The sequence below is a fragment of the Lathyrus oleraceus genome, chromosome 3, assembly GCF_024323335.1.
Source record: "Lathyrus oleraceus cultivar Zhongwan6 chromosome 3, CAAS_Psat_ZW6_1.0, whole genome shotgun sequence".
Classification (NCBI taxonomy): domain Eukaryota; kingdom Viridiplantae; phylum Streptophyta; class Magnoliopsida; order Fabales; family Fabaceae; genus Lathyrus; species Lathyrus oleraceus.
This window is the reverse complement of record NC_066581.1, coordinates 406,070,508-406,142,596: the sequence shown is the minus strand read 5'-3', so window position 1 is coordinate 406,142,596 and position 72,089 is coordinate 406,070,508. Positions and strand designations below refer to the sequence as shown.

At 36.5% G+C, this 72,089-nt stretch overlaps 1 protein-coding gene across 1 annotated transcript; it reads left to right on the top strand.

The window, feature by feature from the left end:
• The first annotated feature begins 61,703 nt into the window (after positions 1 to 61,703).
• LOC127131467 (uncharacterized) lies at positions 61,704 to 62,339 on the top strand. The gene has a single exon (XM_051060388.1). It carries the CDS (start codon positions 61,704 to 61,706, stop codon positions 62,337 to 62,339), a length of 636 nt encoding a protein of 211 aa, XP_050916345.1.
• The last annotated feature ends 9,750 nt before the right edge of the window (positions 62,340 to 72,089 follow it).

Sequence of the window (72,089 nt, the reverse complement as noted above, 5' to 3'; positions counted from 1 at the left end):
CGTAATACTTTCCGTGTTACTCGTAATGCCCTGTTCCAGGCATGTCGTTCCGCAAAATACCTTCCCATTTACGTGAAAGGGGAGAAGCACATTTTCCCTCCCTTCTGTTGGAACTCTTATCATACGCGTACGAGGATGATGCAATACGTGTAATGGATTGGAATTACGCGTACGGACAGAAAATTACGAACTAGCCTTTGATGTCTTCATGAAATTTATATCCCTTGATGTTAACTGTCATTTTCCACCGGTCCCATGTTATTCTAATTTGCAATACTCTAGTTATGATCAAAATACCAAACGTATATCATGCTGTAAAACATGTTGAAAAATAAACTTTTCCAAATTTTCTGAAAATTCTCCGTACTCCTTTTCCAACCATATAATTGACTTCCTCTGACCTACAAAACACATTAATCTTCCAAAAAATATCAAAAATACCAGGAATACTTAAAACATAGATAAATACTAAATTAAAGAAACTGACATATAAACCACTCAAACTATATGAAAAATGAGAATAACTCGCCTACTCTTACCTGTTAAAATGATAATAACTATATCACAAATGGTGACTGATCACAACCCCAAACTTAGCTTTTTGTTTGTCCTCAAGCAACTTTAAGTACAAAGAACTCATGTCACTCCTAAATGAAAGAAAAGAAAAAAACTTTTCACGTACCACAATACCTCTAAGATCTTCCACGACTCTCATTTGTTGCTACCTTCGGTTTTTTGCTGGATTACCAAGGTCAATTGATTGGCCACACCTTCACTTGAAAGTACTGTTTCACCTATCAGCTTTATTCACACTCTCGCCAAATGTCTCGGGTGTTAATGTGTTTTACACTCAAAATTCATAGTACGCAATACCATATCATAGGATTGAATAATTCTCTTTTTGATATCAAGGTGCATGATACATACACTCTTTGAGGTCTTTATGGTTGTAACAGGGCTAAGGTTAAGGTGGGATAATTTTGGAAAAGTAAGCTAAGGTTCATAGTCAATATGATTGTTATCTTCACTATGCTCATTCTGATAGATTAATGATGGAATTATTTCTTGCCCCCGTCCTTTAGGATCAACTGTTGTCGAGGAACCCACTTTTGGATTTGTCTTTATTTTTAACAGCCACCGACTTATCCTTCTTTCGAGTACCTTGATGATTGTTTTTCTTTTACTTTTTTTTCAAATTGATTTTTCAAATTTTCATCGTTTCTTTTCTTCTCTTTTTTTTCAATCATCAGGTGCCCTCATTTTTACTAGTGTTGCATATTTACCCCAAACTTAATGGTTGTTATCCCAACAACAACCCCAAACTTAGAATGGACATAGATTTGATAACTCACATAAATACTGTGAACATGGTGGGGAAGTGTTTGGGCCATGGGTTAGTATGATGTGGTTTTTAAAACAAACAAATGTGTAAAGGCTCTAAGGGGGTTAACAATGGATAATAATAAAAAGGATGGCTAGAAAGGCTCCGGGTAAAAAAAAGTGCCTTAGTGTGTGTAATTATGCAACCAAAATCAGAAAAGAACGTACACAAGTTCTGAATGATAAAGACATACCTGAATGCTTTCTTATGATGTACATTGTGTTTGGCTTTTCCTGCTCTCACCATGTTGGGTAGAGCTGACAACCTCCGCAGTACCTCTTGTTCGAAGTGGCTTCTCAATCAGTTGTGGTAAACCTGCTCAACTTTCAGTCCAACTTAATTAAACCAATCAGATCATTTAGAAGTATATAAAAAAATATTTTGGCGATTTAAGATGCATAGAGGTCACACATGCTTTCCGTTTGGGTACTTTTCACACAACCACTAAAGCTACCATTATCATATTACTAGATGAAAGTAAACAACCAAAAATAAACCAACTTAAAGCAAACAAAACTTAGAAATTAATATAAAGTTGAAACTATTAAATAAAAATTATGAATACTTTCCTTGGGATGCCTTCCAAGCAACGCTCATTTATTGACATTAGCTTGACGCCTCCTTCCCACTGTTATAGGGGGTACTTCAACTTCCACACCTTATTGCTTGTCTTTTTTAAAATCGAGAAACCTCCTCTTCCAGAGATATAGGCTACTTTGTGCCATAAGTCACTTCCAACTTCCATACCTCGATATTATTTTCTCTTCTTTCTCATGGCTTTTGGAATGGCTAATTGAGGTGATACTAGTTGAGATGGCCTTCTTGAGACTTTTTCTGATGTTGGCATGTTACTTTGGCCTTTCACATTTGTCCTGATCATGCCTACTTGATAGTGATTTTATTTTTCTACCTCTAGCTTCCTGTTTTCAAGTATATTCAAGGTTATTTCATCATCATATACTTTTAAAGATAGTGTACCATGTTCTATGTCGAGATTGCATCGACTTGTCTGCATGAGTTGTCGACCCAAAATGATGGGTGTCTCTTTATCCTCATGTATGTCCATGATCACAAAATCAACGGGAAAACTAAATTCCTCTATTGTCGCTAGTACGTCTTCCATTATTCCATATGCATTCTTTATGGAGTGATCTGCAAATTTCAGATTTGCCCCTATATCACTGACTTTTCCAATACCAAGCCTTTGATAGATTGACAATGGCATCAGACTCACACTAGCTCCCGAGTCAACAAGTACCGTCTTGAAAGTTCTATGTTTTATAGTGCATGGGACTGTGATAGATCGATGATCCTTCTGCTTGATTGGGATTCTCCTACCTGATGATAGAGATTACCTCTTTCATGAATTTTTGGTACATGGGAATTTGCTTGAGTGCATCAAAGAAAGGTATATTGATCTTTAACATTTTGAACATTGTGATGAATTTCTCAAAGTATTTCTCTTTTGGATCCTTCTTTGTCACTCTCTGAGGGTAAGGTAACTTAATCACCGGTTTGGCCTTTTTTTATTTTTCTCTTCTGTTGGCTTTACTAGTGGTATAACTTCTTCTGCTCATAGTAACAAAACCTTTGCAGATGTTTGTTTGCGTCTTCATTTATTTTTCCTATAAAAGGCCTCTTTTTAAGTTGACGGATGGTTGTTAGGTGCAACTGAAAATTTGGAACAGTAACTGGTTGATTAACTATAGTCAAACGTCCCATTAGGGAATTTTCTCCTCCGTAATCCCCAATAAGACTTTCTTGTGGTTCAACCATAATTGGATCTTCTCTCTCTTTGGCAGATTCTATATCTGAGTGCTCAGAAACTTCAATCTCTATTTCTTGTTCGGAGTCAGAAATTTTTGCTTCAAAGGCGGCCAACCTTGCTTTCCTAGCTTGTCTCAGCTTAGCGTGAAAAAATATTTATGGTTCTGCATCAAAAATAAAACCAGCTAAGAGTTTTCCTCGCATACATAAATTAGAAAAAGATTAATAATAACCCAAAAATATCCACACAAAAAAAACTGAAATTTAAAATTTTAGTTGCAGAGCAACAAAATTTTAACTGAGATAAATCTATGAACTCTATAATCTTTGGAAGTCCCCGACAGCGGCGCCAAAAACTTGATCGGAAAAAAAGTAAGTGTACTATTTTGCCTCTGTATTAATAATGGGGAATGTTCCTCGAATGTCAAATCTCAATGACTGCTTGATGATACATAGTTCTGGACTAATTTCAACTAAATAAGAGCTTGGGGGTTTTTGGGATAATTTGGTGAAATTATGAAAGCAATTTCAAATAAAATAAATAAAGTGTGTGCACAGTTAAAACGGATATGAGTAGTATGCTAGGGACAGTGTATGATTTAATCATGTAAGGATTCTAATCTCAGAGTGCAACAATGTATTTTAGATAATTGATTATCGGTTTCTTAGGGTGTTTTCTCCTAAGTCCTTAATAAGAAAACCTTTAATCATTCAACCCAATTACTATGCCCATAGAAAATCACAGATGAAGTTAAGAATTATTATATCAAGAATAAACCGGTTATTATAGGGTATCCCTAGTCCTAGGTGATATCTACTATGATATATTCTCAAGCAAATCATGAACAATGGCGGTCCAGCCGAATTATTTCACATACATTAAACACCGTTTATCCGACAGAGAAAGTAATAAGAATAATCATGAGAATAGATCAATTATAATAAAAACTATTGTTATTGCATAAAGTGATTCAAAATTATTACAAATCGGAATCAGGGACACCCCCTAGCATTGAGGGATTTAGCTACTCATAAAAATAAAATAAAACATGATAAAGAATGTTTCCGTTACAAAATTTTTAGATGAACTTATCTTCAATCGCAAAAAGCTCCTGAAAATATGAATCTGCCTTGAAAATATGAGTTCTCCAGCCTTCAAAACGTGTTTTTGTCGTCCAAAATCGTCTAACCCTCGAAAAATCATGTTTCTGGGTTAAATAGACGCATTTAGGCTTCATGAGTTTTAGGGCCTCATTAGGCGTAATGCGTTCCTGTTACGCGTAATGCTTTGTTCTAGGCATGTCATTCCACATAATGTCTTCCCTGTTACTCATAATGCCATGTTCTAGGCATGCCATTCTGTGTAATGCTTTCCCTGTTACTCGTAATGCCCTGTTCCAGGAATGTCATTCCATGTAATGCCTTCCCTGTTACATGTAAGGGCAAAAGCTCATTTTTCCCTCCCTTCTATTGGAACTCGTATCATACGCGTACCGGGATATGGCAATACCGGGATATAGCCCTAGATGTTAACTTTCATTGTTCGCTAGTCCCACGTCATTCCGAGTTACGACACTCTAGTTATGATCAAAATATCACACGTATATCATGCTGTAAAACATGCTGAAAAATAGACTTTTCCTATTTTTCTGAAAATTCTCCGTGTTCCTTTTCCAACCATATCATTGACTTCCTCCGACCTACAAAACACATTAACCTTCCAAAAAAGATCAAAAATACCAGGAATGATTAAAACATAGATAAATACAAAATTAAAGAAACTGACATATAAACCACTCAAACTATATGAAAAATATGAATAACTCGCCTACTTTCACCTATTAAAATGATAATAACTATACCACAAATGGTGACTGATCATCTACCCTCTGAACCGAACCAAGATTTTACACAGGATGACCATAAACTAAATTGATATTGTTACTGGACTGATCTCAAACCCACCGTGCTTTTACACAGGTTAAACTTAGAAACCAAATGAGATTTTATACCAGTCTGATCTCGAACAATATAATTGTTAACTAGGCTAAGCTCAAGAACCATTATGAAGATTTTTCTCCCGACTTTCTTCAAAAACCCAAAAGAGAGATTTTTTTCAATGGAATAGCTCACAAACCAAACAAAGACTTATCCTAATCCTAAAATGAGCTTTTACATTGGTTTAACTGAAAACCAAAATATTCATTTCCTAAGGAAGAACGATTTACTCAAGAGAAAATACTACTCTTGGTAAGTTTACAATAAAGCCTTTACCCATAACAAATTCCTCACTAAACTCAAGAATGCTCTCAAAGCACAATGACTATAATATGTGAAAAAGTATTAATGATTTAGAGGTTGTAAGAGAAAAGAAAAGTCGGGTTTTTCACAATTTGTTTTGATGATTTCAAATGATAGAGATGATCTTTATTTATATGGTAAGAAATGGTGTAAAACTTAAAATAATTTATGGCCCATATGAATGACCTAATGGATTAGTTAGTGAATAAGGTACTAGCAATAATCGATTATTGCTGCCTAAATTAGATGGTTTTGATAGAGACTCGCTATTGTTCATTAAGAGACAATCACAATAGATTATTGACTCATATATCCATTAGCTAATCGATTATGCAAGTATCTAATTGATTAGACAATTGCAAAAAGTCTTCTAATCAATTAAATAATTCCCTAAAGAACTCGTGAGGTTCGAATTTTTTTGGGGATTTTAATAAGGAAAAAAGAGGCTCCAAAATACTTTTTGGTGTGTGTGTGATTCATCCATAAAACATAGAAAATTCCCTTGCGTAGTCTTTACGAAATAGTGATTACTCAGACAAAAATGATCAGGCGAGCTTTCACGCTTCCTCTCTTTCAGACTCTAAAGCTTCAAGTCCCCTTAGAAGATATAACAATCATCTAAGCACTTCATTGGAACTGTAAGTCTTACATTGTATGAGGCTTGAGATATATTCAAGTTAGCCAACGTCATTCGAGAGTTATAAGGATATTACCAGTGATCATAAACCCTAATTTTTTGTTCGGAAGAATAACTTTGTTGAACATGTGAATCCATACACAAGAGGGTGATGCAAAATATGAGGGTTTGAAAAAATAGTTTAAAAGAAAACTATTTTCATAATCATTTTTTAAAATAATTTTCAAAATAATTGTTAGATATGCATAGGAAAATCAATGTAAAGAAAATAAGAGGACAATAAAGAGTTAAGGGAAGAGAGATGAAACCTGATATATATAAAGGTCCAGTCTAAAAAAATGACCTAATCCTCTCCATGATAATCGATCTTAAGAGTTTCCAATAATACTTATGATATTTTAGAAGTTTAAGCTCACTAACCCCATTTATATAAGGAGAAGTGAAGATTCAGGTTTACTTCCAATCCAATAAGAAAGTAGTATAATGAATCTGTTAGTCTTCACGGCAAACAACAAAGACAACCTTGAGCGGTCAGTCTCCAAGCTAAACTCATATTTTGTACGGGCTAACCACAAACCGAACTGATATTCTTAATTGAACATCCTCAAAACCGAACCAAGTTTTTACATGGGATAACCAAAACCTAACCAATATTTTACACGAGGATGATCTCGAACCAATTGAACTTTTACATCGGGATTAGCTCACTAACTGACACGAATATTTTTCATTGAATATATTCAAGAACCCAGAAGGAGAGTTCCTTAAGTGAATGAACTCACGAACCAAATGGAGACTTAACATTAATCCCTAAACAATGTTTTTAATGGGTCTAGCTTTTAACCCAAGAGAAAGATTCACTCAAGAGAAAAATAACTCTTATGTGAATTTACAATACTACCATTTCCTTAAACAACTTCCTCACTTAAATATAAGGACCTTTCTTAAAGCTCTATGGTTAAATTTATGTGAGACAATTTGAAAATATTTTTTAGAAAGAGAAAGAGAAATAGGTAGGTAAGATATCTCAAATTTATGGTTGTTGAAAAATGAAGGGGAATGCTTCTATTTATAGGCCAAAGGATGGTTCAAAACATAAAATAATCCATGGGAAAAATTAAATGCCTAATCAATTAAGTCTTTAATCTAATCTATTGGATGATACTAATAATAAATTGTTTGTGCTTATTTTGGAAACTTTTTATAGAGAGTTGTTAACCTTCATCAAGACACTGTCGCATCGATTATAAACTCATTTAGGGCTTACCTAATCTATTAGGAACTTTGTCTAATAGATTTAACGGTTGGAAAATTTACCCTATTAATATAACAGTTCTTAATTTATCTAGCTAGGCTCCAAAATAATTTTAGATTTTTTTAAAAATAGATGCTTTAAAGTAGTTTAAATGAGTGTGTGATTTAGCCATATTACTTTATGAAAACACCCTTGTGTTTCTATAAAACACTAATCACTTAGACACAATCATTTGAGCTTTAACATTTCCTATCTTTCACACATTGAAGCCTTAAGTCTATTGTTGGATATATCAATCATATAAGAACTTCTTTTGATTATTATTAGATATGAGACTTGATATATGTTCAAGTCAGACTCCATAATTAGAGGATATCATGGTGATCATTAAACCTTAACTTTTCGGCTTTATTCGGAGGAGTAGGTTGATAAACCATCTTGTGCGTATTTTATAATTTAAAACATTTTTAGTACTTGCATGTCCTGTTACATCTTCATGACTTTTCATCATCAAAGCCATTATGTCAACAGGTATAGGCATGTTTTGCTTAACCCTGTCCACTTTCGGATTTAACTTGCAAACACATAGTTTTACAAGATTGATCTTGACTAACCACCTTGTGCATTTTTGACCGCTTGATCTAGATTTAGTAGTTGTTTAACTTCATGTGTTGTTGTCATCAAAACCACTTCAAGTGTCGTTACTACTTTAGCTGTTGTGATCATCAAAAACATGTTATCATCAAAGCTAAGTCGTTGCTTCTTGAGTCTTGTTATCCATAAGCTTTGTCATCTTGGATCACTTCTTAATTAGTACTACAGAGCACATGGATCCATATCTATAATTCAAATTTTCCATACGATTTGGATGGCTCTAAATCTTATTTGTGTTTCTAATGCTCAAATGCAGATACACGCAACAAACATGAAAGTTCAAATAATAATTGTTACTAGTGCAACAATTTATAAAGGTCACATATCATGAGATCATGTTGATCTTATGATTATTTTGAGGTTGCTTATACCACAATATCACATGAATGTGTTGAAGATTACTTTGGTACTTTGGAAAGCTCATGTTATTTTTTGGGTTAATGGATCACTGGTTTGGAACTTCATTACTTGTGGTGCTATTTTTTGTGATCACTTGGAAAATATTTTAGGGGCATTTGCTGAAACCTTCCCTTCAATTTGATTTTGCATACAGAGCTTATGGAAATTTTTCTCGCAATTGAAAGGGCGGTTGGTAGAGGTTTGATTGATACTTGGGTTTGAGTGTGATTCATAGGTTGTTATTAGGGCCTTTTAGGAGCCGCAAATAGTTCTCTAGAATGTTTGAAATAGATGAGGGAAATTGTATGATGGGTGCAAAATATGGTTTACTCTCTTACTTTCAAACAAGGTAACGCGTGTGTGAATTAGTTGGCAAATTTTGGTCACTTAATAAATTCTTTATTTTGGTGGAATTCTACTCCTGTGTTTATAAAGGATGAATTCTTAAGGGATAAATTGGGTTAGTATCTTTTTTCGTTGTACATTTCACTTTTCTGTTTTTATTTCAGGGTTTTGGTATGGTCTCCCGTGTATATATTGTTTTCCTTTATATATATATATATATATATATATATATATATATATATATATATATATATATATATATATATATATATATATATATATATATATATATATATATATATATATATATATATATATATATATATATATATATGATATGGTCAGAGGATAAGGGGTTTTAAGGGTATCGACATAGTTGGGATGTTTAGTTTCCCCTTGATGTCAGGATGCTCTTATTTTAGTTTTTAAAAAAAATATTAAAGTGTCTGTTGTCATGTAGACATGAAATCATATATATCATATACTATCCTTATTCAATTTTATATTAGGTCTTGTCTTTATTCTTTTTTTATTGTTAAATACATCCCTAGTATTTTACACATATTCAATAAGATAAAATCAAGTAGAAATAATTTAAGAAAAAATATTTGTTTTGGGTCTTGTTCATCTTCGTAATGTGTGCTTCTTGGATGTGATTTATTAGTACCAAAACAACCACTTTTCTATCATAAGGACTCATATCAGCAACCTCTATTACGTTTGTACCCTTTAGAATCTATGTTCTTAAATCCATACATATTTGGGCCCGAGTCATTCCCGCACTTTTCTTACATGTATAATTATCCGTTATTTTTTCGCATATCATTTGTAGCCATCTGAATTGTAAGATGTTATGCCTATTTATATTGCAATGGTTGAAAAACTCATATAAGTTTTTATACAATATCGATTGCACACAAGACGTTCGATAATTTGTCTCAATATATATTTTATGTGTGATTTATCATTGGAAATAGATTATCCTTATAGCTTAGCATTCAATTGGAAGTGATTAAAAGTATTTGATCAATTTGTTTTCGGTATCATACATTAATAGCATTAACATATATCCGAGCTTTTCAATAGAGGCTCAGTTAGGCGATTGGATCTAGGTTACTTCCGTTTTCCATAAACGTTTCCAAACAATTTTTTGTTATAGTTTTTAACCAATTATCTATTCACCTCCCGCCCTATAGATCAAAGCCCATTGTCTAACAATCAGGTGTATGCGCGCTTAGTATGCAACATCAAGCCAAGTGAAGTCCAATAAGAATATCAGTAGTTGGATTGTATGGTCTCTAGAAACTGTTGAAGAATTTATAAGAGAAGAGTCATTGTTATCGCTTGTAGGTAAGGAATCAGTGGTTAACACCACAAAGATTTGAGAGTATTTCCTATCCAAACATATTAGAGTGGCGTATCTGAAGGAACAAGTTGTAGATGGAGGGTAGAAATAATCTACGAATGAAAATAAGAGTATGATTAAATCAAGAAGTTTTGATAAGTTACGAAAGAAGGAATATTGGAAATAAGGAGAAGTTAGAAGATCGAGTAGGTCATAGAATTAAATCCAACCAAAGCCAAATGTTGACATAAGTCGATGATGCGAGAAGTGTTTCATCTCTTTAGTTGGAACAAATTCGGGGACAAATTTCAATTTAAGGTGGGAGAATGTAATATCCAATATCATATTAATTGTTATGTTCCTTGTCAGTTAGGACATATTGAGTTCCTAAAAGCTTTATTCGTTGTCAGTTGTTGTCATTTGAGATCAATAGAGTAAATAGTGAACTTAGAAGAAACTGATTCTTACTCAAATTGGGTGATCCTTACTAATTAGTATAAGAAAGGATATTTCGGAACATTGTTAAATGGTAATTGTTGCTAGAGACAAATTTGCCCTAGATATTTTCGGTCTACTATCTCTTATCTTTCATCCCAACACTTGTTAGTAACAAGAAGAAGAGAAAAACAAAGAGAAAGAAGAGGAGAAAGGAGAAGAGAAAAGGGGAAAACTTGGAAACCATATATAAAAGCTTAATTCATTGAAGAATCATCTCCAAAATTTCATCATCTTCCTGAATAAAGGTGGGTTCCTTGTTAGAACTAGCCTTGGGTGAGAGAAAAATCATGTTCTGAATTAGGTTTTGTGATAATCCATGATAATTGGTGTTAACTTAGTGTGACTTGATGTTATATGTTTTTGTTGTTGCTTGTTTTCGTCCCTATTACATTTTGCTACTAGCTATGTTCCGACATGCTCGCTAGGCGATGGAATGGCTCGTTAAGAGAGAGCTTCAGTTCTAATGCAGAGTTGTATTAGTGTTTTTGCTAAGCGAGAGAGATATCTCGCTAAGTGAGAGATCACTTGAAGCCCGCCCTTTTCTAGCAAAGAGAGGTAACTAGTTTTGTGAAGTAGAGACTTTATGTTTTGTCTCACTTAGACTTCGCTAAGAGCTTTATAGGTGAGATCTAAATTAGACATCTCGCTTGACCTTGCTAAGAGAGGGTGACCAGTCTTAATGATACATTGTTTCCTTCTTTCCACCAAAAATGAGAATCGTAGTTCCGATTGACATGAGATCAGATACATTGGAAGGCTAGTCCAATGCCTCACCATTTGAAAAAAAGAAACCATACTTGAATTCCAAATATTGATTGATTAATGATGAAGAAGCGTGTTTGCATATGTGTTCTGGACTAAGGTTAATTTCATGATACAAAATTCTTGAGTATGTTATGACATGATTGGGTATGGTTTGGATGGTTAGAGGTCGAAGAAAATGGGTTCAAAAGTGATATTTATGGAATTCTATCTTATAAAGATTGCTTACCCATGGAAGGCTCACCTAGCGAGATCCGTTGTCATGAAAATTCTAGCAGCATTGATAGAATTTTAACGTATTCGGGAATAAACTATATTCGTGCTTGTCCAGAGTTCGAGACTTGTGTACATTTGTAATCGGGAAAGACAAATATTTGAGATGGATTATTGTATCTCTGTTAAGTGTATTCCATATTATGGAGGATAAGAGTATTGTTGGGAATCTCTGGTATATTGTTTATTCAACACAATGGAGGCTAGGTACTTTCGTTGGCCATATCTGGTGGAAAGGGATTTAGTGCATTCCATTCAGTGGGGGCTAGGAGTGTCGTTGGCCATATCTGGTGGATTATGTAATCCATTAAATGGAGGCTAGGACTACCGTTGGCCATATATGATGATTTCCTATCACCATATAATGGAGCCTAGGAGTACCGGTGGCCATATCCGGTAGAGGGTGTATTCTACACTATGGAGGCTAGGTACTATCGTTGGATATATCTGATGGTCAGTGTTTCCGTGCAAGGGAGGTATGGTATCCCATTGACCATATCTGGCTGATGAATTAGTCGATCTTTATGATCAGTTTTTTCCTAATCACCCTTGATTTACAGGTTGCAATCCCGAATAGTGATTCATTGAGTTGTGTGAACTAATGTTATGTGTTTTCCATACGAAGTGTAAATTCCATTAGATGCTTAAGTCCTTGTACTATTTTGTAAATGTGCACAAGTAGGACGCAGTTGAAAGGCTTAAGTTAAGAATCGATAAGAGATTCTTTAGAGCCATAAGATAAGGTAACTCACTGAGTATTATTATCTCACTTCACTATTATTGTTTTTTTTTCAAATGGTTCTTTGTAGGTTAAAGGAAAGAATAAGCTTGTATGATGATGTTTCGAAGACTATTCTCATAATGATCTTCCACTGTGAATCATATGCATATGAAGATATTGTTCATAAATCTTAGTTTTGATTAGGCACTCTTGTATATCATGTTGCATTGTTGTATATTATTATTTTTTGGAAATGTATATATATATATATATATATATATATATATATATATATATATATATTGATATTGTTAGGCACTTATGTTGTATCAGTACGAATTAACATTACGTATAATATACTTTCTAGATGTATATTATATGGGGTGTTATATTTTCACTAAGTTTTTGACTCAAGGCACTTAGATGAAAATTGAGAAAGATATGTATTTGAATTCCTAGAAAGAGGTGAAATTTGAAAATTTGAATCCACAACTATTGATACTTGAATTATATCTTTTGAAAATAGTATAATATCATGAATCATTTCCATGATTCATTGATGAAGTTTGGAAATAGTTGGAATTAGAATGAAAATTAAAAAGTTCCATTAGTTCAATGGTAACCGGTTGACACATTAGCGTAACCGGATACAGCTGAAGCTAAAAAAGAAATTTCAAAACTTTCATGGTTGTAACCAGTTACAAGGTTTGGTTAACCAGTTAGAGCTTAAGCTTTTTCCAAAAATACTGAATTTTAAATTCATGTAACCGATTAGCACATTAGTGTAACAAATACATTTCTTTGAAAATCCAAAAATCATCTTGTAACCACATGCTTTCAAATAAATTCATTTTAAAAAATGTTTGTAATCTTATAGATGAAAGATGCAAGTTTGTTCTGAGTATTATGGTAATATAAAAAGCTCAATTGCAACTTGTACCTTATCCTTAAGATCAATCCCTCAAAGTTCAATATCATTTTGAAGATTTCTTGATTTCCAAGTCTTATCGCCATCGATTCCTTTTGAACTTAGATCTTTTTCCTTCTTTGATAATGCATTTGATCTTGATACTCTGTATTCATCAAAACATAATACAATGTTGGAAGATTGTATTCATATTACTAAAAAGAAAAAAAAAGACTCCAAAATTTCCCTTGTGACTTTACAATATAGTGATTACTCAGACGGACATGATCAAGTGAGATTTTTTTTCCTCTCTTTCACACTTTGAAGCTTCAAGTCCCTTTATAAGATATACCAATTAGATAAGCACTTCACTGGATCCTTGAATCTTCTATTGTATGAGGCTTCAGAAATCTTCAAGTTAGTCAGAATCATTAGAGATTTCTAAGGATAATACGAAGGATAGCTTTCTTGAACATGTGGATCCATACATAAGAGGGTGGGGAAAATTCGGAGGGTTTGGAAAACAATAGTTTAAAATAAAACTATTTTCATAATCAGATTCTAAAATAATCTTCAAAAGAATTGTTTGGATATGCATCGGAAAATCAATGTAAACAAAATAAAAGGACAATAAAGGTTGAATGTCACGTTTTTCGTGACCATCCTGCCATGCATATTTCGTTTGCAATCCGCAAGACTATATTCATACATTGTCTGTATTATTTTAATACAAAAACTTCTTGTTTGATATTCGGGGTCATAAACTGACTTGCTTGTACCATATTAGATACATGCAATAGTTGTGCAAATGATTGTGTGACGGTATGAAAATGATGGGATTCGACTAGTACTTTTGAGTTCATGCACTGCAATGGGAAGTTGAACGTCATGAGAGGCCAAACCCTAGGGAGAGAAAAGTTTCTTCACCAAAATACCCTAGCTCTAACATACCAAGATATTAGAAGTGTGGGACAAAAAAAAGAAACATCCACACTAAATAGTATTAAGCAAAATTAATTTACCAACTAGTGCAAAAAAAATCATAATAGCATGAAGAAGATAAAATATGAGAATCGACACACATAAAGTTATTTATCCAGCTCGATTCCTAATTATCTACCTTGGAGGAACGGACAACTCTTTAATCCACTACCAATCAAAAATATTTAGTAAGATATTACAAATTAGTTAATAGAAAATATCTCTCCAAATTCATAAGAATATCTCATATTTTCTACCTAATTCTTTTGTTAATATTTGTATTTATAGTATATTCCATAAATTATCACTTAGTCTATCGATAATAGAATAAAATATATTGTAGCGTGTTCCTTATGTAATTAATATGACGAGTTGTATATTTCACTATAAATATAACTTCTGCAGTGTTATTCAAACACACAATTTTATTTAAATGTCTTTCATTCTCTGTTTTAAACTTTGTGTCTAGAGCCTATTGAGAGGAAGTTTTCCATAATGATTTACCCAGTTGACCCACTATCAGTTTTCCTTTAATCCATTAATTCCGGCATTCATTTTTCACTCACCGCCTCCTACCCTCATTAATTCAGATTTTTTTTGGCAAACCACCTCCATTGAAAAAAGTGTTTTCTCTTATCACGCCCATCCCCAGAAAATCGCCACCAATCGCCTCCCCACGCGACCACACGTGACGCTTCTTCCTTCGTGCACAAGATTAATGTGTTTCTACCCTCCTTTATGTACGACGACACGTTCGACCTCTAACTTGGTCGCCGTTTTTAATAAACCACTCGGTTTTCTCTACTTGTTCCAAATATGCCCTCAATTTTTATTTACCATATATGGAAAAGAACTTGTACCTCAAACAACTACTATTTCCATCGGTCAACGCAGTATTTTCCTTCCTTCAGTTACTCATGGTTAGTCCTAGTTACTCAACTGGTTCAAAGAGCATTTTGACCAATAGTGTCACCTCTTCACTCTATATAGAAAAATTTATTAGGTCTTATTCCGATAGTTGGGATCCAGACATCAAATAATGGATTCACATGAATGGATGCAAGGATCACCTTACTACAACTATTGATTAAGTGGTTTTAGTTGAAAAGCCAAAACGGGAAGATATCGATGCTCAACTATTCAACATAATTAAGTCCATTCTTCATCCTAATATCCAATTGATCTTCCATCCTCACATCATGTGTGATATCGATTCTCCCAAACAAAGCCATTATTTCGTATTGAAACCAAAATTGTTATTGATTAATGATTAAATACCCTTGAAACAATGATGTTAATCTCGATACGGTGGCACGAGATGGAACTGTGAGGGTAAAGATTCTTAGTCCTTGTGTTAATGATGTCAAACCTTTTTAGTTGCTCATAATGTGTGCTTTGGACGATGTCATCATATCATAAAATGCATTCATCCTCCAACATGCTCGAAGTATAAGTTTAATGTGTCCATGCATATAGGAGCACCTCATTGATGTAAATAATGCACTTGATCTTCGTTGGTACCTAAGGTTCATAAAAGAATGGTTTGAATTGACCAAAATACGTCTCAAAAACCAAATTTTGACATTCTAAGAACTTTGAGTCGACTCACGCCTTGGAACGGTCGACTCATTCATACATATTCCAGTATGTGTAGCTCTCGGGTCTGAACAGGTCGAGTCATAGGTCGACTCAATCCTGGGAAAACTAAATAAGTCGACTCATCCATATGTTACGTCGACTCATTGCCTGATTCATTTTAATCATGTTGCCATGGGTCTGAACAGGTCGAGTCATAGGTAGAGTCAACTCTGGAAAAACCATGGTTGACTCAACTCATCTCCTGTTTGATTCGACTCATTACCTGCTTCACTTGAGTAGTTTCGCGTCGGGTCTGAACAGGTCGAGTGGTCGTTATTAGTACTCAATTTTTTCTGCAGTGTATTTTGGAAAAATTATTCTGTTATGTTTGTTACTTGGTCCATGCATCATATATATATATATATATATATATATATATATATATATATATATATATATATATATATATATATATATATATATATATATATATATATATATATATATATATATATATATATATTATATATATATATATATATATATATATATATATTCTAGAGTCTCTTCTTCAATGAGTGAACAAGAAAAGTGAAAGATATACACTAAAGTTCCTCTTCATCTTCATTCTTCATTGCATTTCTCAACAACTACACATAACAATTTTTGTTGATCATTGTGCATCCCTGTGTTGATAATGTCTGAATAGGATTCTGTAATCTTAGTTTGGGTAGAGGCTTTGAGTGGGTTTTTCTTGAATAAAACCATTAGGGTTTTGTCCTCCAAGAATTGGGGTTTTTTGCATTAATCTTTGCTTCATAGATTCAGCCGAGTGAAAGGTTTGAAGAACAGTGGGTTCATTCAAACAAGTAACAGTAACCTAAGGATTGTGAAGAAAGGTTAGGGTTCAAGTGACTTGCGATCAAAATCAGCCGAGCTAGATTTTTGTAGAACGTGGAGTTGTTGCAATAAGGTAGATATAACCGGAGGTTTATTCGGAACGCTTGAAGGACTTGGTTAAAATCGAATCAAGGGGAGATGAGTGAAAAAGATCTGCAACAACATTTGGGGTTGGTTGGTGGTGATCATTTCTTCTCTTGTATAAACTTTGCAAATTGATAATAAATATCTCAATTCTAGATTTAGAATTGGGGGAAGACGTACCCTAAGCGAGGACAAAAGGGGAACTGTCTAAACAAATATGGTGTTGTTCTCTCTTTCTCTAAACTCTTTAAATTCTGCATAAATTGAGTCTTGTGTGAAATTAATAGTAAAATTAATCTTGCTTAATTTTTGTGCATTGAAGTTGTTCAATAAATTAGTGCAATCACTTTGATTGCAACTAAGTAAAATTCTGCACAGTCAATTTGAGTGAAATTGAGACTTGGTATGGAGTGTACACCAAGTGTTTGATAAAATTAACCTCACACAAGTCTATCAATATTTTACTTGTTCTCTTATTGTGTAAACTCATCATTAGTGGTAACTATATCAAGGATTGGAGTAATTAATTAATTGATTAAGATAGTGGTTGATTATCTATATCTTAGTTATTCCATTTGGTTTCACGCATATCCGATCTTTCTATTAATGGATTGTTTAGACGATTGTGGTCTAAGGATCTTTTGCAACCTTTAAAAACAATTTTAAAAAGCACTAAATTTTAAATACTGATTTATTCAACCCTCCTTCTAAATCGGTATTATCGTCTAACAAGTGGTATCACGAGTACCGGTTCATCTAATGCTTCGCATATAACTTTTTAGAAAATGAGTAACGATCCTAAAGGGGCGTACAATAGAGCGCCTATTTTTATTGGTGAAAACTAAAGTTATTGGAAAGATTGTATGCATATCCCTATCAACTCTATTGATAGGAAGGTATGGAAAGTCATCCAAGATGGTCCTATGGAAATAACCATGACCAATACGGATGGTGTTGTTATACCTAAACTTGAAGCATAATGGAATGAAGAAGATGAGAAAAAGTATAGCTATGATTGAAAATCCAGAAATATGATCATCGTCGCCTTAGGTGTTGATGAGTATTATAGGGTTTCCCATTGTCGTAGTGCTAAAGCTATGTGGGACTCATTTCAAATTACCCATGAGGGAACCAATAATGTCAAACAAGCTAGAATCAACACTTTAACTCAAGAATTTGACCTTTTTCATATGAAGGATTGTGAAACCATTGTCGATATGCAAAAGAGATTTTCTCATCTAATCAATTAGTTAAATGCTCTTGATAGAACTACCTCTAATGATGTTGCTACCAAAAAAATCCTAAGATGTCTTTACAGGGAATGGCAACCAAAGGTCACCGCGATTAAGGAATCCAATAATCTAAGAACATTGGACACGACAACATTGTTTGGTAAGCTTCAAGAGCATGAGCAAGAGCTCATGAACCTTGAGAAACATGTCAAGAGTCAAAAGAAGGAAGAGAAAGAGAAAGTTAAGGATACAGAAAGGAAGTCTATCGCTTTAAAGGCTTCAATATCTAAGTCATCCACCAATGATACGTGTGAGAGTGAATCCAATTATGATGATAAAGATTCGAATAAAGACATGGGGCCGTTCGTAAGGAGGTATAACCGATATCTTAGAAAGAATGAAGTTCAACATTCAGATAAAAATCTTGTCAACTATAGAAGACAATTAAAATTCCCGAATCAATAGGAAGGTAGGACAACTAAGTCAAAAGGATTATGCTATAATTGCGGAAAGGCCAGTCACTATAAGTCGGACTGTCCCTTATTGAAGAAAAACAAAGGAAGAGACAAACGTCACAACAAATGTAGCAAAGCTAGAAGAGCATACATTGTATGGGAAAGCGATAGTGAGTCCTCAAGCGATGAAAAAGAAAATGTCAATATTTATCTTATGGCTCATCAAAAGAAGAAAAAGAATGTAAGTCATTCTAAATATGATCATATTGATAAAATGTCTTAATTTGATTTTCAAAAAGCCTTTAGTACTATACACAATGATGCCAAGGAAGCTTTTAAACGCTTAGCCTCAAATAAGAAAATTTTCTGTTATTTAGAAAAGAAGGTTTCTAATTTCGAAAATGAATTAGAAACTCTTAAGAAATCTATGATAGAGGTTGCTAAAGGCAAAACTGAAAATGATAAGGGATTTTGGTTTAGATGGTCTGAATGTGAAACTTGTCACATTTGGCAAAGAGAGGTTAGAACTCTTCAAGCTAAGTTAGACAAGGCTTTACAACCTAAAGTTACCTTTGTTATTGATCAATCATATTTTATAATTAACATGAATAATCCTTATCAAAAGTACACTTATATGGTAAAGGATCAAGTTAGCAAAAGCAACTCTCATCCGAACTTAAATTTTCTATATTGTTGCAAGAGGGGACATATTATTGCTAAATGCAAATTTAAGAGATTTTTGGTTCCTAAAGGAATTTTTCAATGGTTGCCCAAATGCAACCAAAGTTTCACTCACACATTAGGATCTAATGAAAATTGGGTACCTCATTCCCTTGTTTAATTTGTAGGTGGAATGTCTTAAGGATACGAAGAGAACATGGTTTCTCGATAGTGGATGCTCAAGATACATGACGAGTGACATTTCCTTATTCTTTGACTTTGTGGATAAGAAGAAATGGTTAGTAACCTATGGTGATAATAATAAGGGAGCTATACTCGGAAAAGGTAGTGTAGGTAATCCCTCCTATACTACTATCTCAGACGTCCTTTTAGCTGAAGGCCTTAAGCACAATCTCATTAGTATTAGCCAATTATATGACAAAGGATATAAAGTATCATTTTCAAAAGATTGTTGCATGATAGAACATAATGATAAAAAGAATGATGTTCTTAAGGGATAGAGGGTAAATAATGTCTACATGCTTGACTTGAATGAAGTATCTTTGACTAGTGCTAAATGTCTCGTCTCCATGAGTGAATACTCTTGGCTTTGGCATGGGCGATTAACTCATGTCAACTTTGACTTGCTAAATAAAGTTATTGCAAAATATATAGTAGTTGGTCTTCCCAAAATCAAATTTTCAAAAGATCACTTATGTGATGCGTGCCAAATGGGAAAGCAAACAAGGATCTCTTTTAAATATAAAAATATTATTTCCACAACGAGACCCCTTGAACTTCTCCATATGGACCTTTTTGGGCCATCTAGAATTAAAATTCTAGTTAGAAACTACTCTGGTTTTGTTATAGTAGATGATTACTCTAGATTTTGTTGGACCATCTTCTTAGCAAGTAAAAGTGACACTTTTTCAGTTTTTGAAAAATTTGCCAAGATTTCTCAAAACAAATTGAACACTAGCATAGTTACTATCCGAAGTGATCACGGAGGTGAATTTGAAAACCAACTCTTTGAGGAATTTTGTGAAACAAATGGCATTGAGCATAATTTTTCTGCTCGAAGAACTCCACAACAAAATGGAGTAGTGGAACGTAAAAACCGAGTTTTAGAAGATCTTGGAAGGACTATGATCAATGAAAATGGTCTTCCTAAATATTTTTGGGTCGACGCCATAAATACGGTTTGTTATGTATTAAATAGGATACCCATTTGTCCTATTCTAAACAAAACTCCTTATGAATTGCTAAAGGGAATGAAGCATAATGTTTCACATCTTCATGTCTTTGGATGTAAATGCTTTGTATTAAATAATGGTAAAGAAAACCTTGATAAATTTGACTCAAAATCCGATGAAGGTATCTTCCTCGGATACTCTCAATCTAGTAAATCATATAGAGTATACAACAAAAGATTACTTATCGTTAAAGAATCCGTGCATGTTTCCTTTGATGAATCTTATCCAAAAATTGTTGGAGAAGGTATTATTGTTGATGGTGCAGGTGTTCCTTCAGAAGATATAATAAAAGATCAAGAAGAAAAGAGTGTTGAACCCCATCTGGAAAAATCTGAGGAGGAGCCATATCACATATCTGAAAAGAAAGAGGAGGATCATCTGACTAATAACAATGATCTTCCTTTGGAATGGAAATCTTCTAATGATCATCCCATCGATAATATTTTAGGAGATATCTCAAAGGGAGTTACTACACGGTCAAAGATAAGTAAATTATGTTATCATTTTGCTTTCTTCTCTCAAATTGAGCCAAAAAACTCCAAAGACGCATTACTCGATGAACATTAGTTTTTAGAAATGCAAGAGGAACTTAATCAATTCAAAAGAAATGAGGTGTGGGATCTTGTTCCCCCTCCACGAGACCATCGAGTAATCGGTACTTAATAGGTGTTTAGGAACAAGTTAGACGAAAATAGAGTTATAACTCATAACAAGGATCTCCTATGAGGACACTTATGCTCCAGTCGCCCGACTCGAGGCTATACGCCTTTTGCTTGCCTATGCTTGTTCTCAAAATTTCAAATTATTTCAAATGGATGTTAAGAGTGCTTTTCTAAACAATTACATTAATGAAGAGGTCTATGTATCTCAACTTTTAGGTTTTTAAAACTATGAACATCCTAACTATGGCTACAAGCTTAAGCGTGCTTTGTACGGTCTCAAACAAGCCCCTAGGGCGTGGTATGAGCGTCTTAGCAAATTTCTACTAGAACAAGGATTCTCAAGAGGGAAGGTCGATATAACCCTTTTTATTAAGCGTCAAGGAAAACACTCTATTTTAGTTCAAGTCTATGTAAATGACATTATTTTTGGATCTACTAACATAAATTTGATCAAGGAATTCTCTAAGTTGATGCAGGGAGAATTTGAAATGAGCATGATGGGGGAGCTAAATAATTCCTCGGACTTCAAATCAAGCAACTTGAAGAAGGAAATTTTGTGAGCCAAACAAAGTATTGCAATGAGTTACTCAAGCGCTTTGATATGGAAAAATCCAAAGTAATCGACACTCCAATGCCTACTGCGGTTAGTATGGATCGGGATGAAAATGGTAAGGCCGTAGATATAAAAAGTTATAGAGGTATGATCGGTTCCCTTCTCTATCTTACCACTCGACCATATGTTATGTTTAGTGTATGTATGTGTGCTAGGTATGAATCATGTCCCAAAGAGTCACATTTAAAGGTCGTCAAGCACATACTTAGATACCTCTGTGGTACTTCAAAGTATGGGCTTTGGTTTTCTAAGGGAAGTGATTGCTCTTTGGTTGGCTACTCTGATTCCGACTTTGCCGATTGCAAATCGGATAGGAAAAGCACTAGTGGAACTTGTCATTTTTATTCAAATTCCTTAGTGAGTTGGCACAGGAAAAAACAAGTTTCAGTTGCTTCGTCAACAGTCGAGGCGGAATACGTTGTAGCCGGTAATTATTGTGCTCAAATTTTATGGCTCAAACAACAACTACTCGACTTCAATGTTCAACTTGAACGTATTCCCATTTTTTGTGAAAACACAAGCGCCATCAATTTAACCAAAAATCATATACTACATTCACGCACTAAACATATTGAAATTCGACATCACTTCCTTAGGGATTATGTTGAGAAAGGTAATGTTGTCTTCGAGCACGTTGATAGCAAAAATTAACTTACTGATATTTTCACAAAACCACTTGGGACAGAGCCTTTCTTCTATATCCGTAGGGAAATTGGTGTTCTTGATATCTCAGATCGCTTTTAAATTTATATATGACGCTTGCTTTATATCTATGCATGTCTATTCCTTAATTTACAAGCGCAGGCTATGTGAGGGCACTCGTCGTCTATCATCATTGGAGGTAATATCGTTCCTATCCATTTGAACTATCTTGATCAATTATGTATGTATATACGTTTTCTATGTAATTCTTGATGTTAATTTTTTGGTTTGATCTAAATTTGAATTATTTATATGCTGGAATTATTCTTGAACTTGCTTAGGTATCATATTTAACATGCATCCATCATTAGGAGAATTTTTGAATCTTATGCCTTCTAATCATTAACTCGGGTCCCAACTGGTCGACCCATGAGTCGACTCATCGTTGTGAACTCCATCCTTGTTTAACCTTCGGGTCCCAACAGGTCGAACCATGTGTCGACTCGTTGCTGTGAATTCATCTTTGTATTACCTTCGGGTCCCTACAGGTCGACCCATGTGTTGACTCGTCGCTACCCATAGTCCATTTATTTAAGGTTTCAAGCATGGATGTGTCGACTCATTACATGTATGAGTCGACTCTTCTCTTCCCATTGCATAGTTGCATTAATTTCGGGTCCCAATAGGTCGACCCATGAGTCGACTCTTTGCAACCCAGAGTCAACTCATCTGCGTTTTAGTAGGTCGACTCATTTTTCAAGGCACTTCTTTTTAATTGCATAATCAATTCATTTGGTCTTGTATCCTCTTTCTCTCTCTCTCTCTCTCTCTTCCTCACAAAACCCCTAAAATCTCCTCACAAACAACATTCAAATGGCTTCAAGAACCTCTGGAAAAAGAACTGCAAGGGGATCCTCCTCTCACTCTGGGACAACACAACCTCACTCGAATATTCCCGTAACTGATCTATCCTTACTATCTGATGATCTTGCTGAAACCTTTGAAAAGAAGTTCAAAAAAAGAACAATTGTAAAGTAGTACGTATACTCACCGTTAGTGGCTAGACGCATGCGCATTCTAGAAATTGTTGAGCGGTATTCTTAGACTTTACTACTAAGTATAATGAAGATTTAGTCAAACTGTTTTATACTGGCGTTGTTGGAAAATTCAAACGTTATGAGTTTGCATTCAATATCGGTAATAGGGTTGTTGAAGTGAATGATGATGTTTGGAAGTCTCTGTTTGAAATTTCTCCATTGTCGTCTCCAAATGATCTTAAGATTACCGACATTGTGTTTTCTCCAAACTATGAGTTTAGGAATGCCTTAAACTTAATGCTGAAGAAACCGTTTTCTGCAAATGTTGTTGAGAGCAATTTGTTCCATACCAATGTGACTACGGGACTTTTAAGGCCTGTTGACAGGATTTTACATAGGGATGTGACACATATTCTTCGTCCTAAACAAGGAGGTTACTCCAGAGTGGACAAGGCCGAAGTACACTTGGTTTATGTCTTGAAACACAAACTGAAAGTTAACTTTCCACACTACATTGCAACCATGATCTTTTCTCTAAAGGAGCCAAGTCGAGGCACCGATCTCTGCTATTCTTCATTTATTCAATGTATCCTAAATCGGGCTAAAGTTTATGTTCCAGGAATTCAATATAACTCTGTGGCTGCAAATCAAGAATTCTTTCAAAAATCATTAAGTTTGATGAGCTACACTTGGGATCCTACAACACGATTATACAAGATCCGTAAACAAGCTTCAAGTTCTAATATTCGGGATTTGGAAGATGATGATGATGATGATGAAGATGGTGAAGATGATGAAGACGAGGAAGAGAATAGTGATGACGACACTCAACCTATGGAGCATGATCAACAAGTCACTAATCATGGTGATTGGCTAGGTGCTACTCCTGGAAAAAATCCATCTGATAACCAAGGCAGCAGAGACTGGCAACACATCGGCTTGACCAGCCAACGATCATCCTATAGGCCTACACCTTCTTCTCAGTCTGAAAATTATGAAGTGATGGAAATGTTGAGAAACATGCAAATACATCAGCAAAATGTTTCTACACTTCGAGAGGAGATATTTACGGCCTTGTAGGATCAGCTTCAGATTCAAAGTGACAACTTTTCCTCTTTTGCGACTCTCCAAGAGCAACGGTACTCAGACTTAAGAAATCAGATCCAAACCCACAGTGACAACTTCAATTCATTTGACTCCATAATCATGCAACGGATTGATGCCACTCATCACTCTCTCTCCGGATCCTTCAATACGTTTAACCAGAACGTCATTGAATTCTCCGACCTCTATGAACAAGACAGACCTTCGCGTCAACCTTCTGGTTATAGAGGCAGAAATGATCCATCACGGGGGAGACGACCTTAGATGATTAATTTATTCAGTGCATTTCCATTTCTCTATGCTTTCATGTTATTGTTTTTACTTATTTGTCTTAAAGTTTATGTTAAACAATTGTCAATGTTATTTACTTATTTTCTTTTGCTCCGTGCAATATTTATGCCTATAATTCTTAAATTGACTTCATTTTATGTAAATGCTTGTTAATGTCTACCTGTTGCAAAGTAGTTGACTAAGTGCTTATGAATATATTTGTTTCCCGTTGACCGTATCCTTGTTTCTTTTTGATGTTGTCAAAGGGGGAGAAGCAATGGAAACACATACAACTTGATTATAATAGCAGATTTATAATAGCAGAATTTTTAAAGGAATGCATAAAATCAGGGGGAGGATGTCTACCAAAGTACGTGATTGTGCCATGGTTTGCCATCATCAAAAAGGGGGAGTATGTAGGGGCAAAGATTCTTAGTCCCTATTTTAATGATGTCATACCTTTTTAGTTTCTCATAATGTGTGCTTTGGACGGTGTCATGATATCATAAACTGAATTCATCCTCCAACATGCTCAAAGTATAAGTTTAATGTGTCCATGCATATAGGAGCATCTCATTGATGTGAATAATGCACTTGATAATCGTTGGTACCTTAGGTTCATAAAAGAATGGTTTGAATTGACCAAAATACTCTCAAAAACCAATTTTTGACAGTCTAAGAACTTTGAGTCGACTCACGCCTTGGACCGATCGACTCATTCATACATATTACAGTCTGTGCAACTCTCAGGTCTGAACAGGTCGAGTCATATGTCGACTCATTCCTGGGAAAACTAAATGAGAGGATTCATCCACATGTTGCGTCGACTCATTTCTTGTTTCATTTGAACCATGTTGCCACAAGTCTGAATAGGTCGAGTCATAGGTCGACTAAACTCTGGAAAACCCTATTTGAGTCGACGCATCCCCTGTTTGAGTCGACTCGTCGCGTGCTTCACTTGAGTAGTTTTTCCTCAGGTCTGAACAAGTCGAGTGACCTGTGTGAACATGTCTAATGGTCGTTGTTGGTACTCAATTTTCGGCGGTGTATTTTTGCAAAATTATTCTGTTATGTCTGTTACTTGGTTCATGCATCATATATATATTCTAGAGTCTATTCTTCAATGAGTGAACAAGAAAAGTGAAAGATATACACTAAAGTTCCTCTTAATCTTCATTCTTCATTGCATTTCTCAACAACTACACATAACAATTTTTATTGATCATTGTGCATTGCTGTGGTGATAACGTCCAAATAGGATTCTGTAATCTTAGTTTGGGTAGAGGCTTTGAGTGGGTTTTTCTTGAATAAAACCATTGTGGTTTTGTCCTCCAAGAATTGGGTTTTTTCTGCACTAATCTTTGCTTCATAAATTCAGCCGAGTGAAAGGTTTGAAGAACGGTGGGTTCGTTCTAACAAGTAACGGTAACCGGAGGATTGTGAAGAAAGGTTAGAGTTCAAGCAACCTGCGATCAAAATCATCCGAGCTAGAGTTTTGTAGAACGTGGAATTCTTGCAATAAGGTAGCTACAACCGGAGGTTTGTTCGGAATGCTTGAAGGACTTGGTTCAACTCAAATAAAGGGGAGAAAAGTGAATAAGATCTGCAACAACACTTAGGGTTGGTTGGTGGTGATCATTTATTCTCTTGTATAAACTTTGCAACTTGATAATAAATATATCAATTCTAGATTTAGAATTGGGGGCAGACGTACCCTAAGCGAGGACGAAAGGAGAAATGCCTAAACAAATCTGGTGTTGTTCTCTCTTTCTCTAAACTCTCTAAATTCTGCAAAAATTGAGTCTTGTGTGAAATTAATAGTAAAATTAATCTCGTTTAATTGTTGTGCATTGAAGCTGTTCGATAAATTGGTGCAACCACTTTGACTGCAACTAAGTAAAATTCTTCACCGTAAATTTGAGTGAAATTGAGACTTGGTGTGGAGTGCACACCAAGTCTTTGATAAAACTAATCTCACGCATATCTGATCTTTCTATTAACAGATCGTTTAGACGATTGTGGTCTAGGGAGCTTTTGCAACCTTTAATTTTTTTTTAAAAAGCACTAAATTTTAAATACTAATCTGTTCAACCCCCCTTCTAGATCGATACTATTGTCTAAGAGGAACTACAAGGCTAGCACTCCAACGCTGAAATAATTCATAGAGTCCAATATGAACGAAATGAAAAGCGGAGATCAGAAAAATATACCTTAAAGATTATATCTATGTATAATCTCAACTTTCTATGCCTAGTTGATTTCCACATTGAACCTTTGGTTGGCTTAGAACAAAAGTTAAATAATATCAAAAGAGTTAGTAAATAATTCAAAATTTAAAAACGTAAATAATTATATTCTAAAAAATAAACATAAATCATAACAAACTTTTACATTTCTAAGTTTCATCAACGCAACGTATATTTGATTTTTATCTCTATCCATGTAGTCTCCCATCTTATATTCTTTTTAAGATATATACTCATTTCTTTACTGATACTTATTATTTCTTCTTTGCCGTTAGTCATATATTCAGAGATCATTTTTAATAAAAAATTTCATCTTCAACCCAACATATCCTAATAAAATTATGGAGTGTTCTTGCAACTATGATCTTTTGTTGTTTAACTAGTGAAATATTCTCATATCACATAAGATATGCCATATTTTCTTCAATACTCCAATTGTCTGTTCAATAATATTTTGGTAATAATGAGTGTGCATGATTTAATACTTCATGCATTATTTTTACTTGACTCTCATCTATATCTTACATGTAATCTTTAATGTTTAGATACAAAACATCAACGAGATATTAATTTCCATTGCTAGTTTCTATGAAAAAGCTTATATACATGCTTTTAAAAAGATGAAAAATCACACATTGCATTTCTTAAATCACACGTGAAAGATTACAAGAGTCATGTGCAGTATCAAACCAACCAAAAATAACAAAAGTGTATAACATATGTTTAAATCACATTAACACGACATTCCTGTGGTAAATATGTATTCATCAAAATGATATAAATATGTATTCTTTCGATTGCACCATGCATTCATCAAAATGAGGCAAATACCTGTTGGGGGAGTTTTTTCACTAGGGAGCATTGAATATTGTGAGACTTTTTTTCTAGAGTAATATCTTTGTGAGAGACACACCACACATTCACCAAAAACCTTAAGGTAATAGGTGAGTGAGTTGTCTCACTTATAAATGCTCAAGTCACCACATTATAAATCAATGTGGGACTATTATCCACACTACTCACACTTGATACATTCTCAACAATACCGACTATTATTTTTAATTTCAAAGGAATTTGTGCAAATTTAAAATTTGGATGTAAATATCCAAAAGTTTAAAAAATTTATGAGTTTTGTCTTTCAAGTGTATTAATCTAAATATAAATTGGAATATTTATGAAGATAAAATGTTCAATAATATTAGGTGATCATAATACTTTATTAAAAGTCAATTATGTTTTATTGGACAAAGGTATTTGACCAAATACTAATATTATTGGGTCCTATGAGGCCACACAAATACTACCATAAGGATTGGGAGGTTATGGATTGGAAGAGAAAATGAGAGTTTATGGATTGGAAAAGAAATGATCTTAAAAGGGATGATTAAGTCACATAATGTATGACATTATGGGCTTAATCAATTCTCTTCCATTTAATCCTATATAAGATAGAGGTTATATAACACCTCATTTTCAATTTAGTCATTTAATCTATTTATCCATGAATTAATTGTGAATTTGTGTATTTTTTTATATTATAATATGTGGGGTGCAGAGGCTAGTTGGAATAAGTTAGAATTATTTATGATTATCTTGGTAATTAAATAATAGGAGTTCATTTAATTAATTGAGTAAATAATACTGGAATAATAAACTAATGAGAAAAATGAGAGTGTGTAGAGATTTAGAGGGTAAAATGGTAATTACAAGGTTAAGTTGATGGTAGTATATGAAAAACATAATTAGGAGGAATAAGGTTATTAGAAATAAGAGAGGAATGGAGAAAAAGTCAGTTTGCATATTACGTGAAAAATTTGGAAGAAGGAAAAGAAGAGGTAGGGCAAGAGGAATGAGAAGAAGAGCTTAGGAGAAAAATTTCAAGGAGGTAGGGGGACTATTCATCTATGGGTGTTAAATCATAAAATGCTAGAGATGCTTCCTTAATCTCAAATAGGATTTTCTCTTAAATTGATGTTTTGATGAATTTTGATGGTTGTTGTTGAGTTTTGATTGATTGTTGATGAATTGTATGCTGATAAATATAATCTCACATGATTGAATTGAATTTTGATGTTATGATGGTTGTTATATGATAACTATATGATGAATTTCATGTGCCTAATATGTGTATATTTCTCTATTTTGATGATTAAATCCATATGCATCATTTTGCAATTTCGAGCGTTTTAGACATAATCTTAAAATAATGGTTTGATAATTTATTTGTGTTAAAATTATAAATTAACTTGGGATAATTAGAGTATTGCATGGGTTCTGATTTTTTGAGCGTTTGGTTTTTAGGGAATCGAAATCGGAGGTCCTGAAGGCCTCAAACGGTGAAAAACACAAAAATATGCGTTCAGAAGGTCCATGGCGAACGCCATGAAGCCATGGCGGAAACCATGAATCCCCTGGTGGCGGGAGCCATGTCTGTGAACCTTCACCCGTCTCGGCCTCGCAGATTTGGGTTCAAATACGGTTTCGGTCATAACTTTCATTATGTGAGTCGGATTTAGATGTCTTTCGAAGCGTTGAAAAGCTGACACACTAAACTACACAATGATAGTGAGAGTTATGAATGACTGAACTATGATTATATGTGTATTGTTGTGGTTTTCATGATGATGTTATGGACCATTTAGAAAAACGTCAAGTTTTCATTGTTGATAAATTGATGTGGTAAATTGCTAACATAATTGCATGTTGTTTGATTGTTGTGTTTTGACAATAATGCGGGTTGTGATGTATGGTTTCGATGTAAAACTATCTTGTTGATGTTGTATAGGAAATTTAGCGGTTCGATGTGATACCATTTGTGTTATTGAGTTGTTTGATGATGTATACATTCATTCATGTATCATGAGTGGTTGTTGTGGTGAAAGAGGCGATTATAGGTTTCGATGTTGGTGACTGGTAATGGTCCCAAGTTTGATGTTGAGGCTTAGATCTCAGTGTGGGCTTATGGGTTCGGAAAATGCAACCCAATTCATAATTGGAACCATTGTTGAGATCGGTATCACATGCATTTGAGTCTATAATATTATTGAGAGTCATATTGCATATTGATTGTATATTATTATGAAGTGGATGAACTTCAATACATGTGTTATATTGTACATTGAAGTATGTTTGAATTGTATTGTATTTAATATGCTATGATTGCTTATGATCTATTTATTATTTAAATGTATTTCTTACCCCATTTGCTTGATTGTTGTCCACCATGGACATTCTTGTAGATACTCATGAGTAATTGCTACAATAAGCGAAGTTATCTCTGAGAGTTACTTCTTTAGTTGCGTTGTTTTAGAAGTCTTGCTTTAATCTTATAACATCGGGGTCAGGAACAATTTTTTTGATCATTCTGTTGAAGTTTAATAGTTCATTGGCTTATGTTGAAGTGTTTAAGAGTTGAGTTTGATAACTCTTATTTTCGAAAGATTTTTACTCAAATGAGTTTTAAAGACTAAAATGTTGAGTTTATGTTTATTTATCCGATTAGGAACGATGTCTCCACAATGATACCATAAGTGAAGGTTAGTGTGCGATGACAGGTGTTGTGTGACGTTAGTATATTCTATTGCATGTTTATTAATTGTTGGATGATTTTAGAGGTTTTTCTTTAGTGACCCCCTAAATTGTCGTATAATTCTTAATATATAAGTTACAGAGCTTAGGGTGTTACTTAGTGGTATTAGAGAAGGTTGGTATGTTCGGCATAGTTTTTGTGATTTTTAATTTTTCCTAGTGTACGACATGTGTGTGAACATTATCGATATAATATGTTTTTTAACGGTTATTTGTTGATATTCATAGGAGTGGTTGGAAAAATGATCATGCTATTGCGAACTCCTTGACAGCCTTGCCTCAAGTGGTGCAAGCTCATCATAATCTACAGGTTGAAGACGCTGAATCTCGTGGACTAGATAGGTTTCTGAGGAAGAAACCACTAATCTTCAAAGGAAGGCATGATCTAGAAGGTGCACAAATTTGGTTGTAGGAGATCGAGAAAATCTTTCGAGTGATGGCATGTGCAGATACTCATAAGATTTGTTATGGTGCTTATATGTTGTCTAAAGAAGTAGAGTATTAGTGGGACAATGCTAGACATGGGTTTGGGCTAATGGTACAGTGATTACTTGGGATGTTTTCAAGAGAGAATTCTTGGAAAAATATTTCTCTTATGATGTGCGTGGAAGGAAAGAGGTGGAATTCCTTGAACTTAAGCAAAGAAATATGGTTGTTGTTGACTATGCCGTCAAATTTGAAGAATTATCTAGGTACCGTCCTTACTATAATGGAGCAGAGGTTGCGATTTCTAAGTGTGTCAAGTTTGAGAATGGACTGTGCACTGAGATTAAGAAATTTATTGGGTATCAGGAAATTCGACAGTTCTTCGTGATGATTAACAAGTGTCGTATATATTATGAAGATAGTCGTGCTAGATCCTCCCATTACAAGAGTGTCAATGACAAGAGAAATGGTAACCTGAATCACGGAAAACCGTATGGTGCTTCATTTGTTAAACGGGAGCAGAGAACTTTTGATGATAAAAAGCCAAGTGGGAGAGAAGCTCCTACTTATGTGAGGTGTTATAAATATGGTGAATTTGGGCATCACATCTCTAAGTGCAAGAGTACGACTACGAACTGCTTCATGTGTGTATAACCAAGACATCAAGTTGCAGATTATAGGAGTAATGTTATCAATTTCTACAACTATGGAGAGCAAGGTCACATCAGTACCATTGTCAGAAGCCTACAAGGAATCATTCAAGAGGAAATGTCTTTGCATGTGTAAGACCCCAATTTTGACCCTAAGATCCGTCATGCAATTTCATCATAAGCATTAGCATTGGGATCATACCTTGGCATCCTCCTTACCCCTCCTTCATTGGGTTTGTTCTGGGAGAGATCACCAAGCACTTTGTGATTATATCATACTTGTATTTTATCATTTCACTAACCAAAATACCAAAAATATGTCTTTGTATCTATCTAACTCTTTTGTAGGTAGGGCATGATCCCATTGATTTATCAAGATCACATCTAGGGTATGAGACCCTCATGAACAAAGAGCACAACCAAGAATTGATTCAATAATGGTTATGAACATCATATATTAGTTCCATTCATTTCTACTTGTTATATTGATCAAGTTTTCTTCAAGAGTTTGGAAGTGATTTGCCTTGGAAACCCTAGTTTGACTGGGTATCTTGAGTAACTTCTCCAACAAGCTATCTCACCAATTGATCAAAATTTTCAAGGGATGATTCAAATTCCATCATCTTATGCATATATGATCTACCATGAGACAAGAAAGTCAAGATAATTGGAAGTTAGCAAGTTGGTTGATGGTGGTTGGCCAGATGAATCCATCTGATCAAAACTGGGTCTCCCTAGACCCTATGTCCTACAATTTTCACCATATGAAAATGATTACAAGATCAAACTTACTCTAAATGGAATTACAAACAACCTTCATGTGGAGACCTAGAGCTATTTTTGCTTGGAAAATCATTTTCTATGTTGAAACATTATAGGTCATTTTGTCTAAACCCTAATTTGAAAGTCAACTTCCCAAGGCCATAACTAGCTCAATTTTTATGAGATGAAAGATTTCCAAGTTGCATAATAAAATTCAATGTGTATAATTCAACTTTTATGTTTGGAGTGGGAGCTAATTCAACTTCTTTGAACATGTGATATGAGGCTACATTATAGGTCACTTTTAACCTATACCATTGATCAAGCGATTTTTCCAAACTTCAAAAATGCATAACTCTATCATTTAAAATCCAAATGACAAGAAATTGGTGACCATTTTGAAGGACTTTCAGAGAGCTACAACTTTGACGAAGACACTTTTCTCATTTGAAGCTCCCATAAAAAGTTAAGCAAGGTGGAATATTGAGACATATGGCTTGACACTTAGAAAATTTTTGATATGTCAAAATTTTCCAAACTTCCACCTCAAATTTCTCCAAGTTCCAAGTTCCAAATGAAAAAGTGTTCAACATAAAACGTGTTCCTCTTGATCTCACCTTTCCAAAGAGCTCAAACTCAATCATTTTGGACTTGAAATGCATAGGCTGCACATGGCTTAAACAGACTGATATCATTTGGCATGGATCCAACTTTAAACATCAATGTTCAATTGCCTTGAATTCCAAGCTTGCTTCAACACATCTGATCGTTCATTTTGGACTTCAAACTATCATTTCATGGGCCTATGCGCGTCCATGCACCATGCTTTCATCATTTGCCAAATTTGGAAGGTTGAAAAGAGTGTGCAAATATCACATGGATTTGGCTATATATACAACTACATTTGCTCAGAAATCACACACACATCGCGCCAGCTTTGAATCCCCATTGAAAAACCTTCACTCTCATAGGATAACCCTGATAAATTCATTTGAATTTGAGCTTGAATCTCCACTATTTTGGAATTCAATTCTCCAGGAATCCATTGCTTCTAAACCTTTCCATTCCTCTCCTACAAGCAAATGAAGTGAAGCCAAGCATAATTCAGATCAAGATCTAGCAAGTTTAGACCTCCATTGAAGGTAATTTGTAGAAATTTTAAACTCTTAGATTCTCTCAATTTATTGCTCAATTCCATTGACTCTTGAGTTGTCTGAAGTCCTACCAATGTAGGCAAGACGATTGAGTTGCTTTGAGGCCAAATCGAAGCAACTTAGATCATGAACCTCATTTTTCAATTCTACATATCTCTTAATATATTTGGAATTGGAAGAATTGGAGGTGATATTCGTGCTCAGTGATGGTTTTTCTTTAAGATCATGTCCCTGTTTTGAATTTTGGTGATGGTTCATGTTGACCAGTCCGGTGGAGCTCACTGGAGAATACAACCGGAGCTCTGGCTCCGGTGATGATGTGTCTTGAGTCTGAGTCATGGGATCCATCTTCCACGTTTTAATCTTAGTCGTTCCTTGTGAGTACCATGTGTACAGTGCTGTTGACTTGGACATAGGTGGAGCGCACGTTTTGGATTATCAGATCTGCCACCTCAATTAATGAGGGAGATCTGATGGTCCACGTATTTTTGGATTTTCTGAATTTCATTTTAATTCCATTTTCTTCAATAATTCATATTAAATTAATATTGATCCAAAAAATATGGGACTTTCACCAAAAAAAATCAAATATTTTTTTCTTTCATATTCTGAATTAAAATTATTTTTTGGATCATTATTAATATTTTTAATGAATTAATTGATTTTTCATTTGTTTTTAATTATTTAAAAGTATTTCTAAGTGTCCAAAAATTATGAATTTTTTTCTCCAAGCTCCTTTGACCTTGTTTGACCTATGATAAATCTCATGGCCATTTATTTGGTGTTTGGATGAGATTTTAGGATTTGGACAAAACATATTTGAATTTAATGCATTATTTTATTATTTTTAATTGAGTAAATGCCATTTTAATTGTGTTGACCATTTGCATTGACTTAATTGAGTTTCTTATTTGTTGTTGAGCCTTGGTCAAGGTTGATTTGACTTTGTCAAATTAATATTATTGGATTTAGGGGATTGATGGAATGTACATTCCATCTCCCAAAATGAATGAATAATATTAATTTGGTAAAAGTCCTCCTTTGACCAATTTGTGATCTCATTCATCCCCTTCCCTCTTCATCTAATTCTCCTTCTCATCCATTCATTTCCAATTGGCCAATGACATCTCAAAGTCCTAATGTTAGTTGATTGAAAGATCAACATGAGTATGGATGAGATTAGGCCACACCTTTGCATATTTTTTTTGTGTGGTATGTTTAATGAGCATAGTTCATAATACTATGTCTCCAACATGCATTAACACCAAAAGTCTATTGCCCGACCTCAAATAGTTATGACTTCTACATAAGTCAAATTACGATTGGTTAACATAGCGCTAAATTTGTGACATAAAAGGCATAAGCATTCTAGTTAGTGAGATTGTAAGTCTCCCCTCTTCCATGGTATTATGTGGAAACTTGGCCTTCTTTCCTTCCCTTGGAAGATGTTTTGGTTCAAGGATCCATGCTTGTGGCAAGTGGGTTGAGTGTTCTCCAAAGAATGTCTTGAAATCAAAAGAAAAACAAAATTAACTACTAACTTGCTAACCATTGACTTTTAATTTCAAGATTTTACCTTTAATCCAATTCACTTTTAGCACTCTATATCATTTGCCATTATACATATCATTCTAATTGTTTATGTTAATGTAATTTTCACTTTGTCCATTTGGACCATATTGTGTGATATATTTTTGTTTTATGCTATTTTGCTTGTTTGTGTGGTATTTGACCATTAATGTACATAATAACAACAAAAACCCTAAAAAACTTTTGTGTGGACTGTTGGCTTAATCAGTGGACCAATTGGACTTAGAATTTAGGCAACATTCCTTTGCTAATGGACTTAGCCAATGCCAATTTGTTAAAGAACCAAGTACTTGCAATAAGAAATTCATTTGATACATCATTCAAGATCTCTCCAGTTCATCTGCAACATTGATCATTGTTAAGTTGTTATGTTGGACCTGTGACTTGTGAAATTCACCTGCTACATGGGCTATTTTGAGGAAGATCATGAAGTGGATAAGCTTGGATGAGGCCATCTTTATTTGATGCCTTTGCTCTTCAAGATTGATATAATTGTGCATTTGTGTTTTGCTAGATTCTAAAAGTCCAAGGGAATTCTGGGTTTCTATTGACATACTTGTCTATTGGATTGCTCCCATTTGGTCAGATCTTTTCAACTTTAAACTTTTAAATTTTTGTGCATAGGGCAGTTTCTTCATCTTCTCCCCATTTTTTTAATTTCAAAATCTCTCCCTCCCTTTTCAAAACCTTCTTTGTGTGAACTACTTTTCTTCTAAACTTTGACGACTTTTGCAAAAAGGTAGAAACTTTGGCCTTATGCCATTGAACTTTCAAAATTATTTTCTTGAATCAAACTTGTAAATCAACTTAACTATACTTGACTTAAACTTTCAAAAAGCCAAAAAGAACTAACTCATTCAAATCATTTTAGGCCCTTGTGCCTTTCAAACTTAAATTTTGTTAAAACCAACACACTCACTTTGAAATTTATAGCACGAACTACGAGGTTTTGATCCCTCATTTATATGTTGGTAAGTAGGCACAAGACCGAAGGTCTTGTCAAACACAAAAATATAATTAATGAATTCTTTTCTCATCCCCCCATTCTCTTTGTTTATAAACATCACTTTATACAAAATACATATACACACAAAAGGGCTCCCTAGGAGTACCTAGGATATTTTGGGTGCTAACACCTTCCCTCTGTGTAACCAACCCCCTTACCTGTGATCTCTAATTTTTATTTGAAAACTTCTTACTTATTGGGTTTTGTTCGTACTTTTTTCCTTTTCTCTTGGAATCAATAAAAGCGCGGTGGCGACTGTTGTTAATTGATCTCTAGCTTGTCAATAGCTTGATGATCATGAATTTCCCGCTACAAAAATTAAGTGGCGACTCTGCTAGGGAGTAGTCTCGAGTGGGTTTAGCCTACTTTTTGTGTGAATATATTTGTATATATGTGATGTTTGTATATATGTATGTGTCATATAATCTGCTTGTTTTGCTTAGTGATCTCTAAGTGGTGAGATAAGTTCTAACCCGAACTTGAGTGCAATTAAGATAAGAGGATGGTATAGTCATATTCGACTTGTGTGGAGTAGTCCTTAACAAGTTGGCTTGAGACCCATCTTCTCAGTGGAGACTCCTTTGGATTTGGAAATGTCACACAAGTATTTGTGGTTAGGCATTACTATTTCTAATTGGGTCTGAGAAGCTGAGGACCTTAGAACACATAACCCATCTTGGCCTATTTAGGACGTAGTGCGAAAACCATTCAGGTGTAGATTTGATAACAGTTGTTACGCGATACTACACTCAGACGAGTTTCTCTTGAGAATATTATGGGTCGATGAGTCGATCATCTTAACCTGTAATATCCGATAGATGGAATTAAGACTCTGGGAACTTTTTAGAACATGATCTACAGGTTTTTACACTTAGTTCACTCCTTTGGGGTGGTTCTTACCCAGACTCCATGCTCGTGACTTACAACAAACCCTTGATTCTTGGTTGATCCAATTAAGTCTTGTCAATATCAATGGAACTTGGGTGTTGATAAGGTGTAAACCATAATCCACCAAAATGGATGATTGATCTTGATAATGACTTGATTCATCCCTTTACCTTTGTTTTCCTTGTGTGTGATCCCTTATTTGTGATTGTTGCATTCATGCATTCATGCACATCATAACATTCATCACATGAAAAATTCAAGGAACTTAGGTATCATTTGCAAATATTTTCAGACCATGGATTGTGGACGAAGGAACACTAAGAAGTACAGTTTCAGATGTCCCGACTTGAAGGAGCTAAGGAAGCTAGAATCTTTTGTATTAGATCCCTTGGACTTCAAACAACGTCATGGGAAGCTCCTGTCCATTTTGTCTGCTTTCCTCATCAAGGAAGCTACCACTTTTGCTCAAGCTGGTAGTATGGACGCTTTTGAAGCTATCTTTGTGTTTCTCCTCATTGGATTAGCTTTGTTCCTTAACATTGACGGTTTTGTTGATGTTAACGCCATTAGACTTTTCTTGATTGGGAATCCTGTGCCTACTTTGTTGAGTGATATGTATTTCTCTTTGCATTGAAGGAATTCTAAGGGTGGTAGAACGATTGTCTGTTGCATTCCTCTTCTGTACAAGTGGTTTATTTCGCACTTGCCTCAAACCCCTGCTTTTGTTGAGAACAAATAATGTCTAAGGTGGCCTCAGAGACTTATGTTTCTCACTAATGATGATATAGTTTGGTATGATCCCTCCTTAAGCAGTTTGGAGATTATTGATAGTTGTGGTGAATTCTCTAATGTGCCTCTCATTGGTACACAAGGAGGAATTAACTACAACCCTGCTTTGGCTCGTCGTCAACTTGGGTTCCCCTTGAGAGAAAAGCCTAATAACACTTTGTTAGAAGGTCTTTTCTATCAAGAGGGTAAAGATCCCCAACATTTGAAGAAGAATATTGTGCATGCTTGGCATAATATGCATAGGAAAGGAAGATCCGAGTTTGGTCCGTGCAATTGTGTAGCTTTGGAAGCTTACATTCTTTGGGTGAAGAAGAGATCTATGGAATTGAAGATGCCTTATCCTTGTGAAAGACCTATGTCTATGGTTGTGGTTGAGCCATTAACTCTCTATAACCAAGATGTAGAGGAGTTGGAAGACGCGCTCATCAAGATGAAGCAAGAGAAGGACATGTGGGAAAAGCGTTTCCATGCTTTGAGCAAGAAGCATGAAGAGTTGCAGTTGGAGTCTAAGGACAAAGATGCACTGATTGAGCTACTTGAAGACCGAGTGACGAAGAGACAGAGAGAGCCAGAGGTTTCATCTTCTAGCATGCCTCAGCCTTCCGTTGCTTGGAAGAACATTGTTGACCAGCTTATCCTCGAGAAGACTCAGATGAAGGCTTCTTTTGAGACCGAGATTCGTCGCATTCAAAGGAAGTACGCGCCTTCCGTCAGATCTTCTGAAGCTATTGTTAGGGATCCTTAGGATGACTAATTTCCTTTTCTCTTGTATCTTTTATTTTGGTTTCTGAAATTGTACTCAGTGTAATCCTTCTAATTTATATAAATAAAAAGAGATTTTTGGTCATATTAAATTGTTGTAATTGTTGTTTAAATTATATATATATATATATATTTGCAAATGATATAGTAAGTTCCTTGGAAAATAAAAATAATCAAGCATTTGCATTTCATGCATCATTTGCATAAGCAGGTTTTTGCCAGGTGTCTGATTGGTGTTTTTTTGTGCTTTAGCCAAGCTGACTCACCGGTACAACACCAGAGCTAATCATCCAAGAATCATGGACCACCTTGAACAAGAGAACCAAGATTTGAAAGAGGAGATTGTCCGGCTGACTTCCATGATGGAGTTAGTTCTTGCTGCTCAAAGACAAGCTTCTCCAACACCTATAACTCCTCCCGTGAGGAATGTCATTTCTGAAGTGGTTACCTCTACTGTACCCGCTGCCACCACCCACTTCGCTCCAAACCTGCCTGCTGGATTGCCGTGGGGAATGCCACCCAATTTTGTGCCAGAAGATTTCGCTCCCACTTTTGCTTCCATGCTGGAATCTAGCCCGGTCATGTATGTGCCACCTCCAGTTGTGCATACTTTGGCTCGTGTAGAGGACATCATCTATCATTTCAAGCCGTTTGAGGGTCCGGATGTCTATGAGAAGATAAATGAGATGAAAGATCAATTCCTTGAGTTGTGCAAGGAACTGAAAACGCTGAGAGGCAAAGATCTGTTTGGGAAGAGTGTTGTTGAACTGTGCTTAGTGCCCAATGTGAAAATCCCAGTGAAATTCAAAGTTCCTGACTTTGAGATATACAAGGGGAACTCTTGTCCACTCAGTCATCTTGTGATGTATGCCCGCAAGATGTCAACCCAGACAGATAATGACCAATTGTTGATTCACTATTTCTAGGATAGCCTGACAGGTGCTGCACTCCGATGGTATATGGGTTTGGACAGTGCAAGCATCCGCACTTTCAATGATCTAGGTGAGGCTTTTGTGAAACAGTACAAGTACAACATGGATATGGCACCGGATATGGACCAACTAAGGTCCATGTCTCAGAAAGATAAGGAGACATTCAAGGAGTATGCCCAACGTTGGAGGGAGTTGGCTGCCCAGATCACTCCTCCCTTGGAGGAGAAAGAGATGACAAAAATCTTCCTGAAAACTCTGAGTTTATTTTACTATGAACGTATGATCTCCAGTGCCCCCGGTGATTTTACCGAAATGGTAAATATGGGGATGAGACTTGAAGAAGGGGTCCGTGAAGGACGATTGTCAAAAGATGAGGCGTCGACAAGCAAGAAGTATGGGAGTAGTTTCAGTAAGAGGAAGGATAATGAGACCAACTCAATTTCTAGTGGGAGGCAGAGGAGGCCTCAAGCAAGAAGAAACCCATCATCCCGTCAACATCATCATCATCAAGTATCATAAGTGATTCCAGTATTTTCCGATCAGCAAACAACACCAATTCAACAACAACAACATTAATATCAAAATCAACGTCAACAACAACAACCCCAACTAAGAAGAAATACCTACAACAACAACAATTCCAACAACAATCATCACTAGCAACAGAACTTTGAGAGGAAGAAGGTCTCTTTTGACTCGATTCCTATGTCATACGCAGAACTGTGCCCATCATTAGTCCTCAAAAATTTGATTCAACCGAGGAATCCACCGCAGATCCCATAACCACTTCCTTGGTGGTATAAACCCGAACTTCGTTGTGCTTTTCACCAGGGTGCACCTGAGCACGATATTGAGAATTGTTATCCGCTGAAGAATGAGGTGCAAAAGCTTATGAAGAATGGCATGGTGTCTTTTGAAGACCGTGAGCCTAATGTGAAAGCTAACCCTTTGCCCAGTCATGGGAATTCTTCAGTGAACATGGTGGACGGCTGTCTGGGTGAATTAAAGGTTTTTGATGTCCAGTTTATCCGAAGATCTTTGGTGCAAATGCATAAAGATATATGTCTGGTGAGTGACTATGAAAATGATCACGATGGTTGTGATATTTGTAGCGTGAAGACAAGGGGGTGTGTTATAGTGAAAAGGGACATCCAGCATCTGATGGATGAAGGCATGATTTAGATTGTTCAATCCCGTCATATAGATGACGATGTTAGAGTTGTTGTGCCCATTTTCAAACAACCATAGTGGTTGGTGATTCAGTACGATAGCAGCAGTAACCAGAATGTCAGCAAAAGATCAGTTTCGTCGTTGGTAATACGGTTAGCGGGCCAAGTCCCGTATGCATCTGATAAGGTTGTACCGTTTCAATACAATGCTACGATGATAGAGAATGGTCAAGAGGTCCCGTTGCCTACGACCAGTTCAGTGGTGAGCATTGTAGATGTTACGAAGGTGACCCGCAGTGGTCGAGTTTTTGGACTGGTGTTCCCAGAGAATAAGGAAGAGTTGATTATGGGTAAGAAGGCGGAGGTGCCTAATGAAGATCCAGTTGGTTGTTCAAAGCATAAGTCTGGTGAATCCAGCAATTTGAAAGCCAATGATGATGATGAGGTACTCCGACTGTTTAAGAGGAGTGAATTTAACGTGGTCGAGCAGTTGCTCCAGACCCCCTCCAAGATTTACGTGTTGGCTCTGCTTTTGAATTCTGAAGCACACAGAGAAGCACTTCAGAGAGTTCTTGAACAAGCATATGTGGAGCAAGATGTTACTGTGGATCAATTTGATCACATTATGGCTAACATCACTTCATGCAATAATTTGAGCTTTTGCGATGAAGAACTCCCTGAGGAGGGAAGAAATCATAACCTGGCTTTGCACATTTCTATGAATTGCAAAGAAGATGCTTTGTCAAATGTGCTAGTTGACATTGGGTCGTCACTCAATGTGCTTTCAAAGTCAATATTGTCAAAGTTATCTTATCAAGGAGCTCCCATGAGGTACAATGGAGTAATTGTCAAAGCCTTTGATGGCTCGCGCAAGACGGTTATTGGAGAAGTGGACCTTCTAGTCAAGATAGGTCCGAGTGACTTTCAGATTACTTTCCAGGTAATGGATATTTACCCGGCCTATAGTTGTTTATTGGGAAGGCCATGGATTCATGAGGCAGGGGCTGTTACTTCCACTCTGCACCAGAAGCTCAAATTTGTCAAGAATGGCAAGCTAGTAATTATGGGAGGTGAGAAAGCACGGTTGGTCAGCCATCTGTCATCTTTCTCATATGTGGAAGTTGAGGATGTGGTTGGAACTCCGTTCCAAGCCTTATCTATTGCTGTTGAGAAGAGAGTTGGGGCACCTATGTCCTCTCTAAAAGATGCGCAGAGAATCGTTGAAGAAGGTCCTGTTGATCAATGGGGGCGTGTGGTAGAGGTCGCCGACAACAAGGGAAGAACTGGTTTGGGGTTCCAGAAGGGATCCTCAACCGTTAGATCTGAAGAGATGCAACTCAGTTTCCGTAGCGGAGGGTTCATTCATGGGAATGAACAACACTTAGCTGTTGTGCTAGAGGAGAATGAAAAGGAAGACTGCACCAACTTTGTGATGCATGGAAAGACATGCAACAATTGGACTGTTGTTGATATTCCTGTTATTTTGCATCAAATTAAGTAATTGCTTTATATTTTAAAATCCTTCTCTTATGCCTAAGGGAGAAGTGAACATTGTTTGGGCATTTTAAATTGATCATCAATAAAATTAATTCTATTCATCCACATCTTTGATGTTTATCTTTACTTTTTGCTTTATTCTTAAAATTGTAATCACAAAAAACATAAATAAACAATATAATTGTCCATCTGTATAATATTTGGTTACAAATTCACTTCTCTAAAATCAAAATATCAAATCATTATGCAGGTTGGTTCCTAACCCTATTGAATACAATGATCATTCTCCTTCTCCAAATTTTGAATTCCCTGTGTTTGAGGCCGAGGAGGAAAGTGATGAAGAAGTGAGTGATGAATTGTCTCATCTTCTTGAGCAAGATGAAAAGATTATTCAGCCGTTTGAAGAACAGATTGAGCTTGTCAACTTGGGTTCTGAGGATGATGTGAAGGAAGTAAAGATTGGGTCTCGACTGTGTCCAGACGCTAAGAAGAGGTTGATTGATCTTCTTTGAGAGTATTCAGATGTGTTTGCTTAGTCCTATCAAGATATGCCTGGGTTGGATTCTGATATTGTGGAGCATAGATTGCCGTTGAAGCCAGAATGCCCGCCAGTCAAGCAGAAGTTGAGAAGAACACGTCCTGATATGGCTGTGAAGATCAAAGAGGAAGTTCAGAAGCAGATTGATACCGGTTTCCTTGTGACTGCTGAGTATCCGTAATGGGTGGCCAATATTGTGGCAGTACCAAAGAAAGATGGAAAAGTCCGCATGTGTGTTGATTATAGAGATTTGAATAGAGCCAGTCCGAAAGACGATTTCCCTCTGCCACACATTGATATGTTGGTAGATAATACTGCTAGATTCAAAGTCTTTTCATTTATGGATGGATTTTCCGGATATAATCAGATCAAGATGGAACCCAAGGATATGGAGAAGACCATATTCATTACACCCTGGGGAACATTCTGTTGTAGAGTGATGCCTTTCGGTTTAAAGAATGCTGGTGCGACTTACCAGAGAGAAATGACTACTCTTTTTCATGATATGATGCATAAAGAGATTGATATTTATGTCGATGACATGTTTGCTAAATCAATTGATGAAGAGGAACATGTTGAGCATTTTTTTGAAGCTATTCCAGCGTTTGAGGAAGTATAAACTCCGCTTGAATCCCAATAAGTGTACTTTTGGTGTTCGTTCTGGTAAGTTGTTGGGCTTTATTGTCAGTGAGAAGGGTATTGAAGTTGATCCTGCCAAGGTCAAAGCAATACAAGAGATGCCTGCGCCCAAAACTGAGAAGCAAGTCGGAGGTTTTCTGGGCCGCTTGAATTATGTTTCCAGATTCATTTCCCACATGACTGCCACATGTGCGCCTATATTCAAGCTTCTTTGGAAAGATCAGTCTTGTGATTGGATCGAAGACTACCGGAAAGCTTTTGATAGTATCAAGGAATATTTGCTTGAACCTCCGATTTTGTCTACACCTGTTGAAAGAAGACCGTTGATCATGTATTTGACTGTGCTCGAAGACAGTATGGGATGTGTTCTTGGTCAACAAGATGAGACTGGGAAGAAAGAATTTGCAATTTACTACCTCAGTAAGAAGTTCACCGACTGTGAGACTCGATATTCAATGCTCGAGAAGAGTTATTGCACATTGGCTTGGGCTGCTAAGCATCTGCGTCAGTATATGTTGAATCATACCACATGGTTGATATTTAAAATGGATCCAATCAAGTATATATTTGAGAAGCCTTCTTTAACTGGGAGGATTGCCCATTGGCAGATGTTGTTATCAGAGTATGATATCGAATACCGATCTCAGAAAGCAATCAATGGTAATATCATGGCTGACCACATGGCTCACCAACCAACTGAATATTATCAGTCAGTGCAGTATGATTTTCCTGATGAAGAGATTTTGTACTTGAAAATGAAGGATTGTGATGAACCATTGCTAGAAGAAGGGCCAAAACCTGGTTCCCGTTGGGGCATGGTATTTTATGGAGCTGTTTATCAATATGGAAATGGCATTGGGGCAGTGATTATTACCCCTCAAGGCACGCACCTACCATTTACAGCTAGATTAACTTTCAAGTGTACAAACACCATGGCAGAATATGAAGCTTGCATTATGGGGCTTGAAGAGGCCATGAATCTCAGAATCAAGTATTTGGATGTCTTCGGTGATTCAGCTTTGGTTGTGAATCAGATCAAAGGAAAATGGGAAACAAATCTCAGAATCAAGTATGTGAGGAGGATTTCAACTTTCTTTACAAAGGTTGAATTTCATCATATCCCTCGAGATGAGAACCAGATGGCAGATGCTCTTGCAACATTGGAATTAATGATTGTAGTGAAATATTGGAATGAAGTTTCCAATTTATCTGTGATACGTCTTGATAGGCCAGCTCATGTGTTTGTTGTTGAAGAAATTAAAGATGAGAAGCCGTGGTATTACGACATCAAATGTTTCCTCCAAAGTCATATTTACCCGCCTGGGGCATCTTTTAAAGATAAGAAGACTTTGAGAAGATTAGCCGGTAATTTCTACTTGAATGGTGATATACTAAACAAGAGAAACTTCGACATGGTTTTACTCAGATGCGTGGATAGACACGAGGTAGACTTGTTGATGACCGAAGTGCATGAAGGGTCCTTTGGTACTCATTCCAATGGACATGCAATGGCGAAGAAGATGTTGCGAGCAGGTTACTATTGGCTGACTGTGGAATCTGACTGTTGCAAGTTTGTGAAGAAATGCCAAAAGTGTCAAATATATGCTGATAAGATTCATGTTCCTCTGACACTTTTGAATGTTATCTCTTCCCCATGTCCCTTCTCCATGTGGGGAATTGATATGATTGGGATGATTGAGCCCAAAGCTTCGAATGGACATCGTTTCATTTTGGTGGAAATTGATTACTTCACAAAATGGGTTGATGTGGCATCGTATGCAAATGTAACCAAGCAAGTTGTTGTGAGGTTTATCAAGAATCAGATTATATGTCGTTATGGTGTGCCAAGTAAGATCATTACTGACAATGGATCGAACTTGAATAACAATATGGTGGAAGCTCTTTGCAAAGACTTCAAGATTGCACATCATAATTCTTCTCCCTATAGACCCAAGATGAACGGGGTTGTTGAAGTTGCGAACAAGAACATCAAGAAGATTATCCAGAAGATGGTTGTCACGTACAAGGATTGGCAAGAGATGCTCCCATTTGCTTTGCATAGGTATCGTACATCTGTCCGCACTTTAACAGGGGCAACCCCTTTCTCTATTATGTACGGTATGGAAGCAGTACTCCTCGAGGAGGTTGAGATTCCTTCGTTGCATATGCTCATGGAAGCCAAGTTGACTGAAGCTGAATGGTGTTAGACTAAGTTTGATCAGTTGAATCTAATTGAAGAGAATAGATTGACTGTGATTTGTCATGGTCACTAATATCAGCAGAGAATGAAGAAATCTTTTGATAAGAAGGTCAAACCTCGTGTGTTTAGAGAAGGTGACCTTGTGCTCAAGAAGATTTTATCGTTCAAGCCAGATTCTAGAGGAAAATGGACTCCCAATTATGAAGGCCCATATGTTGTTAAGAGAGCCTTTTTACGTGGTGCATTGATTCCTACAACTATGGATGGTGAAGAGTTCACTCGTCCTGTGAACGCAGATGCAGTCAAGAAATACTTCGCCTAAAAAATAAAAGAACAGTTCGCTAAGTTGAAAACCCGAAAGGGCGGCTTAGGCAAAAATGAGTGTCTCAGTGGATTGAAAACCCGAAAGGGCGATCTAGGCAAAAATTAGAGACATAAAACAGAAAAGAATTTTCCGATAAGTTGAGTACCCCACCTTAGGGCAACTTATGCAAAAATTAGGGATTATGGCAAGTAATTGCACTCTGCTGACCTTCAGTAATTTTGAAGACTTGTTTGAGCACAAGGGTTGACATCGATTCATCTCCCGCAGCGGTCAAGAGCGTAGTGGATATCAAGATTTGGTAGAAGGATTAAGGATCATTTGTATTCAATGTAACCCTTTTTCATGTAAATTACCATTTTTAACTTTGTAAAATCTATGGAGTCTTGTCATTTACAACTACCATTCTATTAATTAAAGTTGAGCTTTTATCCAATTGTTCCTACTCTTCTTTACTTCAGCCAATAGTTTTAAATTTTATTATGATCATTTTGAAATTAAATTTTTAAATCAAAAATCAAGTTTTGTTTAAAATATAAAAGCAATTATTTTTCCAAAGCAAGTAAAAAGAATATCAACAACATTTCAGTAAGAAGCAAGTTCTTAAATGTGAAGCATCTGAGGTTCCCCAAGCAGTTAAGTCTTCGGGTATCCCTAGACGTTCTTGTTGATTCAGTTCCTCGGCGGAGTGTTTGATCCCCATTGGAGCTTATTTCTTTTTCCCCAACTGAGTTGGTTGCGGCGTGTCCTGACCCCCGACAGAGTGTCGGGCTTCCCAGGGAGTTCGTATTTCCTCAGCAAGTGGATCGTCATCAGAAGATGTTTGATCTTTCCCTAGTAGATCGCCTTGGTGTCCCCACCGATCGTCGTATCTTTGCTCCCAGTCAGAGTTTCCTCCTGGTTCTAAAGTAGCTTTTTTATTCTTCCCCAGTAGGGTTGTCTCCCATTTTTATGGTGTTGACCTAAAATTCCCTACAGATTGGATGTTTTATCCTCGGCAGATCTCCTTCCCCAGCCAGGGTTGAGCCTTTGGGATGTTGATCTCTCTGTTCTCCAGCAGTTTGTCTCCATGATTTGTGGATTGACCGAGGATTGTACCGGTGGTTCAATTTCTTTGCGACACCTCTGTATCCTTCGTGATTTTTTTGTCAGCATAATCACCATATATACATACGCATATACATCCATATAAATTCATGATTTGCATATCCTGCATCTTCATATTTGATTTGTTTGATATTTTCATTCTATGTTATGGCGGTACTTTATCCCCATACCAAATTTAGTGTTTGTCCTCTTCCAATTGTAGAGTCTCAGCCCCTAAGCAGAAAAGACTTTAACCTTTATCTGTCTCCCCACTAAGTTTGTTTCCTTGTGGATGATTGTTATTTCAGTTTCCTCTCCAGCAAATTTCCTAGATGGAATTACTCCCCTTGAGTTATGTCCTCATTGGGTTGAGTTTTGATTGACCGTTTTCTTTCTAGCTCCTACCTAGATAGATATCTTTAGTCCCCTAAGAGTCATTTACCCAATAATTGGTAATATACTTCTTAGTTGGTAGTTTGTTACTTCTTGCCCAATATCCGACAAAAGTACCCTTTTTTCTCCTCGGCAGAATCCCTAGTGGATCTATTCCTCGAAAAGTATATCCTTGATATGTTCATCCTAACCGGTGATGGATGTCTTTTCTTCCCCCGTAGAGTTTATCCTTGATATGTTCACTTTAACCAGTGACAGATATTCTCTTCTTTGGTATTCTACCCAGTAAGAATGTAGTCGTAATCCCTATTTTGTTCCTTAGAGAGTTAATCCTTAATATGTTCATCTTAATCGATGACGAGTTTTGTTCTCCTTGTTGGTCTTCTACCCAGTAACCGGTAGTTGTAAATCCTACTTTTCTTCCGTGCGGAGTCAATCCTTGATATGTTCACTTTAACTAGTGACGGATTTTCTCTCCTTCGGTTTTCTATCCAGTAACTGATAGATGTAATCCCTACTTTCATTCCCCATTTCAGAGTCTATCCTTGATATGTTCACTTTAACCGGTGACAGATTTTCTCTTTGATTGGTCTTCTACCCAGTAACTGGTAGTTGTAAATCCTACTTTGTCCCCTCGCAGAGTGAATCCTTGATATGTTCATCCTAACCGGTGACGGATTTTTCTCTTCGACGGTTTTCTATCCAGTTTTCGATAGATGTAATTCCCCCTCATTTGCTGTTAAGTTGGTATATCCTTGATATGTTCATCCTAACCGATGACGAGTATCCTCTTTAACATCCCCAGGAAGTCTATCCTTGATATGTTCATCTTAACCTGTGACAGATTTTCTTCCCTGTTGAGTTTATCCTTAATATGTTCATCCTAACCGATGACAGATACTCTCACCTCTTGGTCTTCTGCCCAGTAACTGGTAGTTGTAAATCCTATTTTCTGCAGTTTTCCCCAACAAGGCTATTCTTACCCAGTAACCGATAATGAATACTCCCTCCTGGTGGTTCCTAACGAGTCATCCTTGATATGTTCATCTTAACCGATGACAGATGTTCTCTCTGTCAGATCTTTATTATCTCCTTACCCAGTAACAGGTAGTAGATAATAGATTTTTTCTCCTCCTGTGTTGAAATTTTATTTTCTCCCCAGTTGAGTTGAGTGCGCATTTCCTTAGTGAAATTGCTTTCCCCTGCATGATTCAAGCACCTCAGTTTTATCCTGACTTATTCGTATCCCATGCAGATGTTGTTTTTCCCCGGCTGAGTCTTTCCATTTTATATGGATTTCCTCGAGTCCCCTAGTAGTTTTAAGTCGTAGCCTGGCCTACGCATAAGTCCTTATTATCCCCTCAGAGTCTATGTCTCCCCAGTGGGTTTTCCTTATGGAATGCATGGTACTCATGCGGACTTTCGGTCTCTTTGATCTCTTTCCCTTTGTGGCAATATTTCCCCACAGAGCATTAACTTTTGCATTCATATCATATGCATCATGAGGTCTCTTAGGGACCAAAATTTGTTTATCTATGTTGTTATTTAAGCCCATTCTACTGAGTCGAGCCGAAGATTTTAACCTTCACCTCCTCAGTTAGAATGTCCTTAAATAGGGGCAGCTGTAAGTGAAGGTGAGAAAAACAAGAAACGGGGGGTTCGAATTGTTTTGGAAAATAAGCGTTTTTGCAAAAATAAAATCACACAGGATTTTATACTGGTTCGCTTATAACACAAATTTACTCCAGTCCACCCGGCCAAGGTGATTTCGCCTTCAACAAGGACTTAATCCACTAATCTTGAAAGATTATTACAACCAACGTCTAAGAGAAAGATCTCTTAGTCCTCTCAAGTATACAGACTGCGCAGAGTCACTTGAGGAATTAAAACAATTGAGGTAAAAACAGAATTTGTAATCTAGAGTGCTTCTAGGATAAAGCAAGTATTACAGCAATTAGAGCAGATAAGAAGTTTCACGTTATGAGCAAAAGCTCGTGAAAGATTAGAGAGAGAGTAGAGTAATTCTGTGCGTTCAGGTGTTTCTCTCAATGAGGGTCGCCGTTCTTTATATAGAGGTGAAAAATGACCGTTTGTAGTAATGGCATATATTTAGTCTTGATGAGAGTTTAATGCCATAACTTCGTTGTTTCTTGCCAGAACAAGTTTGTCTCCCTGAATAACTTCTTTCCAAATATAGTTTCTTTCCATTCGAAGTTACCGGTACACTTTCTGGATAAGGAAATCCATTATCAGAGTCTGCGTTACTCTGTTAATCTGAGATCTTGAGATGTGGCTTCAGAGCTTCTGATAGTCCTCATCTTTTAGATTTCCAGTGTTGTCTTCAGATGAAGTTGAGACTTCTGGAATTCGGATATACCGTTGCTCAGAGTCAGAACTTCTAGAGCGCGCTTCTTCTTCAGATGCTTCTGATATTCTGATATGTTGTTTTGCTCAGAGTCAGAACTTCTAGAGCGCGTTTCTACTTCAGATGCTTCTGATCTTCTGGTAATTTGTATCTGATTTGATTCTATATCTGATGACGCGATCAGATTCCTTTCTTCTTGTTTAGAGTCCTGCACACTTAGAAACTTTTCGTTAGAGTGCCATTTTTGGTTTCATCCTTTGTTATCATCAAAATCCTGGAATTTGTTGTAGAACTATTTTTGTTCTTACAATCTTCCCCTTTTTGATGATGACAAAACAAACTCAAATGACAGATGAAACATTCAAAATTAAGAGTTTTTCAGATCAGATAGAAGTGAGTTCCCCCTGAGATAGGCTAGGGAGTTCAGAAGTTCTTACCAGAGCTTCCAAGCAATGAAGTTTCTCGATACCTTTCTGCAATTTCTTAAGTCAAGTGTTAGAGGGATTTATTTTATAGAATAGTATGTTTGCAGAGTGCTTAAGGCATTAGGCAATTTTTCATCAGAGTTATTTGATTTCTCCCCCTTTTTTTCAGAATCAAAAAGACTTAAACAAAATAATAAGCAGGAAGAAAATATATATAGATATATTCATATAAGAGCAAAATCATCGGAGACAAAGACAAGCAAAGCAACAAGCAAAAAATCCTAAGTGCCTAAGGGTTGGGAGGAGGAGGCATTCTCTGAAGCAGTTGAGTCAGCAGATTCTGGATGTTGGCGTTGACTGTGTCTTGTTGATCCAATCTGGCTCGGACTTCCTTCTGCTCTTTCTGAAGCTCCTCAAGGGTCTTGAGAACCAGAGGGGCAAAAGTAGAGGACTCCCCCTGAGTCAGAGCATTCTGTTCTTCAGCGGCTTTAGCTTCAGCTTCAACAACAGCCTTTGCTTCAGCTTCAGCAGCAGCAGCAGCAGCATCAGCTAGAGCTTTGGCTTCAGCTTCCCGTACCCTTTGAAGTTCTTCTTGTCTTGCTCTTTCTTCTTCTTTCCTTCTGGCTTCTTCCTCAGCTTCTCTGGCTAAGCGCTCCTGTAGTCTTGCCTCAGCGTCTCTAATAAAGTCGTTTCTGACTTGCTCAGAGATGTGCTTCAGCTTAAAGTCCTCAGATGTCATCCAGCCAATGACTCTGTTCCAGTGTGTCCTAACAGAGTCAGGATCATCACTGATACCAGAGTTGATGGTCAGAGACTTGACCTTTTCAACTGATGCTCCTGCAAACAGCATAATTGCTTCCTCTAGGGTTGGCAGGGAATGTTCTGGTTCAGATGGTTGAGGTGGAGAGTTTGGAGGGCTTAGGTTGAGAGTTAGAGGTTCAACGGAAGTGTTTGGAGGGGTAATGTCAGAGGTATTGAGGTCAGAGGGTTGAACTTCAGATGGAGTGGCGGTTGGTTGTTCTGTGGGTGGTGAAGTTACTTCAGGTTCAGGTGGAGTTTGTTGTGGTTGTTGTTAATCACGGTTTAGAGTTTGAAGTTAGGCTAGAGTGGGAGAAGCGGGGTCAGAGGGTTCTGTGTCAGAAGAAATGACAAAGTAGGGAGGTGATTTTGGGGCTGAGGATGAGGAAGTGGTTTGATTCATTTCTTGAGCTTCAGATATGGGTAAGGAGGTATTGGCAAGGTTGAATTTTGGTAGTGGTTGAGATGTTCTGGTTGTCGAAGGAGGGGTTTCAGATGTGGTGTAGAGGGGTGTTGGTAGAGGAATAGACGAAGTAAGTTGCTGTATAGAGGGAGCAGGAGAGGCAGACTTACCAAAAGACTCTTGTAGAGGTGCTGGAGGTCTTGATTCAGAGGATTCCCCTAGCTTCGCTTTCTTTGCCTTAGATGTCTTCTCAGATGGACCTCTTTTAAACCTCACGAAGTCTGGAGCTGAATCTGGCAGTTCGCTCAATCTGAATTCTGAGATGTCCACTCCTTCATCCTTTAGTCGTTGGAGATAGTGGAGAATTGCTTCTTTGGGTTCTTCCTTGTAGAACATACAGAGACCATTGGGAATTTTCCTCTGATCTTTTAAGGCTTCCCATGAGGTGTCCAGAGTAGGTTTAACATGAATAAAGCTTCTGACAGACCTTTTTACTGACTTCTTCCTTTTCAAGAATGCATGTTGGATGCATGGGAGTCTTTGCTGAGTTGCATTCGGCCATGTCAAATTTCTTCAGAACATCTTTTATGTATTTGCTTTGATGAACGTACGTGACTTCTGAAGTTTGGTTAATTTGAATTCCCAGAAAGAACTTTAGTTCTTGCATTAAGCTCATTTCAAATTTTGCCTGCATTAACTCAGAGAATTCTTGACAAACAGAGGCGTTAGCTGAACCAAAAATAATATCATCAACGTATATCTGGCATATCATGAGATCATTGTTAAGGTTCTTACAGAAGAGTGTGGAGTCAACTTTCCCTCTGATAAAATTGTGTTCCAGAAGAAAGTTACTTAAACGTTCATACCAAGCTCTGGGAGCTTGTTTAAGTCCATATAAAGATTTTTTAAGTTTAAAAACATATTCTGGAAAATTTGGATTTTCAAAACCTGGAGGTTGGTTGACATACACTTTTTCTGATATATAACCATTAAGGAATGCGCTCTTGACATCCATTTGATATAATTTAATAGAATGGTTTATAGCGAAAGATACAAGAAGACGAATAGATTCTAACCTTGCGAATGGAGCAAAGGTTTCATTGTAGTCAATACCTTCTTGTTGACTGTAACCTTGAGCTACCAGTCGAGCTTTGTTTCTGACGACTTCTCCTTTCTCGTTCAGCTTGTTTCTGAATACCCATCTGGTTCCGATAACGTGAGTGCCTCTAGGCTTGGGAACAAGATCCCAGACATCATTCTTTGTGAATTGATCCAATTCTTCTTGCATGGCTAGAACCCAGTCGTTATCTTGAAGTGCTTCATCACAGGACGTAGGCTCGATCAGAGACACTCGTCCCAGAGGAGTATCTTCAGAAGTCCTGAAGGTAGATCTGGTTCTGACAGGTTCGTCCTTGTTGCCCAGAATCAATTCTTCAGATACGTTGGGGCGATTTTTAGCTTTCTTTGGGATTAATGGAGGATTAATTTCCTCAGAATTCTGAGTGGCAGTTGCTTCTGGAGCTTTGTCAGATTGTGCAAGAGTGATTTCTAAATCTGCAAAATTTTCAACTAGCTTTGACTTTTCAGGGTCAAGCTTATCGTCAAATCTGACATGAATTGATTCTTCCACAATTTTGGTTTCTGTATTGTATACTCTGTAGCCTTTAGAGCGTTCTGAGTATCCTAACATAATACCTTTCTGTGCTTTGGAATCAAACTTGTTCAGATGTTCTTTAGTGTTTAAAATAAAGCAAGAACATCCAAATGGATGAAAATATGAAATGTTTGGTTTCCTTCCTTTACACAGTTCATAGGGAGTCTTTTCCAGAATAGGTCTTATGGAGATTCTATTCTGAATGTAACACGCTGTATTTACAGCTTCGGCCTAAAAGTGCTTAGCCACATTATTTTCGTTGATCATAGTTCTGGCCATCTCTTGGAGTGTCCTATTCTTCCTCTCTACAACTCCATTTTATTGTGGAGTTCTAGGGCAGGAGAAATCATGGGATATTCCATTAGAGTCAAATAATTCCTCAAAGGATTTATTTTCGAATTCCCCACCATGATCACTTCTGACTCTGACAATTTTAGAGTCAAATTCTTTTTGCACTTTGGAGCAGAAACTAGTGAATACAGAGTGAGACTCACTCTTGTGTTTTAGGAATTTCACCCATGTCCAGCGACTGAAATCATCAACAATGACTAGTCCGTACTTCTTTCCATTGACTGATGCTGTTTTCACAGGACCAAATAGATCAATGTGAAGAAGTTCCAGAGGCTTAGAGGTAGTAACAATAGTTTTCTTTTTGAAAGATGTTTTTTTGAAAATTTTCCTTTCTGACATGCTTCACATAGAGCATCTGAAGAGAACTTCAGTTTAGGTAGGCCTCTGACTAACTCGAGTTTATTTAGCTGAGATAGTTTCCTCATGCTAATGTGGCCCAAGCGTCTATGCCATACCCATTGCTCTTCGTGAACAGACATCAGACATTTCACATTTTGTTCTTTTAAATCAGAAAGATTAATTTTATAAATATTGTTTTTCCTCTTGCTTGTGAATAGGACAGAACCATTGTTTTGATTTATGGCTTTACATGTTTTTTAATTAAAGATCACATCATAACCGTTATCACTTAATTGACTTATGGATAACAAATTATGCATTAATCCTTCTACGTAAAGGACATCAGATATAGAGGGAAGAGTACCATTACCAATAGTTCCGGAGCCTCTGATCCTTCCTTTCTGATCTCCTCCGAAGCCTACGAATCCAGCGTCTTTAAGTTCCAGGCTTTGGAACATAGACTTTCTTCCCGTCATGTGTCGCTAGCATCCAGAGTCCAGGTACCATGACTGGTGTTTGAACTTTGCTGCATAAGATATCTGCAACATAAACAATCTTATCTTTTGGTACCCAGAGTCTCTTGGGTCCTTTCTGATTAGTTTTCCCAGAGTTTCTTAACACTTTGGGTTTCCTAGCATTTTCAAATTTTTGCTCTTGTGTGTCTGTATAGTGATATGAAAATGGAGATTTAAGTTGGTCACTAGTAGAAGTTTTATCTTCCTTAGGATCATACCCAATTCCTTTTCTATTGTTCTGACTGACTCCATAAATCATGGATGCCATTACACTCCTTCCTATCCCATTTTTCAGAAACTTTTGAAATGCCTTTTCATATTTATAAATTATCGTGTTTGAAGTTTGTGGAGCTTGAGATAACGCTTCTTCCAGTTTTGAACAATTTGTCTTTGCAACATTTCTTTCTAAGGTCAAAATTCTGTTTTCATCTTTTAGTTTTGAAATAGTTATCTCAAGTTTGTCACACTCTTCAAACTTATCTTCAAGGCAATCTTTTACAGCTTTAAATTTTTGTTTCAGTTTCTGATATGAGCTAAGAGTTTCAGACAAGCATGATTCTAAGTCAGATCTAGAGAGTTCAGAAAATACCTCTTCTGATTCAGTTTCTTCATCTGAGGTGTTATTGGGTGTGGTAGCCATGAACGCTACATTGGCCTGTTCATCAGAGTCAGATTCTGATGAGTCAGACTCGCTATCATCCCAGGTAGCCATTAATACCTTTTTGGTTCTGAGGGAATTTTTCTTGAAGCTCTCTTTTCTGGAACTGTCTTTCTTTAACTTAGGACATTCATTCCTGTAGTGACCTATTTCTTTACATTCATAACAAATAACATCTTTGTTAGTTTTACCTTTAGACGTTGATTCTGATCGATCCCCTCTGGGTCTTGGTCTCCTGAAGTTATTATTCCTCTTTTTCCAGAGTTGTTTAACTCTTCTGGTTAGGAGGGACAATTCTTCTTCATCATCAGAATCTTCCTGTTTAGAGTCATCAGCATCTTCTGTTTTGGCCTGGAATGCTACAGAATTGTTCTTCTTCTGAGGCTCATCTTCCTCTAGTTCTATCTCATGGCTTCTGAGGTAACTGACAAGCTCTTCAAGACTGATGTTGTTCAGATCCTTTGACAGCTTCAGAGCAGTGACCATGGGTCTCCACTTCTTTGGCAAGCTTCTGACTATCTTTTTGACGTGGTCTGCAGTTGTGTATCCTTTGTCTAGAACTTTGAGACCTGCAATAAGAGTTTGGAATCTAGAGAACATTACCTCTATGGCTTCGTCATCCTCCATTTTGAAGGCTTCATAGTTCTGGATTAGAGCCAGAGCCTTTGTTTCCTTGACCTGAGAGTTTCCTTCATGAGTCATCTTCAGGGAGTCAAGTATATCTTTAGCTGTTTCCCTGTTGGTGATTTTTTCATACTCATTATAGGATATGGCATTGAGAAGTATCGTTCTGGCTTTGTGATGATTCTTGAATTCGCGCTTCTGTTCATCTATCATCTTACTTCTGGGAACTTCAACTCCAGCATTAGTTACAGGAGGTTTGTATCCATCTGTGATAATGTCCCAGAGATCAGCGTCATAGCCTAGAAAGAAACTTTCAATTCTATCTTTCCAGTAATCGAATTTCTCTCCATCAAAGACAGGAGGCTTAGCATTGTAACTGTCTCTTTCGTTTGTCTGGGCCATAGTTTTTCTCGTTCTGGATCTCTCTACACGGTTAAGTGTTTGATTGGAAAATCAATAACAGATCCGAAGCTCTGATACCAATTGAAGGTGAGAAAAACAAGAAAGGGGGGGGGGGGTTGAATTGTTTTGGAAAATAATCGTTTTTGCAAAAATAAAATCACACAGGATTTTATACTAGTTCGCTTATAACACAAAGTTACCCCAGTCCACCTGGCCAAGGTGATTTCGCCTTCAACAAGGACTTAATCCACTAATCTTGAAAGATTATTACAACCAACGTCTAAGAGAAAGATCTCTTAGTCCTCTCAAGTATACAGACTGCGCAGAGTCACTTGAGGAATTAAAACAATTGAGGTAAAAACAGAATTTGTAATCTAGAGTGCTTCTAGGATAAAGCAAGTATTACAACAATTAGAGCAGATAAGAAGTTTCACGTTATGAGCAAAAGCTCGTGAAATATTAGAGAGAGAGTAGAGTAATTCTATGCGTTCAGGTGTTTCTCTCAATGAGGTTCGCCGTTCTTTATATAGAGGTGAAAAACGACCGTTTGTAGTAATGGCAAATATTTAGTCTTGATGAGAGTTTAATGCCATAACTTCGTTGTTTCTTGCCAGAACAAGTTTGTCTCCCTGAATAACTTCTTTCAAAATATAGTTTCTTTCCATTTGAAGTTACCGGTACACTTTCTAGATAAGGAAATTCATTATCAGAGTCTACGTTACTCTGTTAATCTGAGATCTTGAGATGTGGCTTCAGAGCTTCTGATAGTTCTCATCTTTTAGATTTCCAGTGTTGTCTTCAGATGACGTTGAGACTTCTGGAATTCTGATATACCGTTGCTCAGAGTCAGAACTTCTAGAGCATGCTTCTTCTTCAGATGCTTCTGATATTCTGATATTCTGTTTTGCTCAGAGTCAGAACTTCTAGAGCGCGTTTCTACTTTAGATGCTTCTGATCTTCTGGTAATTTGTATCTGATTTGATTCTGTATCTGATGACGCGATCAGATTCCTTTCTTCTTGTTTAGAGTCCTGCACACTTAGAAACTTTTCGTTAGAGTGCCATTTTTGGTTTCATCCTTTGTTATCATCAAAATCCTGGAATCTGTTGTAGAACTATTTTTGTTCTTACAGTAAGACCCCAATTTTGACCCTAAGATCCCTCATGCAATTTCATCATAAGCATAACATTGGGATCATACCTTGGAATCCTCCTTACCCCTCCTTTATTGGGTTTGTTTTGGGAGAGATCACCAAGCACTTTGTGATTATATCACACTTGTATTTTATCATTTCACTAACCAAAATACCAAAAATATGTCTTTGTATCTGTTTAACTCTTTTGTAGCTAGGGCATGATCCCATTGATTCATCAAGATCACATCTAGGGTTTGAGACCCTCATGAACAAAGAGCACAACCAAGAATTGGTTCAATAATGGTTATGAACATCATATATGAGTTCCATTGATTACTACTTGTTATATTCATCAAGTTTTCTTCAAGAGTTTGGAAGTGATTTGCCTTGGAAACCCTAGTTTGACTAGGTATCTTGAGTAATTTCTCCAACAAGCTATCTCACCAATTGATCAAAATTCTCAAGGGATGATTCAAATTCCATCATCTTATGCATATATGATCTACCATGAGCCAATAAAGTCAAGAGAATTGGAAGGTATCTAGTTGGTTGATGGTGGTTGGCCAGATGAATTCATCTGATCAAAACTGGGTCTTCCTAGACCCTATCTCCTACAATTTTCACCATATGAAAATGATTCCAAGAGCAAACTTACTCTAAATGGCATGCCAAGCAACTTTCATGTTGAAACCTAGATCTAGTGTTGCTTGGAAAATCATTTTCTATGTTGAAACATTATAGGTCATTTTGTCTAAACCCTAATTTGAAAGTCAACTTGCCAAGGCCATAACTTGCTCAATTTCTATGAGATGAAAGATTTCCAAGTTTAAAAATCAAATTCAATGTGTCTAATTCAACTTTGATGTTTGGATTGGGATCTAATTCAACTTCTTTGAACATGTGATATGAGGCTACATTATAGGTCACTTTTGATCTATACCATTGATCAAGCGATTTTTCCAAACTTCAAAAATGCATACCTCTATCATTTCAAACCCAAATGACATGAAATTGGTGATCATTTTGAAGACACTTTTCTCATTTGAAGCTCCCATAAAAAGTTAAGCAAGGTGGAATATTGAGACATATGGCTTCACACTTAGAAATTTTTTGATATGTTAAATTTTTCCAAACTTCCACCTCAAATTTCTCCAACTTCCAAGCTCCAAATGAAAAAGTGTTCAACATCAAACTTGTTCCTCCTGATCTCACCTTTCCAAAGAGCTCAAACTCATTCATTTTGGACTTGAAATGTATAGGCTGCGCATGGCTTAAACAGGATGATATCATTTGGCATGGATCCAACTTTAAACATCAATGTTCAATTGCCTTGCATTCCAAGCTTGCTTCAACACATATGATCATTCATTTTGGACTTCAAACTATGATGTCATGGGCCTATGTGCGCCCATGCACCATGATTTCATCATTTTCCAAATTTGGTAGTTTGAAAAGAGTGTGCAAATATCACATGGATTTGGCTATATATACAGCTGCATTTGCTCAGAAATCACACACACATCGCACCAGCTTTGAATCCCCATTGGAAACCCTTCACTCTCATAGGATAACCCTGAGAAATTCATTTGAATTTGAGCTTGAATCTCCACTGTTTTGGAATTCAATTCTCCAGAAATCCATTGCTTCTAAACCTTTCCATTCCTCTCCTGCAAGCAAATGAAGTGAAGCCAAGCATAATTCAGATCAAGATCTAGCAAGTTTAGACCTCCATTGAAGGTAATTTGTAGAAATTTTAAACTCTTCGATTCTCTCAATTTATTGCTCAATTCCATTGATTCTTGAGTTGTCTGAAGTCCTACCAATGTAGGCAAGAAGATTGAGTTGCTTTGAGGCCAAATCAAAGTAACTCAGATCATGAACCTCATTTTTCAATTCCACATATCTCTTAATATATTTGTAATTGGAAGAATTGGAGGTTATATTCGTGCTTAGTGATGTTTTTTTCTTTAAGATCATGTCCCTGTTTTGAATTTTGGTGATGGTTCATGTTGACCAGTCTGGTGGAGCTCACCGGAGAATACAACCGGAGCTCTGGCTCTGGTGATGATGTGTCTTGAGTCTGAGCCATGGGATCCATCTTCCATGTTTTAATCTTAGCTGTTCCTTGTGAATACCATGTGTACAACGCTATTGACTTGGACATAGGTGGAAAGTGCGTTTTGGATCATCAGATCTGCCACCTCAATTGATGAGAGAGATCTGATGGTCCACGTATTTTTGGATTTTCTGAATTTCATTTTAATTCCATTTTCTTCAATAATTCATATTAAATTTAATATTGATCCAAAAAATATGGGACTTTCACAAAAAAAAATCAAATATTTTTCTCTTTCATATTTTGAATTAAAATTATTTTTTGGATCATTATTATTATTTTTCATGAATTAATTGATTTAGCATTTGTTTTTAATTGTTTAAAAATATTGTTAAGTGTCCAAAAATTATGAATTTTTTTCTCCAAGGTCCTTTGACCTTGTTTGACCTATAATAAATCTCATGGCCATTTATTTGGTGTTTTGATGAGATTTTAGAATTTGGATTATTTTATTACTTTTAATTGAATAAATGTCGTTTTAATTGTGTTGACCATTTGTATTGACTTAATTGAGTTTCTTATTTGTTGTTGAGCCTTGGTCAAGGTTGATTTGACTTTGTCAAGTTAATATTATTGGATTTAGGGGATTGATGGAATGTACATTCCATCTCCCAAAATGAATGAATAATATTAATTTGGTAAAAGTCCTCCTTTGACCAATTTGTGATCTCATTCATCCCCTTCCCTCTTCATCTAATTCCCCTTCTTTATCCATTCATTCCCAATTGGCCAATGACATCTCAAAGTCCTATTGCTAGTTGATTGAAAGATTAACATGAGTATGGATGAGATTAAGCCACACCTTTGCATATTTTTTGTGTGTGGTATATTTAATGAGCATATTTCATAATACTATGTCTCCAACATGCATTAACACCAAAAGTCTATTGTCCGACCTCAAATAGTTATGACTTCTACATAAGTCCAATTACGATTGCTTAACATAACACTAAATTTGTGACATAAAAGGCATAAGAATTCTAGTTAGTGAGATTGTAAGTCTCCCCTCTTCCATGGTATTGTGTGGAAATATGGCCTTCTTTCCTTCCTTTGGAAGATGTTTTAGTTCAAGGATCCATGTTTGTGGCAAGTGGGTTGAGTGTTCTCCAAAGAATTTCTTGAAATCAAAAGCAAAACAAAATTAACTACTAACTTACTAACCATTGACTTTTAATTTCAAGCTTTTACCTTTAATGCAGTTTACTTTTAGCACTCTATATCATTTGCCATTATACATATCATTCTAATTGTTTATGTTAATGTAATTTTCACTTTGTCCATTTGGACCATATTATGTGATATATTTTTGTTTTGTGCTATTTTGCTTGTATGTGTGGTCTTTGACCATTAATGTATATAATAACAACAAAAACCCTAAAAAACGTTTGTGTGGACTGTTGGCTTGATCAGTGGACCAATTGGACTTAGAATTTAGGCAACATTCCTTTGCTAATGGAATTGGCCAATGCCAATTTGTTATTGAACCAAGTACTTACAATAAGAAATTCATTTGATATATCATTCAAGATCTCTCCAGTTCATCTGCAACATTGATCATTGTTAAGTTGTTATGTTGGACCTGTGACTTGTGAAATTCACCTGCTACATGGGCTATTTTGAGGAAGATCGTGAAGTGGATAAGCTTGGATGAGGCCATCTTTATTTGATGCCTTTTCTCTTCAAGATTGATATAATTGTGCATTTGTGTGTTGCTTGATTCTAAAAGTCCAAGGGAATTCTGGGTTTCTATTGACATACTTGTCTATTGAATTTCCTCTATTTGGTCAGATCTCTTCATCTTCTCCCCATTTTTTTAATTTCAAAATCTCTCCCTCCCTTTTCAAAACCTTCTTTGTGTGAACTACTTTTGTTCTAAACATTGACCACTTTTGCAAAAAGGTAGAAACTTTGGCCTTATGCATTGAATTTTCAAACTTATTTTCTTGAATCAAACATGTAAATAAACTTAACTATACTTGACTTAAACCTTCAAAAACCCAAAAAGAACTAACTCATTCAAATCATTTTAGGCCCTTGTGCCTTTCAAACTTAAATTTTGTTAAAACCAACACACTCATTTTGAAATTTATAGCACAAACTACGAGGTTTTGATCCCTCATTTATATGTTGGTACGTAGGCACAAGACCGAAGGTCTTGTCAAACACAAAAATATAATTAATGAATTCTTTTCTCATCCCCTCATTCTATTTGTTTGTAAACATCACTTTATACAAAATACATATGCACACAAAAAGGGATCCCTAGGAGTACCTAGGACACTTTGGGTGCTAACACCTTCCCTCTGTGTAACCAACCCCTTTACCTGTGATCTCTGATTTTTATTAGTTTTTATTTGAAAACTTCTTACTTATTGGGTTTTGTTCGTACTTTTTCCCTTTTCCCTTGGAAACAGTAAAAGCACGGTGGCGACTCTTGTTAATTGATCTCTAGCTTGTCAATAGCTTGATGATCATGAATTTCCCGCTACAACATGGTCTGGTACTAAGACTACTAGTACATACAAGTTGATTCGAGGTACGTGTTATATTAATAGTACTATTTTAATGGCTATTATTGAAACTTGTGCAACACATTCTTTCATTTGTTTTAATTGTGCTAAGAGGTTGGGTTTAGACTTATCGTCCATGGTCGGGAGTATGATTGTTGACACTCCGACTCTGCGTCCAATGACCACTTCTGTAGTTTGTTTGAATTGTCCATTAACTATTTATGGTAATAATTTTGGAATGGATTTAGTTTGTCTATCACTGAATAAACTTGATGTTATCCTTGGGATTAACTGGTTGGAGTTCAACCAAGTCCATATCAACTGTTACAACAAATATGTGTTATTCCTTGAAATCGATGAAGATGGGGGATTATTTGTGATGACTAAGCAAGCGAGTGAGGTTGTGAATGTTGGGGCACAGGTGTTCGTTATGTTGGCATCTATGAGTGCAGAAGTCAAAGCAGCGATTAATGAGATACCAGTGGCATGTGAATTTCTAGAACTATTCCCAAATGATATAAGTGATTTTCCATTAGAGCGAGAGATAAAGTTTGCTATTGACTTAGTAAATAGCACTAATCCTGTCTTAATGGCTCGATATCGAATTTATAATTCGGATTTGAGTGAGCTGAAGAAACAGTTAGAAGAGTTACTTGAGAAGAAATTTGTTCAACCATGTGTTTCTCCTTAGGATGCATCGGTATTGTTAGTAAAGAAGAATAACAATAGCATGACGTTGTGTGTTGACTATCAGCAACTGAACAAGGTGACGATTAGGAATAAATATCCTATTCCGAGAATTAATGGTTTGATTGATCTATTAGTCGGTGCTCGTGTTTTTAGTAAAATTGATTTGTGGTCGGGGTGTTGGTGTAAGCCCTAGAGGCCAATATTTTTGGTACTTGTATCGAATTATTTATTAATAATAAAAGGCATTTTATTTATTATGGTTGATTAATAAAGTCCCTAGAATAGATAGTCCGTTTAATGTATTAAGTGTGACTTAATCATGAGAACACATTAAACATAAGGGCACTGTTCTTAAAGTATCCATAGTCGAGCTTTAATGTGAAGTGAGATAACATTAAAGCATTAAGACTATTATGTTTGTAGACTGATGATCACATCTCATGGATCATGGATAAAGAGTTATCAAGTCTTAAACATAGGTATGAATATTAGGAGTAATATTTATACCGGATTGACCCGCTATGAGAATACTATATAGAAAGTTATGCAAAGTGTCATAAGTTATTCTCATGGTGATAATAGTGTATACCACTCTTCGACCTGAAACCACTATGGATCCTAGATGTAGAGTTGAGTGCCTTATTACTGATCCAACGTTATCCGTAACTGGATGACCATAAAGACAGTTGATGAGTACTCCACGAAGCATGCTGAGGGACATGAGTGTCCTAGAAGGAATTTGCCAATCCTGCGTAACAGGATAAATGTCTATGGGCCCAATATTGAACTGGACAAGGGTGACACGGTCTATACCTTGTGTTCAATATAGACATAAGGGCAAAGGGGTAATTATACACATAATTATTATCACAGGAGGTTTTGTCAGATCACATGACATTTTCGTGACTTGGGTAACAGTGATGTGTTGCTAGATACCGCTCACTGTTTATTATGTTAAATACGTGATTTAATATAATTGCCAACGCCGCGAAAACCTATAGGGTCACACACAAAGGACGGATTGATGAGAGATAGAATAATTAAGGAACATCGTAAGGTACGGTGTACTTAAGTAGAATACGAAATATGGTAAGGTACCAAGTACTTAAGTGATTTTGGCATATTATGAGATATAGGCCAAAATGCACTTAAGTGGGCTTTTTGGCTTGAAGCCCACACAAGTGGTTCTATAAATAGAGCTCTTGTGCAGAAGCTTTGTATGGGAATACAACACAACTGAAGAGTTGGAATTTCGTATCTCTCTTTCTCTCACTCAAAGCCTTCATTCACAAACAGCTAGCACTGCGATTGAAGGAATCCGTTCGTGTGGACTGAGTAGAGACGTTGTCATCGTTCAACGTTCGTGATCGCCCCGTGGATATGTATCAAAGGTTTTGATCATTATCAGAGATCTGCACCAAAGGTTTGAATCGCCACAAGAGGTAACGATTCTATCACTGATCATGCCCATTCGTAAGGATCACTAAATGGAGAAATTTTTTAAATTCCGCTGCGCCTTGGATGGCAATTCTCCAACAGTGGTATCAGAGCCACTTACGAAACCATGAATCTGATAGCTGTTTTTGTTCTGTAATAATATGATTAAAGACAGAATGAATCAAAGGTTAAATTGAGATCGATCAAGTTACATATATGTGATATATGTAACCCTGATGCAAAATACATTATATATGATATAGTGTTCTTGTTTCGTTCATTCAAACCCTCGATGATTGTTTTCCTTTGAGAGATCAATGGTCATTTGCTTCTTGATCCGACATTAGTATGGTGAAGCAATAACGTGTTGATCAATCATACTGAATTAACAATCGAGACGTGTTTGACGGTCTGAAATTGGTGCATCAGGGTTAGTGACGGCACAAGGGTTGTGTTGTCAGAGAGTTATGCGATTGGGGTTTGAACGCACAAGAGTTGTGCTTCCTAAACACTTTTTGGAACAGTGTTAACCGATTAACGCGTATGGTTAACCGGTTAACGCAATGCGAAATTAAAATTTTTTAAGTTTTCAAACAGTGTTAACCGGTTAACGCATTTGGTTAACCGGTTAACGCAAGGCGGAAAACAGTTTTCCAAGACATTTTCAAACAGTGTTAACCGGTTAACGCATTTGGTTAACCGGTTAACGCAAGGCAGAAAACAATTTTTTCAGATTTCAAAACAGTGTTAACCGGTTAACGCATTTGGTTAACCGGTTAACGCAAGGAAATTTTCGCCCATTCGGCTAACTCAGTGCTTTAAAAGTGTCAAGTGTTGATACGAAAAGCGACATCGATTTTAAATGAATTGTTCATTAAAATGTGATGATCGGTCGTCGAAATTTAATTTGTTTTTAATTAATTAAAGGAATTAATTATAATAATAATAAAGTGTTTATTATTGTCTTGTGGTGATCGGTTATGGCCTTAGTTTTCCTTTGTTTTTGTTTTGGGTTTTTAAAATACGACCTGCGTGTCGTGCCTCTCTTTTAATCTCCCAAATGTAACTTCTTTTCTCATCTCACTCCCTCGTATGTAAAACGAGTTTCTTTCATGTAATGTAATGATATGAAGAAAGCAAAGAAGTCAATGCCAAAGGAGGACAACCTTGAAGATCTTGCTTGGAGAAGCGTAGATCGTTGTAGGTTAGCTTAGGTTCTCTCATTGGCTTGGGAGAACAATTGCGCTAGGGGCCATAACTGTTTCATTTTGTATGTTTGTATGTTGATGCATTTGAATGTATGTTGATGCATGTGAGAGACGGTTTATATGATAAACAAGCCGGTGAGATCAGAAAATTGCAATTCCCTCAAAACTAAATATTAAGTTTTAAGCTTTCCAAGTTTTAACACTCATCAAGACTAGTATCGAATAATGTAGGTTTCGCCTACGCGAGGTGCATGTTCTATATTAGTAAGGTGCGATGGGATAATTGTAATATCCAACTGTTAAAACAATGGGTCAAACTTAACTAAACAAATTATAATAAGATTATATATATGTTTAGAAGCAAGAGTTGGGAATGATCCATATGATGGATTGGAATAAGGAGTTATTCACCCAACTGAAATTTTCGAGAGTTGTATGAGATACAATTGGAAGGAGTTCCTACCTAAATAACCTAGTTTTGTGTAATCCGCCTACGCGGACTTAGAACGAAGTGAAATATGGATCTCGACCCACTAGAAAATCTTCCAACGGGATTTTTCGAATCAAATGATGAGGGTCATTTGTTTTGAGTAAAATAGTGGGAGCATATTTAATTAAAGGCCTAATTAAATATGTCAATGATACTTATATTTTCATTAATCCTTATGTAGATTACCATGACAGCAAACACCTCTAACAACATCCTGCGATCAATCCTTGATAAGGAAAAATTGTCTGGGACAAATTTTCTGGATTGGCACCGAAACCTGAGGATTGTCCTTAAACATGATAAAAAGCTGTATGTCTTGGAGACACCTGTTCCTGAAGAGGAACCTCCTAGTTCTGCACCTAAGGCAGAAAGAGATGCTTATAAGAAGCATGTCGATGATGCCAATGAAACTGCTTGTCTCATGCTAGCTACCATGAACTCAGAATTGCAAAAGCAACATGAGAACATGTCAGCATTCGATATGATCGAACACCTGAAGTTGCTCTATCAAGAGCAAGCAAGGCATGAGAGGTTTGAAGTTTCAAAAGCCCTTTTTCAAAGCAAGTTAGCTGAGGGAGCCCCTGTAGGTCCCCATGTACTCAAGATGATTGGGTATGTGGAAAACCTTGAGAGATTGGGTCTTCCCCTCGAAAAGGAACTTGCAACTGATTTGATCTTGCAATCGTTGCCAGATAGTTTCAGTCAATTTGTCCTAAATTTCAATATGATTGATATGGACAAATCTCTTCCTGAACTGCTCGCCATGTTAAAAACTGCCGAGCAGAATCTGAAGTCAAAAGGGAAGTCCATTCTGATGATCGGAAATGGAAAGAGACAGAACAAAAGGCCCACTAAGCAGAGTGATAAGGGGAAGGGCAAGGAAGTTGCCAATCCCAGACCCACTGCTGCTTTGAAGCCTAGTGGAGGCATAGCAAAAGAAGGCACCTGCTTCCATTGCGGTAAGACCGAACACTGGAAGAGGAACTGCCCAAAGTACCTGGAAGATAAGAAGAATGGAGTAGAGACTTCAACTTCAGGTATTTTTGTTATTAATTTATCTACTTCTACATAATGAGTATTAGATACTGGATGCGGTTCTCATATTTGTACAAATGTGCAGGAACTAAAAAGGAGTAGAGATTTGGCAAAAGGTGAAGTCGACCTACGAGTTGGCTATGGAGCAAAGGTTGCTGCTTTAGCCGTAGGAACTTTTGTATTGACTTTACCTAGTGGTTTAATAATTCAGTTAGAGAACTGTTATTATGTACCTGCAATTAGCAGGAATATTATTTCCATTTCTTGTTTGGACAAGTTTGGTTTTTCATTTATAATAAAGACCAATTGTTGCTCAATTTATTTGAATGATATATTCTATGCTACTGCACAAATGAACAATGGACTATATGTCCTTGATCTTGAAATTCCTATTAATAACATTAATACAAAAGGGTGAAACCTAACGAGTTAAAACCAACTAGGTAATAATATTAAAACTCTTCGATCAGATCGAAGTGGTGAGTATTTAATCCTAGAGTTTGATGACCATCTGAAAGAGTGTGGGATCCTATCCCAACTTACTCCTCCTGGAACATCCCAATGGAAGGGTGTATCTGAGAGAAGAAATCGAACCCTGTTGGACATGGTCCGATCCATGATGAGTCAAACCAATCTTCCAAACTCCTTTTGAGGACATACACCATTGACATCAGCTTACACACTTAACCGTGTTCCATCCAAAAGGTTCAAAAGACACCATATGAGATATGGAGTGGTAAGAGACCACATATGTCTTACATGAAGATTTGGGGTTGCGAAGTTTATGTGAAACGACAAATTTCAACTAAGCTTGAGCCCAAATCTGACAAACGCTTATTTGTGGGGTATCCTAAAGAAACAAGAGGATATTATTTCTACAATCCTTCTGAGGGCGAAGTGTTTGTCGCTCGAACTTGAGTTTTCCTAGAAAAGAGATTTTATTTCCAAAGGAATCAGTGGGAGGAAAGTAGAACTTGAAGAAATTCAAGAATCACAAAGTATCGATACACCTATGGAGGAATTAGAGCAGGAAACACAAGTAGTTGTGTAAGAGCAATCTGCTCAAATAGAACAAGACCAGCGTAGGTCAGGCAGGATACGTCACCTACCTGAGATATATGGATATCTGATCAAGGTGATGTATTACTCATGGATCAAGATGAGCATGTGACCTACTCATGGAATCTTCGCCTTGATGAAACAGTAAAGCTGTATGGGTTCATCAAGAACGAAGATGAGCCTTGTGTCTACAAGAAGGTTAGTGGGAGCATGATCGTATTCCTGGTATTATATGTAGAAGACATATTACTCATTGGAATCGATATCCCTACCCTGCAACAAGTAAAGGCTTGGTTGGGGAAATACTTTTCTATGAAGGACCTGGGTGAAGCAGTCTATCAGAATCTATAGAGATAGATCATGAAATGCTTGGCCTAATTCAGAGTACATAGACAAAGTTCTGAGACGCTTTAATATGAATGATTTCAATCTGGTTATGTGTTTTGCTTAAATGGTGGCACTGTGAGCTTGAAAAGTTCAACGCAAGATGCAGTTGCTGATTCTACAACTGAGGCTGAGTATATTGCTGCCTTAAGTGCAGCAAAGGAAGCTGTTTGGATCAATAAACTCGGCATAGTCCCTAGCATTGTGGATCCCATTGGTCTCTATTATGATAACAATGGTGTTATCGCACAAGCTAAGGAGCCTAGATCTCACCAACGATCCAAACACATACTTAGGCGTTGTGCGAAAATATGTAAAGTACCTACACTAGACAATATAGCTGACCCACTAACAAAGCCTCTTGCGCAGCAGAAGCATGATGGCCATACTAGATCAATGGGCATACGGGGTATGTCTGATTGGCTCTAGTGCTAGTGGGAGATTGTTGGTGTAAGCCCTAGAGGCCAATATTTTTGGTACTTGTATCGAATTATTTATTAATAATAAAAGGCATTTTCTTTATTATGGTTGATTAATAAAGTCCCTAGAATAGATAGTCCGTTTAATGTATTAAGTGTGACTTAATCATGAGAACACATTAAACATAAGGGCACTGTTCTTAAAGTATCCGTAGTCGAGCTTTAATGTGAAGTGGGATAACATTAAAGCATTAAGACTATTATGTTTGTAGACTGATGATCACATCTCATGGATCATGGATAAAGAGTTATCAAGTCTTAAACATAGGTATGAATATTAGGAGTAATATTTATACCGGATTGACCCGCTATGAGAATACTATATAGAAAGTTATGCAAAGTGTCATAAGTTATTCTCATGGTGATAATAGTGTATACCACTCTTCGACCTGAAACCACTATGAATCCTAGATGTAGAGTTGAGTGCCTTATTACTGATCCAACGTTATCCGTAACTGGATGACCATAAAGACAGTTGATGAGTACTCCACGAAGCATGCTGAGGGACATGAGTGTCCTAGATGGAATTTGCCAATCCTGCGTAACAGGATAAATGTCTATGGGCCCAATATTGAACTGGACAAGGGTGACACGGTCTATACCTTGTGTTCAATATAGACATAAGGGCAAAGGGGTAATTATACACATAATTATTATCACAGGAGGTTTTGTCAGATCACATGACATTTTCGTGACTTGGGTAACAGTGATGTGTTGCTAGATACCGCTCACTGTTTATTATGTTAAATGCGTGATTTAATATAATTGCCAACGCCGCGAAAACCTATAGGGTCACACACAAAGGACGGATTGATGAGAGATAGAATAATTAAGGAACATCGTAAGGTACGGTGTACTTAAGTAGAATACGAAATATGGTAAGGTACCAAGTACTTAAGTGATTTTGGCATATTATGAGATATAGGCCAAAATGCACTTAAGTGGGCTTTTTGGCTTGAAGCCCACACAAGTGGTTCTATAAATAGAGCTCTTGTGCAGAAGCTTTGTATGGGAATACAACACAACTGAAGAGTTGGAATTTCGTATCTCTCTTTCTCTCACTCAAAGCCTTCATTCACAAACAGCTAGCACTGCGATTGAAGGAATCCGTTCGTGTGGACTGAGTAGAGACGTTGTCATCGTTCAACGTTCGTGATCGCCCCGTGGATATGTATCAAAGGTTTTGATCATTATCAGAGATCTGCACCAAAGGTTTGAATCGCCACAAGAGGTAACGATTCTATCACTGATCATGCCCATTCGTAAGGATCACTAAATGGAGAAATTTTTTAAATTCCGCTGCGCCTTGGATGGCAATTCTCCAACAGTGGTATCAGAGCCACTTACGAAACCATGAATCTGATAGCTGTTTTTGTTCTGTAATAATATGATTAAAGACAGAATGAATCAAAGGTTAAATTGAGATCGATCAAGTTACATATATGTGATATATGTAACCCTGATGCAAAATACATTATATATGATATAGTGTTCTTGTTTCGTTCATTCAAACCCTCGATGATTATTTTCCTTTGAGAGATCAATGGTCATTTGCTTCTTGATCCGACATTAGTATGGTGAAGCAATAACGTGTTGATCAATCATACTGAATTAACAATCGAGACGTGTTTGACGGTCTGAAATTGGTGCATCAGGGTTAGTGACGGCACAAGGGTTGTGTTGTCAGAGAGTTATGCGATTGGGGTTTGAACGCACAAGAGTTGTGCTTCCTAAACACTTTTTGGAACAGTGTTAACCGGTTAACGCGTATGGTTAACCGGTTAACGCAATGCGAAATTAAAATTTTTTAAGTTTTCAAACAGTGTTAACCGGTTAACGCATTTGGTTAACCGGTTAACGCAAGGCGGAAAACAGTTTTCCAAGACATTTTCAAACAGTGTTAACCGGTTAACGCATTTGGTTAACCGGTTAACGCAAGGCAGAAAACAATTTTTTCAGATTTCAAAACAGTGTTAACCGGTTAACGCATATGGTTAACCGGTTAACGCAAGGAAATTTTCGCCCATTCGGCTAACTCAGTGCTTTAAAAGTGTCAAGTGTTGATACGAAAAGCGACATCGATTTTAAATGAAGTGTTCATTAAAATGTGATGATCGGTCGTCGAAATTTAATTTGTTTTTAATTAATTAAAGGAATTAATTATAATAATAATAAAGTCTTTATTATTGTCTTGTGGTGATCGGTTATGGCCTTAGTTTTCCTTTGTTTTTGTTTTGGGTTTTTAAAATACGACCTGCGTGTCGTGCCTCTCTTTTAATCTCCCAAATGTAACTTCTTTTCTCATCTCACTCCCTCGTATGTAAAACGAGTTTCTTTCATGTAATGTAATGATATGAAGAAAGCAAAGAAGTCAATGCCAAAGGAGGACAACCTTGAAGATCTTGCTTGGAGAAGCTTAGATCGTTGTAGGTTAGCTTAGGTTCTCTCATTGGCTTGGGAGAACAATTGCGCTAGGGGCCATAACTGTTTCATTTTGTATGTTTGTATGTTGATGCATGTGAATGTATGTTGATGCATGTAAGAGACGGTTTATATGATAAACAAGCCGGTGAGATCAGAAAATTGCAATTCCCTCAAAACTAAATATTAAGTTTTAAGCTTTCCAAGTTTTAACACTCATCAAGACTAGTATCGAATAATGTAGGTTTCGCCTACGCGAGGTGCATGTTCTATATTAGTAAGGTGCGATGGGATAATTGTAATATCCAACTGTTAAAACAATGGGTCAAACTTAATTAAACAAATTATAATAAGATTATATATATGTTTAGATGTAAGAGTTGGGAATGATCCATATGATGGATTGGAATAAGGAGTTATTCACCCAACTGAAATTTTCGAGAGTTGTATGAGATACAATTGGAAGGAGTTCCTACCTAAATAACCTAGTTTTGTGTAATCCGCCTACGCGGACTTAGAACGAAGTGAAATATGGATCTCGACCCACTAGAAAATCTTCCAACGGGATTTTTCGAATCAAATGATGAGGGTCATTTGTTTTGAGTAAAATAGTGGGAGCATATTTAATTAAAGGCCTAATTAAATATGTCAATGATACTTATATTTTCATTAATCCTTATGTAGATTACCATGACAGCAAACACCTCTAACAACATCCTGCGATCAATCCTTGATAAGGAAAAATTGTCTGGGACAAATTTTCTGGATTGGCACCGAAACCTGAGGATTGTCCTTAAACATGATAAAAAGCTGTATGTCTTGGAGACACCTGTTCCTGAAGAGGAACCTCCTAGTTCTGCACCTAAGGCAGAAAGAGATGCTTATAAGAAGCATGTCGATGATGCCAATGAAACTGCTTGTCTCATGCTAGCTACCATGAACTCAGAATTGCAAAAGCAACATGAGAACATGTCAGCATTCGATATGATCGAACACCTGAAGTTGCTCTATCAAGAGCAAGCAAGGCATGAGAGTTTTGAAGTTTCAAAAGCCCTTTTTTAAAGCAAGTTAGCTGAGGGAGCCCCTGTAGGTCCCCATATACTCAAGATGATTGGGTATGTGGAAAACCTTGAGAGATTGGGTCTTCCCCTCGAAAAGGAACTTGCAACTGATTTGATCTTGCAATCGTTGCCAGATAGTTTCAGTCAATTTGTCCTAAATTTCAATATGATTGATAT

What these genes read in the sequence shown, in the direction of transcription:
- LOC127131467 (XM_051060388.1), top strand. Translation starts at nt 61,704, where the DNA reads ATGGCTATTATTGAAACTTGTGCAACACATTCTTTCATTTGTTTTAAT.